Source organism: Chenopodium album, chromosome 9 (genome assembly GCF_948465745.1).
Source record: "Chenopodium album chromosome 9, dcCheAlbu1.1, whole genome shotgun sequence".
In the NCBI taxonomy this organism is placed as follows: domain Eukaryota; kingdom Viridiplantae; phylum Streptophyta; class Magnoliopsida; order Caryophyllales; family Amaranthaceae; genus Chenopodium; species Chenopodium album.
In genome coordinates, this window is record NC_137842.1 from 64,343,537 (window position 1) to 64,408,752 (window position 65,216).

Genomic DNA, 65,216 nt, shown 5'->3' on the forward strand with positions numbered 1-65,216 from the left:
TTTTAATTACATTGCGTTCGTGCCTCAATTAAAGTCAACTTTATACAATTTCGTCCAAAATAAATTGAAAGAAAAGTTCAGGCCATTAGATATTTTTCAATCGTTACAAATAAGAAGCAATATCGCACAACAACAAAATAATGATTTAATTTTTTAAAATATTATTGTTCGGGCGATTGAGGATGATGATAAAATTCAATGTATAGATCTAGATTTGATTTTGTACAATTAAAATTTTTAGATCAATTTCACAACAATTTTTCACTTCCCGGTAGATATATATATTGATTTATTTTATAAGACTATAAAGATTAATTTTATATGAATTTTATTTTTGCTAACATGTTTTATTTATCCATTTTGATTATATGGAAGCGATATGGGTGTGAACGAAGGTGGTGATTTTATCTAAATAGAAGATAAATAGTATACATGATTTTATTATTTTTTAATATTTTTATCTTTTAAAAAACAATGAATAATGATTTAGGATTTTAATCATTTAAAAATAAAAAAATATCTTTTCATATTAAAGATTTTATCCCAATATGTAATTGATAAAATATCACATTTACAAAAAAAAAATTTGAAAGATATCATATTTACAATTATTCATATTTTTAAATTCAGTAGTCATATAATTAACAACCACAATAAAATACAAAACAACAATAAAAAAAAAATGTCGAATTATAAATTACATTAAAAAAAAAACTTTTTGTAATAGGCAATAACACTTTAATTAAAATATTATGTGTTTTTTGTCTGAAATTATTAGATAGTAAAATAAATCATATAATTAAAAAAAACATTAGAATCTATTCGAAAATATATTTTCTTGAGATTTATATATAAAAAAACCGTGCATCGCACGGGCTTTCATCTAGTATATAAATAAAGTAGGCATTTTTCGGAAGCATTCGACGCACCACATAAGAAAAGGTATTATTTTGATCAATGAAATTTTAGATTAATAATTTATTTTAGAATTAAAAAATTTCACTCGCCACCTAAGAAAAAGTGACGAATAAGATTTAAGAATTTTGCCACCTAGGTAAAAATAACGAATAGTGAACAATTAAAATTTAAATTATTTATAAAACTAATAATTATCTTTTTTTACATATATGGATGTAAATATTTAATCGTAAATATCTTTAATCTCTCCCTAGCAAATATTATAAAAATTAGATATTAAAAATGTACTCATCGAAACGAATAAAACTAAATCTCATATCACTATGTTTTTCCTTATATACAAAGAGAAATTTAGAAGATTCCCCCTAATTTTTTTAATAGTTAAAAGATTTTAGATGAGACTAACATTTTGAAACAAAACGAGTATATAAAAAAACGCATTTGCAAAGGACTTATTTTAATCAATAAATAAAATGATTTGTCATTTATTTTATATTAAGCAAAATTAAAGAATAAGGTTTGGCATTTTAAATTCAAGCGCCACGTAAAATAAATAAACCTACGAAAGATAACTTTAGTGTTAAAATTAAAAAAAAAAAACAATTATCTTATGATATTAGGAATTATATTCAAATATCCGATGAATGATCTTCATATAAAAAAAAATCTTAAATTAATTAAAAAGATTTACTAGAACCGTGCATCGCACGAGCTTTTATCTAGTAAATAAATAAATTAGGCCAAGAAGCTAAGCTGATGTTTTCATGAATCATTTAGAAACTATGGAACCAAACATGGTTGTTTCGGGTGAAAACAATGGGACATACGGACAAGTCCTTTTAGTGGGCTAAAGGCTAAACTCGGTCCAAGTGGTGGATGGGCCGAGGGTTTAATTTCCTGCATAGTAAACACACATAAACTTGCCTCGGGGTTGTGCCGAGGAAGGCCCCTCCGATGCCAAAGTTAGTGCAGTGTTTAGAGAGAGAGGGCTATGCAAGAGTATTAATTGTTTGAGCCTTGAAGTGAATGAATGTAAAGAGAGAGGAGTGATGGCTTTTATACTTTAGCTTAATGGGAGAATTGGGCCTACTAAGTGGGCTTGCCACGTTGACTGGGTCTTTGACTAGACTTGGCATGGATTGGAGAGTTGAACTTTTAACCTTAGGCTTCATAATTGAATCATTTATGGGTTGGCCCGCCGAGGAAGCCCCTCCGATGCCAAAGTTAGTGCAGTGTTTAAAGAGAGAGGGCTATGCAAAAGTATTAATTGCTTGAGCCTTGAAGTTAATGAATGTAAAGAGAGAGGAGTGATGGCTTTTATACCTTAGCTTAATGGGAGAATTGGGCCTAAGTGGGCTTGCCACGTTGACTGGGCCTTTGACTAGACTTGGCATGGATTGGAGAGTTGAACTTTTAACCTTAGGCTTTATAATTGAATCATTTGTCTCATAGTATCCACACAAACCTACTACTACTTTTTTTTATATTATTATTATTATTATTATTATTATTATTATTATTATTATTATTATTATTATTATTATTATTATTATTTTAGTCTCACATTCATTACTTTATAATAAACTATTAACTACATTATCTTTCTTTTATAATTTTTTAATACACCAACTAACTACCCCACTCACCTCTTATTTTAATTTAATTCAATTAAATTGCCTAAAACTATGTGCCCGTCAAAGTATAACACTTATTAAAACACGGAGAGAGTAAATAAGTTTTGCGCCTAATAAAACATAGAAATTATTCAAATTAAAGCTAAATAATAAACCTATGACCAAAAACAAGTTGGTGCAATTAGCATACAATTGAGAACATATAGTGCTGTCAAATTTCAAACCGAAACCGTTTAACTGTCCGAAACCAACCGACCCAAATGAGAACCGAACCGATTAAAAACCGATTTTGTAAAACCGAAAACCGACCCGAACCGTATTTAAGTAAAACCGAAATCGAACCGATCCGAATAATGTCAAACCGTATAAGAACCGAACCCGTTAACAAACCGAACCAGTTTTAAACCGAATTAAAATCAAACCGAACCGAAAAAGAACCGAACCGTTTCTAACCCGAAACCGTTTCCAACCCGAAACCGTTTGAACCGAGGTAAAAACCGTTTACACCGAACCGTTAACAAAGTGCAACCCGTTTGCACTGAACCGTTAATAAACCGAACTGTCTATAAATCAAACTGTAATTTTGATCTCACAATAACTCATCAAATCATGATTATGACACATCAATTAGATGATTGAATAAGAAGCGGCTAACAATGTGATAGTAAAACAATAATAATTCATTAATACACTAAACTTTTATAATCTACGTTACTTCGTAATAAACTAGTAACATCAGTATGACTAAACTTGAAAATAACATGATATGTATTTTTAAAATCGATGAGAATTTGTATATAATATACTGCCTAATGCCTAAATATGAAGTGATGAAATCTCGGCTTGATATAAAACTTGCTAACGAGCAAAAGGTTAGTTAGCAAGTACTATGAAATTTCAAACCAAAATTGTTTAACTGCCCGAATCCAAACGACCCGATTAAAAACCGACTTTTTGAAATAAAAAACCGTTCTGAACCATAATTTAGTAAACGTGAAATGGAACTAATCCGAATAACGTTAAATCGTATAAAAGGCGAACCCGTCAACAAACCGAACCAAAATAAAACTAAAGTGAAAAAGAACCGAACCGTTTCTAACTCGAAACCGTTTCCAACCCGAAACTGTTTGAACCGGTATAAAAACCGTTTACACCGAACCGTTAACAAACCACAACCCGACTGTACCGAACCGTTTACTTCCCGAACCGTTTACAACCCGAACCGAATTAAAACCGCTCAAGAATAAACCGAAACCGTATCGAACCGAAAACTATTTAAACCGAACTGAAACCGACCCGCATACATTTAAACCGATTTCAAACCGACCCGATTTAATACCGAACCGAACCCGAACTGTCAAACTGTTTTGACAATGCTAAGAACATACAATACCACCCGAATATTACAATGATACATATAATTGTATGCTTGATGCCTCGGCTCCTAAGCATTTTCTTCAACTCTTTCTCCAGTCTTGCCGTCATCTTCATTCACCACACGCAAATATACCACAAGGCGAAATGAGACTCTCTGTATAGTTCCAAACGTCTGCTATAGCTTTGTGATAGAAATTTGACAAATTTCCTCTTGATCTTTTGCGTCGCTGCCAAATAGCCGCAACTTCTCCATCACCTTCAGTCGATGAACTCGATGTTGCCTCATTAGGATCAAGTAGCATAAGCTGGTTTGAGTTTCGAGTTACCAAACATTTTCCCGTCTCAAATATGTGAAGTAAAGTCAAGCCTTTGATATTGATTGAGAACGATTTTTCCCAAGAATTTCCGTCACCATTATTCTTTAAAGTCCAAACATCATAAACTCGTGTAGTATGTCGTCTACCATGATCATACATGGTACAACACAATGACAAACTCCCTTTTATCTCGAATGCTTTAGCATCGAAATTCCTAGTAAGTAAATTCGGCAATTGGACTTTTGTCAATAGTCCACTGACTAAGTTCAACCCAACGATGTGACTTTTCTCATCCCTATAAACTCTAGCTTCTGGAGGTCAGGCTAGTATATAATATCATCAACTAAGGCCGAATAATAACATCGATCTATAGGCACGTATTCTTTTGCCTCTAAACAAGCCGTTTCTTTCCACTCCCTGTTTGACTACGCTTCAAACATTAATTAATTAGTTGCTATTTTAGTGCCTAAATAAATGTAAGCAACGTTAGTATTTGTTCTTAGACTAAGTCAGTAGTTAGTTGAGTTAGTGGAGTCAAGAGTGGACTATGTTTATCCACTTTATTTGTTAGTTGCTTAATTCTAGCTAGTTTAGTTTTTTGGTTTGTAAAGGCTATATATTGGCCTAACTTCTTTCTCTTTGATTAACGAATGCAAGCAGTAGCTTTTGATATCAGTTTTTGTTTATCTCCATTAATATTATTATATCACTTAAGTCTTAGTTTCAACACTCCCTAGTTTTTAGTGAATAAACATGAACATGACACACCCCCTCATCAGAATGTACTAAACAACCTATCTTATAGTCATCAATAGAAGATATCTAACCAAATCCGACACTGGTAACATCATCATTTGGCACATAATTAAGTTCAAGCCCACCAGCAGGTAATGATTCGTTACAGGGTTCCACAGAACAAACTCAAACAAATCGCTATCAAACAAGCACAAAACACCATTACAAGAGCCCACGATACGAGTAGCCCGAGGAGTAGGTCCATACCTCGGGCCATGATATCTGTCCTCTAAGTTGACAAATTCTTTCATATTGTAGCATTCATCAAAGGATAAAAAGCGGCCGTTATGCCTTCGGTAACAATTAATCTCTTTATAAATGAGGGATTTAGTGTTGGATAATGATGAAATATTGAGGTGGGTTTTTGCGAATTTGTTGCTTGAAAGTGTAGTAAGCCAAAACTTTGATACACATTTGAAGCGGATTAAGGGTTTTACCGGAAGTCTAGGTAGAATCATCTCTACTATTACATCATCCGGAAGAGTTGGTGTTTCGGATTCTGATTTTGCTGTTGTTTGCTCCATTTTTTTCGCTGATTTTTTTACTTCTTGCATTGAATTGAAACCTGAAATTGATGAATTAGAATTGGGTCAGGATTAAAATAATTAAGAAACAAAAAATAAAATAAAATTGAACGTGTTTTGATATGATAGTTGAGATTAAAATGGTGATGAATTTGCGATCGGATTAAATTACCTGAAGTTTTTGTAAGAATTGCGCAATAAGTTTAGAGCCTTGGATTGGATGAGGGTTTTGGAAAGAGGCGTGAAATATGGAAATGAGAAAATAGAGTATGTAAGAAGTCAAGAGAAGACTATGTATAATAAACTAATCTATCTATCAATTAACCTATACTAAAAGCGAATCTAAGATGACACTTGTCACAATGTCATTAATAATTTTCCCTCCTTTTTGCACTTTCCTTTTTATTTTATTTTTTATTTTTTTGCCAAATTTTAATGACTTCCATTTTATAAGCTACAATAATACTTATTTCTATTTTGACAACGTATCTAATCCAATCATACTCAATTAATATACGTAGTATTTTTTTTTTAATATATATTCTATATACTATTAATAATACTTATTTCAAGGTGGAGCCCTGAGCTTGCAGAAGCTGGTGCTGCTGCTTATGGCATCCAACTGGCGAGGAGGTTTGGCTTCGACCATGTGGTCCTTGAAAGTGATGCTCAGAGAGTGGTCTCGGCAATTCGTGGAAGGCAACAGGGAGTTGCTCCTATTTTCTTATTCTATGAAGATGTGTTTCTTTCCAGTTCTTTGTTTATTTCCTTTAGTTGCTCTCATGTTAAGCGTAGCGGGAATGTTCTTGCTCACAATGTGGCCCGTTGGGATACTTATAACTCATCGGAACGTATTTGTATGTCCTCCTTTCCCCAAAGTTTAATAACTTTGGCGGAAATTGATCTATTATAATAAAATCCCGCTTGCTTGTTTTCAAAAAAAAAAAATACATCCTTGTTTTGTTAGTTACACAGACAATGTTGTGCACAAGAATTCTCACATCCTTGAAGCTTCCATCTGTACTGTTTACTTGTTTATCTGAAGCAAAAGGACCAAACTTGCTACAAAATTCATCAGTGCCATTGCATTGCCAATGAGGCACAACTACAAAAGCCCCATCAATGGAATTTTTTTTAAGTGTTGAACAAAAATCAGCACCCTTGTAGGGCTCTATGCCGCTACTTATGGAAGTATCCGAGTATGGATATGGATTACATGCCTTTGCTATAATCTCATCAGAGTTAAATTCATAGTCACGAGCATTAGCCTGCATCTGAGATGTGATTTTAACTTTATCAAAGTACTTTGGACTTGTTTTCGAGTTCAAACTCCGCACCTCACCTTGAATGGCCCTGTTCTTTAGACTAGCTTTCTTTGGAATGTTAAGAACGATTAGGATTTGCTCATCCTGCAGCAGAGTTGGCTGATTATCACTTGAGCCTGAATCACTAGAATCAGGCTGACGGGAAGGCAGCATGGTGCTACCCAACAAACACAGCATTTTCTCCTCACCATTTTTTCTTGATTCAGCATATACCCCTTGGAGACTAATAAGAAGCTGAGAATGTTGGCTCCACATGGAAAATTCTGGGCCTTTAAGCACTCGTTCACTCATAGTTGCCAAAGGGAGACTAGAGGTAATCACAAAATAAAGATAGCCATTGACAGCTATAGTCCTTTTAGACCGATGAGCACTGCTAACATCAGTCAATTTGAAAGATACAGCTTATACGGCGGCATCAAACGAGAAACGTTGTATAGTTCATAATCATAACTAGATGACATTCTCGGTGGTCTATCATCAAATGGCAACAAAGGTGCATTAGTTCCTTCTTGCTCCCAATCTCCATTATTAAAGAAAATCTCATTCTTAATCCTATCAATTACATTGTCATCAATTTTCAGTTCAGTAGCAGAAGATATGACTTTAGAACATGCTTTTTTCACTTCATCTAAACGATCATATTGGGGGGCTCTTCTAACAGCATCATCTTCCACCTCAGATTCGGCGTCCACGAAATCCAAATCAAATTCGCAACTCGTAAACCCAATCAACAGAAACACTAACAACAATACATGTAGAGTCCAAATTGGCAAAACCCTCATGATCAACAACTCAATTCATACAAATTAACCAAAATAGAAATAAACCCACTTCAGAAAATGCAATTAACCCCTAATCTTGCAAAACCCAGTTGCAACTTAAATGAACGGAGTACGTACGTATTAGTGATGGTGGAATCCAAGTCAACAAGATAATTAACTGGGTAATCTGGATAACTTAATCAAGTATAACTTTAAGTAATGATAAATTGTTAGCTAAATTTGGTATACAATTCTCATGTTTTAACTCGCTCTGACTAGATCAGGCCAAATTATACAAATAGTAGAAAAAGCCTCAAGTACGAGGAAAAAATTATACGAGTATTGAATAACCTGGATAAATTAATCTAGTACGGAGTATAACTTAACCAATCGCTTACGTGCCTGTATATGTGGTATTCAATTCGGACGCTTCAACTCTAATCTTGTAACTGCTTAAGTTCATCCAAGGCTTGACCAAGGCCTACCTTTGCTTAGCTTCAAGAGTAAACGCATGTTAAATTAATTAGTTATAAAAAGTTTAAAAGCCATCATGTAGAGCATGTTAATTATTCAGTGGCACACAAATATTGAAATATACTTAGAAATTAATTTTCAAAGCATGCATTATTATGAATTATGATGGATGAGGAACAGCTACTGCACGTCTAGCTGTTTAATTTGATTATGTTGAAATGGATGTGGAAACCACGTCTACTGTTTGATTAAATATTCTAAATTAACATATCTGGCCTTATTATAAATGGTTGATCCAATTCGATCCACTAATTAACTTCATTCAATCAATCTTTGATATAACAAGCTAGAACAAAAAGAAAATGAGTCAAGTCACAAAGTGTATGGTGGTGTTATTGATAGCCGTGGTAATAATGCAGCCAATGCTTGTGACGGCCTTTGCCGGCGGCTTAGCCGACGGTATTAGCTGTGCGTTTAGTGGTATATTTGGTGGTCGAGCTTGCCAGAGGGATCCACCACCACAACAAGTAATAGTACAGCAACAACAAGTGGTACCAGTAGTATATGATCCATATGGTCCTCAAGTTTATCCAGGCGAAGTAGTTTATCCAGGCGGAGTTTATCCAGCAGGTGCTCAAGTGCGTGTTGGACAACCATAATTGTATTGCTGCCGTTTTCTTTTCTCTTAAATTTATATTGGAAACTTTCATTTTATATTTGATGTAATATTGTTTACATGTTTCTTGTTTCTTAATTCTTATTTTCATTCAACATTATATATGTGTGTTACTTTTACTTACTATACAGCATATTACGGCAAGTGTACAATATGATTTCATTGATTACTATTTATTTTTTGTTAATTTATTTGATATTTGATGAATGATGACAAAATTATTATTTTTAAAATTAGCGTAAATTGATTGATATGTGGATTAATATTTTATTGAAACTAAGGAATCCAACGCACACGATGTGTATAGCCAGTTCTTTAAGAAGAATTATTACTAATGACCTTAAAGAAGTATAAAATTAATTAAAATCACACATCACGTGTATAAACACTAGTAATAAATAAAAGGATAATTTACACCACATGTCCTAGCTATGGACAATCTTCTTTAAACAATCCCAACTATATATCTATTAACTCATGACAATACCTACTTTGGGATGGCATTTCTTAAAGTCCCTAGCATATTATGACCCTACAAACAAGTAAAAATGTCACGTGTGTTGAATATTTAGCGGTCGTTTTACTTAATAATGATATAGTTTTAAGATGAAAAGAACACAGTACAACGACCTAAACATAGGGGGTGGAAGTTTAGAGAAGTGAAGGATTATTTATTTTTTTTTTAACTAAGCCTAATAACGAAAACAGGACATGCATGCATAGTGCCACTATTAATCAGTCAAATTGGTTAAAAAATTTGATTGAGATTGTTTTGAGAAGGACTCCTCTAAAGTTAGGACTGCTCATAATTGTTTAACGACAGTTAAGACCTTTTAAAGAAGGTAAATCATAACTGGGACTGTTAGTGTCAAATTGTAAATAAAATAATGCTTTCCTGTTTCATAAAGTTCTTCACATGCATGTGATCTCTAATGCTCTTATTTAGTCATTAAAATCTTAAATCACATATTTGTTTAAATTATACAAATGTAATCCGCACTACTTGTATATATTTAGAAAATTTGCATCCTAATGAATCTAATGAGATCCCATAAGATAATGACATAATCTATAGTACACCATATTATTCGAAAGCATGCATAATGCATTGAGCCATTGACTTGATCGACAAAACCAATGCACGTCTGTTTAATTTTGATTATGAAATGGATGTACGTAGAAACCACGTCTCTTTAATTATATCTAAATTAAATTATAAATATTCTACAACAGCTTGTACTAATTAATTTCAACCGATCATGGTAGTGCAGCCAACGCTTGTCACGGCCGTTCTCGACAATGGCATTGGCTGTTCGTCTGGTGGTTTATTTGGTGACTGAGGCCATCGGACACCATCACCACCACCTGTTATTATACAACAATCAAGTTATGGTTATGCCCATGGTTCTGTAGGTTATCCTACTGATCATAAATATGGTTTTGTAGTTTTTCCAGCTGATCATCAAGTGGTTGTTGCTTGTATTGCTGCCTTTTTTTTTTTTCTGTTAAGATCTATATTCCAGTTTTTCGTTTTAATTACTTTTCATGTAATACTGTTTAATTACATGCATGTTTCTTGTTAACTTGTTTCTTATTTTCACCCAACATTATGTACTGGTACGCTATACGTACAGTAATTTAGTATGGAGGAGTACTAAATTAGCTACTCCGTGCAGAAGAGATTAGGGAAGCTTTATTTCAGATGCATCCTAATAATGTGCTGTTGAATGATGTGAACTCAACTTGTATTGTGCTTATTCCAAAATGCAATGATCCTAAGAGTATAACGGAATATCGACCCATTAGTTTATGTAATGTGCTTTACAAGATAATTTCGAAGACCCTTGCAAATAAACTAAAGCCTTTCCTTGAGTCGATTATTTCCATACAACAGAGTGCTTTTGTTCCGAAGAGATTAATTACTGATAATGCTCTTGTGGCTTTTGAGGTTTTTCATGCGATGAAGAGAGGTGGTGAAGGGCGAGATGGGACGGCGGCTCTTAAGTTGGACATGAGCAAGGCTTATGATAGGGTCGAATGGTGCTTTTTGGAGAGGGTGATGTTAAAGTTTGGGTTCAAGATAGCTTGGGTGAATCGAATAATGCAATGTCTTTCCAGTGTTTCTTTCTCCTTCAAATATAATGGCAAGATCAAAGGCTCCCTCACTCCGTCCCGTGGACTAAGACAAGGTGATCCCATTTCTCCGTACCTTTTTCTTTTATGTGCGGAAGCTTTTTCAACTCTTATTTCTAAGGCGGTGAATGATAAGCTTCTGAGTGGGGTTCGAATTTATAGAGGGGCACCTAGAATATCTCACCTCTTTTTTGCTGATGATAGTATCGTGTTTGCTAAAGCAAATTTGCAAGAATGCTCTAAAATTGCTGATATAATCAGTACGTATGAAAGGGCATCGGGTCAGAAAGTTAATCTAAGCAAGACCGAAGTCGCGTTTAGCAAATGTGTGTCTTTGGACCAACGAAACTTGATTGTGGCAGCTCTTGGGGTTCGAGAGGTAGTTCGACATGAAAAATATTTGGGTTTGCCGACTATAATAGGGAGATAAAAAAAAGCCGTGTTTGCATGTCTAAAGGAGAGAATCTGGAAGAAGCTTCAAGGATGGAAGGAAAAATTGTTATCTCGCCCGAGGAAGGAAGTAATGATAAAAGCCGTGGCTCAAGCTATACCCACATACATGATGAGTATTTTTAAAATCCCGGATGGTCTTATTGATGAAATCCACTCCATTTTAGCTCGATTTTGGTGGGGCTCGAACGGGGTGGATAGGAAAATGCATTGGCATAGTTGGGAGAAATTATGTCTTCCAAAGTCTATGGGGGGATTGGGATTCCGTGATTTGAAGTGCTTTAATCAAGCTTTGCTTGCAAAGCAATGTTGGAGGCTTTCTCAAGAAGGTAACCCCTTGCTACATGCTATTTTGAAGGCTCGATATTATAAAAATTCTGACTTTTTAGAGGCTCTAAGGGGCTTTGATCCGAGTTATAGTTGGAGAAGCATGTGGGGGGCAAAATCTCTTCTCCTTGATGGATTGAAACGGAGGGTTGGGAATGGGGTCTCAATTCGGGTATGGGAGGAATCTTGGGTTCGTGGTGAAGGACAGCTCTATGTACCAACCCCTCTGCCAAATCACAATCCGGACCTTCGTGTGTGTGAGCGGATTGATTTTAATGGAGACTGCTGGGATGTTGGGGTGTTGGATGCTCATTTCAATTAGGGAGACAAGAGAGCCATTCTTGATATTCCTTTATCTAGGAGGTGGCCGTGTGATATGAGGTATTGGTGGCCGACCAAGGATGGGTTATACTCGGATAAATCAGGGTATTGGCTTGGTAGGCTTGGGCATTTGCGAACGTGGGAACTCTTCCATGGGAGTGACAACACTGAGCTCTGGAAATATGTATGGAACTTGAAAGGACCCCCGAAGTTATGTCATTTTATTTGGAGAGCATGTATGGGGAGTTTGTGAGTGCTTGATGTTCTATACAAGCGCCACATTCGAACCAATAATCGCTGCACAATATGTAATGGGGGAGTGGAAACTGGTATTCATGCACTTTTCTTCTGCAAGGCTGCCACAAAAATCTAGGAGAAAAGCAATTTTCTGGATTTATTGAATGATGCCCCCTTGAATTCGTTCTCTGACTTGTTTTTATGGTTGTGTGATAAACTGGATGGACCCATGCTTAGCTGCTTCTGTGCACTGGCGTGGGCAGCGTGGTTCTGCCGTAACAAGGCTATTTTTAGCGAGAATGAAGTGACTGACCCCGTAAGTACAGCTATTGGATTTGTAAAACTATGTGCAGATTATGTGAGCTATAATGTGAAGGTTAGTAATCGTGCCCCTGCCCCTAGCACTGCTGTATCTAATGCAAGATGGATCCCCCTTGTTGCCCCTGCTGTGAAAATAAACGTTGATGCACATATTGTGGAAGGGGTGAGTGCTAGCTTTGGAGTGGTTATTCGTGATGCTGCTGGAGGGCTTTTTGGTGGCTGCGGTAAAGAAGGTCATGGCGAGGTGGAGCCCTGAGCTTGCAGAAGCTGGTGCTGCTGCTTATGGCATCCAACTGGCGAGAAGGTTTGGCTTCGACCATGTGGTCCTTGAAAGTGATGCTCAGAGAGTGGTCTCGGCAATTCGTGGAAGGCAACAAGGAGCTGCTCCTATTTTCTTATTCTATGAAGATGTGTTTCTTTCCAGTTCTTTGTTTATTTCCTTTAGTTGCTCTCATGTTAAGCGTAGCGGGAATGTTCTTGCTCACAATGTGGTCCGTTGGGATACTTATAACTCATCGGAACGTATTTGTATGTCCTCCTTTCCCCAAAGTTTAATAACTTTGGCGGAAATTGATCTATTATAATAAAATCCCGCTTGCTTGTTTTCAAAAAAAAAAAAAAAAATCTTTTAGTTACAAATATACTAACATAGATTAAAAATAAGGTATTGAAATATATCATTGTCCAATATTATTATAATATTAAGGAGTATCAATTTTTTCGTCCAAGCTCCAACATTAATCATTTGGCAATAAAATTTATTTTAATTAAAAATAGAAAAATCATTTTGGTCGCGTAATTTGTATGAATCTTAAAATTATACACAACGTCTATACAAACAACTTAACTAAATTTTTTTTATTATATTATACTCCCTCCGTTTTTTATAGACTAGAATTGGATTTGCACATTTGCCGAGACACAACTTTAATTATCAACATATTTTATTAGAGATTATTGAAAATTATGATTTTACATGTATATATATATTTATATATATATATATATATATATATATATATATATATATATATATATATATATATATATATATATATATATATATATATATATATAAGCAGACATATGCCAAATCCAACAACATTTTATATGATCATATTTTTATTGTATATTGGTAAAATAAATTAAGTAAATGATGACACATGAATAGTGTAAAATATTTTAACTAACCATATATTGAAAACTTCAATCTAATTACTCTACACATTTTATGCAATAAAATTAAAATAAAAACTGCTACTACTCACTATAAATATATTTTTTAAAAGTTGATTACGGAATACTAAATATCCTAAAGTAATATAAAATAAACTAAATTTTCATTTAATGCCGGTCAAAGTGTGTCAACAAAAATATAAGGACGAATGTATATGAGTTCGTATACGAGTACTAAGGGTCTGTTCTCATACGTTGAAATTCAATCCAATTCAGTTCAGTTCAGTTCAGCTCCTAATTTCCTTCTCTTATAAAACATTCATTTCATTTCAGTTTAGTTTATTTCAGTTCAGCTGAGATCAGTTAATGAGAACAGGCCCTAACCTTTTTTTTTTTTCAGACATATACGAGTACTAACCTAAGCTTAGAATTTCATTTTCTTATATAAAATCTAATAGCTTCTAAATTTCTATTACTAAATAATTTTTTTTTTATAAAATAATTCAAAATAATAACCTTTACGCATTTGGTATAAATTAAAATTCAAGTTATTTTGTCTCAAATATTTTTTTTTTGGATAAATTATTGTTAAATTAACAACCATTCTTTATTCCCCTCAAAAAAAAAAAAAAAAAAAAAAAAAAAAAAAAAAAAAAACCATTCTTTATAATTTTTGTTGCAAAGTTAATTATAATCGTGCATGGCACGGGACTTAACCTAGTTAACCTATACTAAAAGCAAATCCATCTATAACACTTGTCAATACCTTGTGAAAAATTTTCCCGCCTTTTTCACTTATCTCTTTTTTTTATTGCAAAATTTTTTTTTTTTAATCCTATCCTATATATATCTAAATAAAATATTGCTGGATATATTTTATATACCTTATATTTTGATTGTAAAAAATATTTAACAGCCGTACATTATTGCACGGGATTTTAACCTAGTTAGAGGCTCTAAAGTCTAACCTTTTTTTATAGGACGCTCTAAAGTTTAACCAACTGCATCCTTACTCATTAAGGAAATTAGTTACGCTCTTAATTACGTCTAAATAAAAATGTGCAAAATCAACTATAAAATTCGCAACTCTGTATTTTCCTTTTAAGACAAAAATATTTACTTCAACCATCCCTTCATTAGATTTGTTAAAATTAAACGTAATCTATCTTTTAAAAAATCTAGAATCTTCCTAATTTTTCATAGTATTGGAGATCGACTTATTAAGAAAACAAGATTTTTGTTATATTGAAGCATCATCTAGTTTTTTTTAAGAATAACTAATCTATCGAATAGTGGTGAAGATTTTTAAATACTTGTGATAAAAACAATGAAGAGTACGAAAGATTTTGTTAAGATAGCTTAGGAATTTGTAACAACATACATCGTTTTTCTGCTTTTTGGATGGGTTTCCCGAGCAATTGGAAGCAGCTCCGGCACCCATTGATTTTGCATCCTGGATTCATGAAAGTCTCGTGAATAGGCGCCTTTGAGCATGGTGGTGAGGTAAATGATGCAATCAAACCATATTAGTTTTCATCTTTATAAATTTGTAGCGAACACTTACGAATATTATGACTTTAAAGACAAAATAATGATTGAAATTTCAATCTTAAACCTCTATATCCATTAAAAAATCTACAATGTCATTCTTAAAAAATGACACCACAATATGCTGATATGGCGAAATTTGATTGGCCCATATTAAGTATTTTGATTTTTATTTTGAATTATTTTTAAGGTCCATAATATATTAAAATTGTATTGATATTATGTATTCTTTAGAATACATGTATTTTTTAAGAATTACTTAATCATAATTATGAAAATCCCTTTGTGTCCCAACCTTTACACCACCAACAACAACTCCCAAACCGGCTGCCTGCAACCCAACAACTCACCGCTGCCACACCACCAAGCAGCAAAACAACTACCTCTAACCGTTGGTTGGACAGTAGTGCAGCCACCAGTAGCCCTCTCACCACTCCACCCACCGCACTTAATTCTACAGCAGCTCAGTCTGCCGCATCCTTCAGCCCCGCAGTCAATCACCGCCGCCCAGCTCTCAACCGCACATCCACACCATTTTCAGTCACCAACGCAACCACAACCTTCAATCCACGCCGCTTCAATTTACCAACACTAAAGCGCATCAACAATAGTGACAATTAAACCTCAAATCCACCATCAATTACATCAATTCACATTTGAAGCGGGTTAAGGATTTTACCGGAAGTCTAGGTAGAATCATCTCTACTATTACATCATCCGGAAGAGTTGGTGTTTCGGATTCTGATTTTGCTGTTGTTTGCTCCATTTTTTTCAATGATTTTTTTACTTCTTGCATTGAATTGAAACCTGAAATTGATGAATTAGAATGGGGTCAGGATTAAAATAATTAAGAAAAAAAAATAATAATAAAATTGAACGTGTTTTGATATGATAGTTGAGATTAAAATGGTGATGAATTTGCGATCGGATTAAATTACCTGAAGTTTTTGTAAGAATTGCGCAATAAGTTTAGAGCCTTGGATTGGATGATGGTTTTGGAAAGAGGCGTGAAATATGGAAGTGAGAAAATAGAGTATGTAAGAAGTCAAGAGAAGACTATATATAATAAACTAATTAGAGGCTCTAAAGTCTAACCTTTTTTTTTAGGACGCTCCAAAGTTTAAATTAACTGCATCCTTACTCATTAAGGAAATTAGTTACGCTCTTAATTACGTCTAAATAAAAATGTGCAAAATCAACTATAAAATTCGCAACTCTGTATTTTCCTTTTAACACAAAAATATTTACTTCAACTATCCCTTCATTAGATTTGTTAAATTGAACTGTAATCTATCTTTTACAAAATCTAGAATCTTGATAATTTTTTAGAGTATTGGAGATTGACTTATTAAGAAAACAAGATTTTTGTTTTATTAAAGCATCATCTAGTCTTTTAAGAATAACTAATCTATCAAATAAGTGGTGATGAAATAGAGAACAATAGTATGCAGTAATAGGGCAGTAGTATTTCCATATGTTGTTGTTATTGTAATTTGTCTGTTCTGTTTTTATTCCTTTAGTTTTTTGTCCTAGAGTGTGGTGAGTTGTAATCTTCCTAGTGGTAGCTTGTGAGCCAATTCCCTAGGTTAATTTGGTAGCTGTCATATATAAGGCAGAGAGAATGTTGCAGCAGTCATAGAGAAATTGACACACAAAAATCATGAAATGAAAATGATCCTGAATGACAGGGAAACTTTGCTGCTATTCTTCAAAGTTTGTGTCTTTATTATTTGATTGTCATCATGGTATCAGAGCACGAGGTTAGTATATTAGCAGCATTCGTGTATTAAAGCTTAGAACTTTATTTCTTATAAATATTGTCTGTGTTGGATCTGTAAGAAAATTACAATCTCATAAATTTTAGACCTTTATAAATAGAGCTGCTGTATTATTGCTGATTAAATAGCTATGTCTACCACAATATAAACTACAAGTCCTTTATACTTGCATCCATCTGATGGAAGTAACTCTATCAGCATAGAAAAGTTGGAAGGTTCAAACAATTACAGATCTTGGAAAAGATCGATGGAAATCAGTCTGGGATCCAAAAGAAAATATGGATTTGTAACAGGAACAGTAAGAAGAGATCTTAGTGATTGAGTGAAACAGGAAACATGGGATACCTGCAACAATATGATTATAGCCTAGTGTAGACACCCAAATGTGTCTCCCCAAAACCAAACCCAGTGATGAGTACCTTTCACGTCGAATCATAATCGAATGAAACGAAAGTGTGGAAAGGTCTAGTGTTGCGGAAAGTTTTATTTCTTTTTATCTCTTCTCTCTGTTTTTGAAAACTTTATTTTAAGAAAACAGCCAATCCAGTTTGGTTGGTCCATGATATGGGTCCAATAGTTGTGTAGTTGGATGGGGCTTGCAAAGATCTTTCCAACGATATATTATAAGCCCAATTCCGATGAATATTGAGGAATTTATGGCCAATTTACTAAACTGGGCCCGGTTTGAGCTTTAAGTACGGCCCAATGATCTAGGGGAGGGCCTAATATAATTTATCATTCCTAATGCAATTAGGAATGGTTTTGGTCTTCTAGAACATTCTAGAAGGTTCTTTTCATTCCTAATTTAATTAGGACTCTTTAGAGTTTTAATTAGATCAAATAGCATTTTCGACTGAAATTATATTATTTTATCTTCCAGTACGGGAAATTTATCAGATTTTCGAAAACGCGTTGAAAGCCGGTTTGGCGTCCAACCCCACGCCTTGGCGCCTGGAATCAGGATTGGCGTCAGACGCCAGGATTGGAGTCAGACGCCAGCATTGGCGCCTGGCGCTAGCCACTGGTTCTGGCGTCAATGAGCTAAGGCTGACGCCAAGGTTGGTTTTCGGTCTTCAGACTCTGTTTTGATAAATTATCTTTTTTGGATGATTTTCTCTATAAATATCGTATCAAAAACTCCGGTTTGATTCATCAACAATCACGGATTATCAATATTCAATTACCAAGATTTTCTTGATTATTTTCTCTCTCTTTTCTAAACTAGCCTTTTCTCACACAAAATTCCGCATTCATTAGATCTAGAAACACCTAGCCATATTCGAAGTTGCCTTCGCCCTAGACGTGAAAGGTTTTAATTTCTGAGGGTTTGGTCCCAAATCTCTATTTCAATTATTTAATTTAATTATTTTGTTTATTATTTTCCTTGAAGTTACTAACGCGTGTATTTTGTTATTAGAAAGAGGTACGAGGCATCCAAGTAAGTACTTTAATGGTTTAATTGATTTATGATGTAGACATCATGTTTATATTGTTATTATGATATTCCTAGTATCATGTCTAAGGTATTTTTAATATTAAATATGATTGCTATGATGCCTTTTATTTTCTTCCTAATATTTATGATTGTTAGTATCATGTTAGGGCTAAAGATTTGATTTTTATTGCTTAGTGACATGCTAGGGTTTGTTATTAATCTTGTTAGTATCATGCCTAGGATCTTGCTATGCTTTAACATGATTATGATTGATATTATTGATTATTAATGATTATTGTTGATTATTTATTATGTTGCTTGATACATATTATTATTTATTCTTTATTGCTTGATCACCTTTCTTTATTGCATGTTTAAAGGGAATTGGTACTTGTAATCACGCTTAATAAGATAATTAATAATCATGTTAGGGTTAATTGTGATTATAAATTCAAGTGATCGCCAATAATAGTTTATCTGTGCATTATATTCAACCAACATAGATTAAACAGGTTTAAGGTTAATCCTATTGACTGTATGTTAATCAGAAAGCGCACATGAATACGAGCAGAATAAAGTAGAGGCCTATTATTAGGGCAGGTTCAATCTCTTTTAGGTTGGATTTGTACCTTCATCCCCGAACCCTTATTTGGTTCATGACCTTATGGAGTTGACGATCTCTTGGATCGTTAAGGGGTGTAACCTTCACCTCGTGAATGGTTTACAAGTTCCTTAAAAACTTGTTGGCGACTCTTTTGCTCTATCTTCTTCCCTTTTGGACGCCACCGTACTTTAGTGTATGATCACAGTGGGGTTCAAGCTAGTGGGATTTTAAAGGCTTGAAACTATTCCCTACACCTGGATACTGGGAAATGTATCAGATTCAATAAAGAAATCTGTTATGTTCATCAGCAACTGCTCACAGATCTGGAAACAACTTGAGCAAAGGTATGCAATTGCAAATGGGTCTAGAAAGTATCAGTTGAACAAAGAGATATATGAGACTAAACAGTTTGGAAAGAGTGTGACAGACTATTATACTCAATTGAAGATTTTGTGGGAGGAACTGGAAAGCATGACTAGCTTACCAGCTATCACCACCACAAATGAGGAGATATTTGCATTCATCACTGCTCTCAGCAGGCATCAAGATGAGCAGAAGGAAGTGAAGGTGTGACAGGAGAGGTTACTTGCACTCACTGTGGTAAAGGTGGACATATAAGAGATAAATGCTGGTATTTGAAAGGATTCCCACCAGGACATCCGAAATCTCAGAGAGATTTCAAAGGAAACACCAGTAGAGGTGGATTCATAGGAGGTTACAGAGGTGGTATAAACAATAGAGGAGAAAGAACTGGTAGAGGTGGTAGAACAACTGCAAATGTGCATATTGAAACTAGAAGTACTAATAGTAGCACTTCTGGTTTGCCTTTCAATGCTGCTCAACTGGAACAGTTGGTGAAAATGTGGCCAAGTGTGGGAAAATCAGGTGAAACTAGTCAAGAAGAGGAAGATGAACTAGAGTTCACATATGCAGGAATGGTAAGCTGTCACTATGCAAATGCAGCAAGCACAACTTGGATAATTGATTCAGGAGCTTCAGACCATATGACTGGAAATCTTAAGGTGTTGGAGAATGCAGAGAAGTGAAGAAATGAAGCAAAAATTAACTTGTCTACAGGTCACACATCAGGAATCACTCATAAAGGAGTTATAAGCCTAGAAAATGGGCTAAAACTCAAGGATGTTCTCTATGTCCCAGTCTTCAAACACAACTTGCTGTCTGTGCAAAAGTTAGTGCAAAATGAAGAGTGCAAAGTGAACTTTCATGCAAGCTACTGTGTAATTCAAGACAAGAAGAGTGGAGTGATGAGAGGAATAGAGAAAGCAGAAAATGGACTGTATTATCTAATTAATGAGTCAATGCAGAGTGTAGGAAAGAAACTTGCTGAAATGAAGAGAGAAAGTTGCAAGATGAAAGTTGCTCTGAATACAAGTTCAGCTGTCACCATCCCAGGCACTGTAAAGAATGTGAGTAAGCTGAGCATTCCAACACTGTGGCATCAAAGGCTAGGTCATGCTCCAATGACCAAAATCAAGAAAATAGAAGAGCTGAGAGGAGTTGATAACAAATGTGAGGACATCTGCATAATATGTCCTGCTGCTAAGTTCACAAAACTGCCATATACTTTAAGCAACTCAAGAGCAAAGCATGCATTTGAGTTGATACACATAGACATATGGGGAGCATTTAGAGTTCCTACCAGATACAGTTAGAGATACTTCCTCACAATTGTAGATGATCACTCAAGAGTCACATGGGTGAAAATGCTGAAAGAAAAATCTCAAGCCTTCAATGCATTGAAAGAATTTGTGTGTATGGGAAAGACTCAGTATGGAAAGGAGGTGAAGATTGTGAGATCTGACAATGCATTAGAATTTGATGATACAAGCTGCAGGGAGTTTTTTTGCAAAGAAGGAATTATTCACTAGACAAGCTGTGTGGACAGGCCACAGCAGAATGGAAGAGCTGAAAGGAAGCACAGGAATATTCTAGAAATGGCTAGAGCTCTCAGACTTCAAGCTGGAGTTCCCTTGCAGTACTGGGGAGATAGTGTGCAGGCAGCAGTATACATAATCAACAGGCTTCCCACTCAACTCTTGAGCAACAAGAGTCCTTATGAGGTACTCACTAACACTAAACCAGTTTATGATCATATGAGGGTCTTTGGATGCTTGGCTATGGCAAGCAATCCAAATAGAAATGTAGATAAATTCAGTCTGAGAGGTGTTCCTTGCATGTTTTTAGGTTATCCCCTGAGTCAAAAAGGTTATAGACTATTAAACCTAGCTGAAAACAAAATTTTTGTAAGCAGGGATGTGAAGTTTTATGAGTCAATCTGTCCATACAAATTGTTCTGTTCTAACAGTAAAACTCAGTCTGAAATTGTAAATAATACTGGGATAAATATAAACAATAGAGGAATGGAAGAGAATGAAGTAGAAACAGTTGAAATTGATGAAGAAATTGAACCATGTGAGTCAGAGGAAATGGAACAAAATGTTAATCAACCTGATCAAACTGAATACACTCTGAGAAGTGAAGCAGAGCCAGTGAGAAAAAGCTCTAGAGATCATGTGTCACCACATTGGCACAAAGATTATGTGATGGGAAGAACCAGATCAAACTGCTGTGTGAAATCTGCACCAGAAAAAATAGAGATTGCTGCTGATATTCCTCTTAGCAATGCATTCTCTGTCTTTATGTCAAAAGTTACAAAAGTGACTGAACCTAAGTCATTTAAACAAGCTGTAAGAAGAAGTGAGTGGGTGCAAGCAATGAATGAAGAATTGGAAGCCCTAGAAAATAATGACACTTGGGATGTAACTGATCTGCCTGTAGGAAAAAAGGCAATAGGTTGTAAGTGGTTGTACAAAACCAAATACAAACCTAATGGAGAAAAAGAAAGAGATAAATCAAGACTTGTTGTACTAGGAAATAAACAGATTTATGGTGTGGATTATGATCAAACTTTTGCTCCTGTAGCAAAAATGACCACTGTGAGGTCACTTCTTGCTGTAGCTGCACTTGAAGAATGGATTGTGCATTAGATGGATGTTAAAAAATGCTTTTTTGCATGGTGAATTGCAGGAAGATGTGTATATGAAGCTTCCACAAGGATACACTGGAATTGGAAGCAGAATTGAAGTTCAAGGAGAGGGGGAGCAATCTGATTTGAAGACTAATAAAGTATGCAAGTTGAAGAAAGCCTTATATGGTCTCAAGCAAGCTCCAAGGCAATGGTTTGCAAGGCTAAGTGGTGCTTTACAGAGCAATATGTTCACTCAATCAAAGTCTAACCACTCATTGTTCTTGAAGAAAAAAGGAGAAAGCTTTACAATTGTACTTGTATATGTTGATGATCTCATTGTTGCAGGCAATGACATGGAAGCAATTGTTGAAACAAAAGTATTTCTTGCATCTCAGTTTCGTATGAAAGACATGGGTGAACTGAGGTACTTCCTTGGAATTGAAGTTGACAGAAGTGAACAAGGAATGTTTTTATCCCAGAGAAAGTATATAGCTGATATCTTGGAAGAGTATGATATGGTCAATGTGAGGCCTCTCAAGCTTCTTATGGATCCTCATCTAAAATTAACAGCTGAAGGTGGAAACATCCTTAAAGATCCTGAGTCATATCAAAAGCTAGTGGGAAAGCTAATTTATCTCACAATAACAAGGCCTGACATTTCTTTCACAGTTCATGTGCTAAGCAAATTCATGCACAAACCAACTGACATTCACTTGCAGTGTGCAAAAGGAGTGCTCAGATACTTGTCAGGGTCAACACAGCAAGGGATTCTTCTTGCTTCCAAGGGAAGTGCTGAATTAAAAGCTTACTGTGATAGTGATTGGGCAGGTTGCCAGAGCACTAGAAGATCAACATCAGGGTTTTGTATTTTACTTGGCAAATCCCCTATCTCTTGGAAATCAAAGAGACAGTCATTGGTTGCAAGAAGCACAGCAGAAGCTGAGACAAGATCCATGGCACTAACAGTGTGTGAAGTAATGTGGGTGAAGCAATTACTGAAAGATCTGGGAATGACAAAACTGGGAACAACATCAGTGTATTGTGACAATCAAGCTGCTTTAGCTATAGCAGCTAACCCTGTGCATCATGAGAAAACAAATCATGTTGATATTGACTATCACTTCATTAGAGACAAGTCAAGTGAAGGAGTTATTGCGCCTACCTACATTCACAGCTCTCAACAAATTGCAGACATATTCACAAAAATTCTGTCTACTGAACAAATGAATCAGCTCATGACCAAGCTTGGAGTTCAGTCTCACTCCTCACTCTCAGCTTGAGGGGGAGTGATGAAATAGAGAACAATAGTATGCAGTAATAGGGCAGTAGTATTTCCATATGTTGCTGTTATTGTAATTTGTCTGTTCTGTTTTTATTCCTTTAGTTTTTTGTCCTAGAGTGTGGTGAGCTGTAATCTTCCTAGTGGTAGCTTGTGAGCCAATTCCCTAGGTTAATTTGGTAGCTGTCATATATAAGGCAGAGAGAATGTTGCAGCAGTCATAGAGAAATTGACACACAAAAATCATGAAATGAAAATGATCCTGAATGACAGGGAAACTTTGCTGCTATTCTTCAAAGTTTGTGTCTTTATTATTTGATTGTCATCAAGTGGCGATTCCATGAATTTGCTCTTATGAGTTCGTAATTTTCAAACGTATACAATGATATCTAGTATCATAATTAAAAAATAAAATTTAAATTGATAAATCGGGTATGCACAATACGTGTCGATTTGAGGTATTGGAGGTTCATTTAATTTTAAGGCGGATCATTGATTAGAATTGAAAAAAAAAAAGAACAAAGTAAAAGCCAAATAAGGAAGAAACAATATAGAGAGACAAAAATTACAAATAAAAAAGTCATGCAGCGTCGAGCCCGCGACTTTTCATTTGATCAGTAGGTTTCTTACTGCTGGGCCGCATGCGAAGTTCAACAAATTTATAAGAAATTTATTTTATTTATACAAATTTTATATTAGAGAAATCTAGTCAGAAATTTCAGGATTTATCCATACTGAAATCGCCACTATATGGAATAGTGGTGAAGATTTTTAAACGCTTGTAATAAAAAAAATGAGGAGTATGAAAGATTTTGTTAAGATAGCTTAGGAATTTGTAACAGCATACATCGTTTTTTGCTTTTTGGATGGGTATCCCGAGCAATTGGAAGTAGCTCCGGCACCCATTGATTTTGCATCCCGGATTCATAAAAGTCTTGTGAATAGGCGCCTTTGAGCATGGTGGTGAGGTTAATGATGCAATCAAACTATATTAGATTTCATCTGAATATTATGACTTTAAAGACAGAATAATGATTGAAATTTCAATCTTAAACCTCTATATCCATGGGATGGTTTTGTTTCTATTGTGATATATTTAATTTTTTTTTAAAAAAATCCCCTTAATTGATAACTTTTGTTATAAATAAATTAGTAAAAAAATGTATCAATAAATAAACAACGTTACTAATGTATAAGAATAGTGTAAGAATTAAAGTTTTGCAAAACTTATTTTTATAAGGGGAAGACAACAAGCCCTAAGTGGCTAAATTAATATAGGTTTGACATGTAAAAACATACTTGGAGAGAATTACATGCAATGAGTGTAAAATTAATAAGCAATTTAAGGCTTGTTCACACTTACTTAATTTCAGTTCAGTTCAGTTCAGTCCGGTTCAGTTCAGCTCCAATCAATTCAGTTCAGCTCAGTTCAATTGATCTCCTAATTTCCCTCTCTCATAAAATATTCAGTTCAGTTCGGTTAAGCTCCAATCAATTCAGTTCAGTTCAACTAGGTTCAATAAATAAGAAAAGGCCCTTAGTTAGAATTCACATATAAATAATGGATGATGTGTGATTTTTATTAATTAACCCCAAGTTTAAACCCCAAAATTTATACCTTAGCTTGATGTGATAATAAATATTATCCCCTAATCAAAAACCTAATTAGAATTGGCTGTTAATTAGGCACTTTAAATAATAAAATCCGCATATGATTCACATTTTTTATTGAAAATGTTTTGAATTTCCTAAGTTATGGTGAATCAATCAGTGTTTTACTTGTTTGTTACTTTGTGAGAGATTTAACGATTTCATATGTGCATTAAACTTTCAAATTAATAAGGTGCTTTAGCTATAGCATTTTAAAAGGTGGTGTCTTTTTAAAAAAGGTGGTGTTTCAAAGTGGTACTTTTCTGTTGTCAGTTTTTAAAATTATCATGATTTTAATAAGTCTAAATAATTTTTGATTGATTATGTGACATGTATAATATACTTTTTAAAAACAAAAAACCAAAAAACAGAAAACTACAGCGATGCCAAACGAACACTAAATTAAATACTCCGTAAAAAACTAGAATTTATGAGGATTTGGTATTGGAGTCAATTACGGAGTAGAAGTAAAAACACGGTAAAATGCAACTATGCAAGATTCAAAGTAAAATATCACAACATTGGGAAGGTAAATATCTTCTTAATTATACATAAACCGGATAATAGGAAAAATATATTTAACAACCCATAATCCTTACATCAGATTTTTTTTTTCAAAACACAATAAGACTAGTACAGAGTACTAATACTCCATTTGAAACTCCAAAAAATACCAAATACTACAATTAGACCAATTCATCGGTTTATCTACCGTGAAATGTTGCCTGAACACGATTGTCACACTTACTCAAGAAAAGGTGAAACAGAAGTCATCTTATAATCCCATGCGCTAAATATAGGACCATCAAAACTAGTACCTCCTTGATATTGTCTATAAAAACTTTTACTAGAATCAAGCAAAGCAAGAAACTTCTGATTTAAAACCAACCATTTTCCGGCCTCTGAAACACACAACAACCGCATCCCTGTAAAATTGAGATCATACATTTTCATCCAAGACATATCATCTTTGTTCAAACTCCAAACTTCCCGACCACAACGCCAGCACAACCTCCCTTTTATCCCATACAATCTCACCCATTTATCTGGTCGAAGCGAGTTAAGCATATCCGCAGTCGTCAAAGGAAATGATCTAACTTCTGCATTGATTAAATTCATCTCAACAATATGATTTATGTTTGATGCATACCAGTAAAGAGCATCATTCACCAAAACCGGCACACGGTCGACCGGATCAATTTCAATGCCATGTACATTTAATCTAGACAATGCTCTTTCCCATTTCCAATTGCTCAAAGAAAATATGTAAACATTAGACAAGGCAAGATAAAAGTATCTAGTTGATTTTCCAATTAAGCAAACAATCTTGTAATCATCAATTGAAGAAACATAACCAAATCCAGCAGATATGACTTTATTAGGAGTAAAATCAGGGGCATTTTCAGGACGATTAATAACATCATTACATTTTTCTGTAAAAGGGTTGCAAATGTAGAAATTAAAATATTCGTCACAGAAACATACCAAACCGTTACAAGAACCCAACACATGAATACGTTTACCGTTGCAATTGTAGTTGAATTTAAGGATTTGATCGACACCGCCGTGTTGATCGAGTGTGACCGAGGTGAAGAGAGGATGAGGATCGTGGTTCCCTGAAAATAGGAGAAATTGGGATTTTGTAAATTTTGGACTAGAAATTGTAGAAAGCCATAATTTGGAAACAGATTTGAAACGAGTTAGAGATTTTAGAGGAAGTTCTGGTAAGATGTGCTCGAAGATGAGATCGTCTGGAAGAGTTGGAGTTTGAGAATCTGGTTTTTGTGTTTCTCTCTCCATTGATGCAAAGAGAGAGACTGAGAGTGTGAGAATTGAGAAAGTGATAGGGAGCTTTGTTTATTTGAGATTTTGAGCTAATAACAAGGGTAAAAATTTTGAAGCTTTCATTACTTTTAATAAAAAAAAAAAACAAATTTAAAAATCAGTCCCAAAAAAGGTAAAGAGATTTTAAGTGTATGCAGTAAGTAAAGAAATTTAAATGTCACATGTCAGTCATTTGTCACTAGTCACTACTGCCAACAGGTTTTACAGTTGGTTTGCTCCCGCTGTTGCACAATGACTTGTAAACAGAGATATAGGTGATATGAAAAAAAGAAATTTGGAGATAATTGGAAAAAAGAGATTAGAGATATTATGGCCGGTAAACAATTTAGTTCATCTTCTTAATTTTCTTTCTTTTATAAACAATTTAGTTTAGCTTAGCTTAATTTAGTTAAGTTCAATTCAACTTCAATCAATTTAGTTCAATAAATCAGAACAGGCCCTACGTACGGAGTAAAATTTTACCATATATCTCTCTCTTCAAATTATCTACTCGACTAATTTTTTAAATCACGGGATTTGAGAAAAGGATGATGAAAGTTGTTTAAGTACATAATTAAAAAGGGTAATTTGATAAAATTATCTTTTACATTACACTATTCACAAATTACACTTTAACTAGCTTTTGTAACTTATAACTACGATGATATAAAGTTAAGTGAGATTAGGAATGTACAAAGTGCGATTTAGTCTAATTTTTTTGCAGTGGCGGAGGGAGGGGGGTACAAGTGGGCCCCTATCACCGGAGATTCTAGCCGAAAATACTAATGTGCTAGTGCTACTCTAACTTTTAAAATTTTTGTGGTAGTTGTTTTAAAAAAAAAATTTAAAAGGTAGTTGTTTTCAAAACAGAGGCTATAATTGGTAGTTGTTGACAAAATTTCCTTTTAAAATAGAAGTAATTATAAGTTTCTTATATAAGTTGTTTGGGTACTTTGGTATAAGCCAATCCTAATGTGTCTTAACTCTTGATTCTTTAGCTATGTGACTGAGTGTGCTAAATTGAACCAGAGAGTGATGTTAGATTTCATATGTATGATACATGCAGGCTATCTTCTTTGGGAAAGAAAACTCACTCATCATTTGTAAGCAGCAATATAGAAACTCGAAATTTGTTATCATATAAACCTGCATGCATAAATATATTTACAAAATCAGTTAACATATTTTACATATAGCAGCTACTAGAAACTGAGATGATTGCCTTTCATGCTAAGCAGCCTGTCTGACTTGATTTCTCCGTGCTTTGCAGCTATGGGGAAGTGAAAAGATCGTCTATCATGCTAAATGGCCTGTGCACTTGATATCTTCGTGCCTTCTAAGAGTTTAAGTTAAAGTTGAAGAGAATGGGCAGAGTGAAGAATCTCTACTAGTGTGTTTTATGTAGTCTTTTTTAAGTATAAAATAGATTGGTTAATATTAGTAGTACTCGTACTTTGATCTATTGATGTTTGTCTTTTGCGTGTAATTTAATTGCAAACTAGTACCAGCTACATAACTATGTGAGTTTGTATAATGGAGTAAAACTGCTTTGCAAATTGCAATGTGAAAAATGTTAGCAACATTGCTGATAAATGCTCTCTTTGGCTGCTTTTGTACCCAAATGCTCAACATTCAACACCTTGGCTTTGGCTACTTCAGTTTGAATTATGATTCTCATTGCCATAGGGTTAGCAAAGTAGAATAATTAGCATCTAATATAACTTGCTGAAGCACAAGTAATTTAGTATCACAGGTTTAGCATCAGTTGAGAAACAAAGAATATATATATATATATAAAAAAGGCTATGTATAGAGAAAGGTATTAATGAAATATACAAGTATTAATTAATTACATTGATCTGTACACAAGGATGAGTAATGAGATTCAATTTTAAGATCCTTTCCAATTGGAGGTCAATCATTGGGATATTCCTCAATTGTCAAAATAGTAATATTAGGGTTACATGTAATTATTTTTATTTCATGAAAAGTAATTTCTTGCCCATTTCCTAAGAACTGACTTTAATTTTTGTTTGGTTGATAATATTCAAACACGAGGGAAGTACTCCAAAATATGTGTGTAAGGTAAGGGTTGAGTATGGTCAATTTAAAAACTTAATCAATTAATTACTCCCTTCATTTTTAAACACTTGTTCCACTTTTTTTTTACAACTGTTTTTAAATACTTGCTCCATTTGTTTATTTTGAAAGCTTTTATAATATTTTATTCTTTCTTTTAACTAGTGGGACTCAATTTTATTACTTTTAGATTATCTCTCCCCCAATTTACGGATTTACCTTACACTAACCCTACTATCTCTATACTCCGTATTTCATTACTTTATCTAATTTCTACTAAAACTCCGCGCATGGAGAAATGGAACAAGTATTTTAAAACGAAGGGACTATTAATTTCGTAATTTTTTTCTATTATGTTGTCTTTGGGCAAGTCACTTGGCGGGTCAAGGATGGGGATAAAATTTATACTGCCATGGTCCACGGATGATGAGGCGGGATAGAGAGAATAATTGGAGGAGACAGAATATGAATTTAATTAAATATGATTTATGGTGAGTCCACTAAGTGAGAGAAATTAATTAAATATTTCGTATTGTAAAAGTTTTCCAAATAAGGAAATAGGGCAAGTATTTAACGACCAGAACAAAAAAATTGAACAAATATTTAAAAACAGTGGGGAAAAAAAATTGAGCAAGTATTTAAAAACGGACGAAGCATTTAAAGACGGATAGTCCCGGGTGCAAATGAGTCTTACCACTCTATCTTTAAAACTTTCTTTTTTTCCCTATTATCCGCCTGTTTGCAGCTAGCTACTCTAGCAAGAGTACTCAACATTTAACGTGGAACAGAAGGAAAACGATTTTAACATGTTGACAATGACAACTGATATGTAAAGGACTCTGTTTACTTCATACATCATTACATCCTTTTTTTATTATTATTGAATAAAAGCTTAATTCTTTTATTTTTAAATCCGTGTTCTTAGCTCAAACAACTTTTTCTCTTATACAACCACCAATACTTCCTACCAAAGATGGATGAACATACACAAAAACCAAAATTTCAAACTCTAACAATTCCAGAAGATCTAATCTTTGAGAATATCTTACCAAGACTTCCAATTAAATCTATCACTCGCTTCAAATCCGTTTCCAAATCATGGCTTTCTACAATTTCCACCCAAAAATTCGCAAAATCCCACCTCAAATTATACACCTCTCCATCCCCTCAATTCCTCCTTTTATCGAGCAACCGCGACTCTGATTTTCTTTTCACCTCGGTTACATTCGATCAACACGGCCGTGTTGAAGAGACGCTTAGATTGAACTACACCTTCAACGGTGGTCCTAGTTTTCATTTCTTGGGTTGTTGCAATGGTTTGGTATGTTTTCGTGACAAAAATTTCAACTTTTCTATTTGCAACCCTTTTATTCAACAACGTAGTAGTATTATTAAATGTCCTGATTTCGGCCTTAACCAAAAAATCATAGGTGCTGGGTTTGGTTATGTTTCTTCAATTGATGATTACAAGATTGCTTGTTTAACAAAGACATCCAATGAAAACAATTTTCATGTCAATGAGTTGGTTGATTTTGATGTTTATATGTTTTCTTTGACTACTTTGAAATGGGAAAGATCATCCCCTGGATTAAATAATGTAGAAGGTGTTGCAATTGCTCGAGATGTTGGGCCGGTTTTGGTCAATGACGTTCTATACTGGTGTGCGATTAACTTTGGGAATGTTGTTGGGGTTAATTTAGTCAATTCTGAGATTAGTAAAATTCCTTTAACACCTCCTGATGAATTGCTTAATTCGGTTCAACCTTTTAAAAGGATAGAGTTAATTGGGATTAAAGGGCAATTGTGTGTGTTTTATGATTCTTATGATCCTAATGTTTTGAGGTTTGATATTTTCAATATTAGGTCAAGGTCATCGTGTTGTGTTCGTAAAGTTTACAGGTTGAACAAAGATGATTTGTGTTGGGTGAAAATGTATGATCTTAATCGCGATCAAATGCATTTGTTGGGTGTTTCTGAGACTGGAAAATGGTTGGTATCAAATGATAATCTGGTTGCGTTACTTGATCCGAGTAAAAGTTTTTATAGACAATATCAAGGAGGTACTCATTTTGGTGGTCATGTATACAAAGCATGGGATTACAAGATGAGTCTGGTTTCACCCGTAATTGAGTAAGCGTGACAAGACGATCCTAATCTTTTTGTGTTTTTGCTGAGTAATTGTGTAATTGAAGATTTCAAGCATATGTAATGTAATCCTATCTTATTGGGCACTAATTGTAATCGGTTCAGGCAAAATTTCACGGCTAGATTTACCAATGAGTTAGTTTTTGGATATCAAATGGCGGTATTATTATTATTTACTAGTGTTGTAATTAGGAAATTAGAACTTATGTAAGGAGTAGTAGACTAGTAACTAGTGGCCGTTTTAGTTGTACACTACTTGTACTCCGTACTTTCAGTTTCTATGTTTGCATTTTTTTTTTTTTTTTTTTTTTTGGAAAGAATTGCATTATGTATATTTAGGCCTTGTTTGGTTGAACAAAGAAAACGGGGGAATTGAAAAATCATGGGAATTTAGAAATTGGGGGTTTGTTGTTTGGTTGGCTATAAAAAGTAAAACATGTAGGAATTGCAAATTCATGGGAATAAATTACCAAGGCCCTCCTTGGTAATTCAAAATTCCCATGAATTACAATTTCATTTATAGCAACCAAACAAATTTATGCAATTCCTGGAAAATTAAATGTGGGAATTTAATTACAATGAGAATGCAATTGCTTATGAGAAATAAAATACCATATCAACCAAACAACACCTTAAGTTCTTCTTAGCTTTTTTTTTTAAAAAATGGTTGTACACTTGTACATGTATCGTTGGTTGGCTATGTTTTTTTGTTTGTGGATGTCATTTTGTAGAAGAACTTTTGTTATGAACTTTAAATATTTTAGGAATAAAGTAAATGCATTTGTTTGACCATTGTATTTTGAGCTAATAATAATAAGGAAAATTTCACATTTGCTAACAGGGAAAGGACCTTAATTTACATTTGTTACCCCTTTAATTTCAACCTAAATCAGAGCATTTTAAAAATCACTACCGCTTAACGGAATCCGTTAGGATTTCCGTTAAGTTTATTAAAAAAAATAAATTAAAAAAAAACTAATAAATAAAAACCACCTTCCCCCCTCCACTGCCACCCCTTCCCTCACCCCCTGCCGGCGACCGGCGAACCCACCCCCCTCCTTTTCCCCCACCCCTACGCAGCCAACGCGAATAGGCAAACCCACCCTCCTCCTTTCCCCCTACCCTACGCAACCAACGCGAACCGGCGAACCCACCCTCCTCCCACCCCAACGCAGCTAATGCGAACCGACGAACCCCCACCCGTACTTGCTGCCCCGACCCCCACCCGAACCAAAACCACCCCTTTCCCCTTCCTCCCACCGAAATCCGCCCCCAGCCCCGTTCCCCCCACCGAAATCGACCCCCTCCCCTTCCCCTACCGTTTTCGGCATTCCCTAAACCTAAACCACCCCAAAACCACCCAAAACGAATTTGGGATTTTGTTTTCGGCTCGATTCAGGTTGGGGTGGGGGAAATCGGCTGTTTTCGGCTTCATTCAGGTTAGGGAAAGGGAAAATCGGCCGTTTCCGGCTCGATTTCGGTTGGGATGATGTTGGGGCTGGTGTTTAAGGGTTGGGGGTGGTTGTTTTGGGTGGGGGAAGGGTGGTGTCGAGCTGGTGTTTAAGGGTGGGGGTGGGGGTGGGGGTGGGGTGGCAGCCGGTAGCGAGGAGGGGATAAGGGAAGGTGGTGGGGCCGACAGGGGGTAGGGAGGTTGCTGGGTTTTAAAAAAAAATCACGGTGGTCGAAGGTGGCAAACGGGGAGGTAGTGAGGGTGTTCGAGGAGAGAGGGGTGGCAGTGAGGGTGGTTGATCTCACTAACGGAAATTGTAACGGAAAGTGTTAAGTGGTAGCAAAATTAAAATTATGTGATTTTGTGTGGTGGTAATATAAAATAAAAATTTAAACCGGCAGTAAATGTGAAGCTAGGTGGTTTCGTCGGTAGCAAATATAACATTTTTTTAATAATAATAATAATAGAGATAATATTATGTGTAGCCCTAAGGGAGTAAGGGTTATATATAAGCATTAAATACACTCTTGAAAATTGTATAAAATTAAAAATTCATGACAAAAACACGCGTAAATAAGTGTAATTAGTGTTTAAATTTTTATGATTTTTTAGCTTTTTACGATTTTCAAGTGTAAACACATATTATTATTGAAATTAAAATTAGGAAAAATAAAATCATTAGATTAGATTAAATTGATTTTTGGTTCAAATCAAGTCAGCTAAAAAAATGTAATATAAGTAAGTTTAATAGGAGAAAGAAATAATAAAATATTAATATGTCCTTACCAAATAAGGATGTATTACAATTATTATAAAACACATGTAAACATAAAGTGTCAAGATTATTGTGAAACGGAGAAGTAAAAAGTAGAGGGAGTCTCAGTTTTTCACATTTATAAACAAAATTTGTTCATCATGAAAATGCTATTCAAACTCTTAGAAGTAAAAAGTAGAGGGAATTTCTCATATTTTTATTTTGTATTTCGAACTCTTAGATACAGAGGTATATAATTAAATTTGTATGCATATGGTTTGATTAGATTAGATTGGCTTTCATTTTTATATTTTGTTACTCATGTAATTTATGATGATAGATATCTTTTATGATCTAATTTATAAGAACATACGCAAAAATAAATAATACAAATAAGCTATTTCATTTCAATAATTTTTGTAATCCGTGCAGCGTACGGGTCTAATCTAGTTGTGTAACAAATAATTTTCTGATGTTGATGATACTATCTTGTTTAAGGCCAAGAAAATACATACTCCGAATGTTAATTAGACAGACTTATTGTTAGTTTGCTATTAAATTTTTGAAAATACGATCCATTTGATTTTAGTATGTGTTTATATCTTAAGGTGGATGTTAAAGAGGCCAAGATGAAAGGGGGTAGGACCAAACAAAGGGAAGGCGAAACAGCGCATAATGTAGCAAAAATTGATGCAGAGACTAAGATCATTTCTGATGTTGCAAAAGCAAATGCGGAGCTTGCTGCTCTGAAGGCCGGTTGGTCAAAGTTGGCTCAGTTGCCAGGAGTTGAGGCAGAGTACGCTGTTTCCTTTAGAGGAGCCAAATTGCAAGTCGAGGTGGAGAAGAAGAATGCTCTCACTAGGACTGAAAAACTCAGGGCTCACCTCTTCAGTAAAGCCACTGTTGAGTATGACATTAAGGTACCGATTCTAATCAGTTTTTGCTAAAGTTATTAAGAGTATATAGTTAACATTTTGCTTTCTTATCTAGTTCAGTTTTCTTTACTGAGGTTATTAGCTTAATGGTTTAATCCTTTTGTTTAACTACATGTTTACTATGTAGTATTAACACGTTACTTTGTATATGTTTATATTTTAAAACTTACTTACTCTTTTTGTCTATTTTCTATTTGATAGAGTATAAAACATATTCTTGGGCCTCAACCATCAGCTTAAGCTTTTGGTTGAGTTGGTCATCTAACATGGTATTGAAGCCAGTGTGACACAAAGGTCACGGGTTCGAATCTCATCCACCACTTAACAGAAAACCAAAAAAAATTGATTTCACCACCACTTAACAGATTTTTGAATGGAATCCGTTAAACGGGGTCCATATTGCCACATGTCATCATATTATAGGTTAAAAAAAATTTACACCCCAAAATTAAACCCAGCCCCACCACCATAACTGCCACTGTCGGCATCCCAACCCTAGTCATCGGTGCTCCTTTTCGCTCCTACCCCATCCGTCGGCGCTCCACCCTAGCCAAGACGCGCCTACGCACAACCGTAGCTCAACTGCCAACGCTCCCTTCCCCACCTACCCCGGCTACCATGGCGTAAAACCACCCCCCTTTCCTCACCCTTAAAACGATCAAATCGACCATGAAAATTTACCATTATGGGTTTCCATGGTCGATTTCGCCCATTTTGAGGGTGAAAGGGTGAAAAATTGGTGGATTTCGGGCTTTTGGCCGTTAGGGTCGTGGTTGGGCTAGCGCATTCAAGGCTATGGTGTTTCAAGGTGGCTGGTTTTTGTTCGTGGCTGGCTGAAATGATTTAAGCGTCGGTTGGGCTTGGTGGCTGGGCTCGGGTGAGGTTGTTTCACCGGTGATGGTAGGAGGTTGGGTTAGTGAGGCTTATGGCAGAGGAGTAGAGCTGGTTTTGTCAGTCCAGGGTAGTCGTCTGGGGGAGTCGACAACCGGGATTGGAGTGACGGCGATGGAGGCAAGGAAAATCAGCGCTGATGATGAGGGTGGTGGATGGGGTAAGGAGTTTTTTTTTTATATATATATAAAAAATCAGATAGTTAATTGACACGTGTAAAGTGTGGTGCCCAGTAATGGTTTTTTTTTAATGGCATCAGAAAGTGTTGTTGAAATCAATTCTTTTTTTTTTTTTGTTTTTTTTGTGGTGTTAAAATAAAAGATTGAAATTTATAATCAAATTTTTGGTTATTTTGTGTTGTCATTTTCTAAAAAATCCTTAAAAATTGATAACTTATACGGAAAAAATATATTAAGTGAAGTCTTGTTAAATTTATAATAATGTGTATTTTATTAATATGTGATTTTCATAATTTTTTTTCACTACGAAATTAAAGATATTTAGCGATAAAAATTGCACATAAAACGATGATTTGGTGTGAACTTATTTTTTCTTATTTAAACTTTTTTTTCTATTGTGATGTGATCTGAACTTAAATTTTCTAAAATAAGTGAAAATAAGGTGAACTAAATAGTGCCTAACAAAAGGTTCCAATTTTTCATGTTATACGGAGTAAACAAAATTTGTTCATCGTGAAAATGTCATTTTAATTGAACATTTTCATAGATGTATTTACTACTCCGTATTTTAGAGTTTGATAAACAAAGTACTTAAGTGTGGGACAATCAAAATGTCATTCAAAATTAAATTTTTTTTTTTTTTTTTTTTAGAAATCATTTAAAATTTACTTTCACTAGCTGAAGTGCTGAACTATTAAACAGTGCTAGAGTACAGTGCTAGAGTAGTAGAGTACTAGACTACTTCGAAAAGTTTTTGACCTGTGAAGTTCTGAGACAAGTCTCTCTCTCCTTTTTTTTTTTTTTTTTTTTTTTTTTTTTTCTTTTTCTTACTAGGGCAGCCAACGCGCGCGTTGCGCGCGAAATGGCTAGCTTTTACAACTTAATTTTACTTGTCTTGTGTTTGCACTTCACATGGAGGAATAAAAGATCGACAAAGGAATATACGTAGTATTTTTATTGCTTAGGCATTGTTTGTTTGTAGTTGTGCTAAGTTGAATGTTACGTGTGAAATATCTCGTATATTGAAAAAAAATCTTTATATTTATTATTTGTATATGGTGATTCTTTTAATTGGAATACTATGTAGAGTCACAGTAGAATATAATTCTTAGGTTTTTCAATGATAATGTAGAAAAGGAACAAATGTTAGAATTGTTGTTTGTTTATTTTCGTTGTGTTGATGTTAGCATTACTTAATTGTGGTGGTACAATACGAAATAGAGAAATAATCATCAATGATGAAACCGAAACGACCAATTCCTAATCCACCACAGAGGCTAACAATATTAAACAACCGCTATATATTAGTATTGTCAACTTTTTTTTGGCCACAATTTGATTTGGAAATTTTGGGAAGGTGGTGAACAAAGATGTGGAATTTAGTACTTGGATTGACAATGATAGTGTGGAGAGAGAAAGTTAAAAACTTTCAAGAGATGGAGTCATGGAGAGGAGAGAAAGCTCAAATGTGTAAGGAAATGTAGACGGGTAAGAACAATTTGAAGTTAGACTATTGGAGTACAAAATTACAAATAGGGATACAAAGGTAAAACACATTTTAAAGAGTAAATAGGGGTACAAAGGTAAAGTAACATTTTGAAGGGTATAAAAGTCCGTGCACTATTCATAAGAACAACTTTTTACTTTTTATAAGGTAGGGATTTATTCTCTGTTTTCATCTCCACTCTAGTATCATAAACTTTAAAACATTTTATTCTCAAACTTCCAATTAAAATTTCATTTTCAAAAATGGAGAAAGAGATTGAGGATTCAGAATCCCAAACCCTAACTCTTCCAGACGATCTTATTTTCGAGCACATCTTACCAAGACTTCCAGTTAAACCCTTAACTCGCTTCAAATCTGTCTCCAAATCATGGCTCTCCACAATTTCTAACCCAAAATTCACAAAAACCCACCTCAAATTATTCACCTCTCCATCCCCTCAATTCCTCCTGTTCTCAGGGAACAGCGACAATCATCCTATTTTCACCTCGATTACACTCGATGAACACGGCCGTGTCGAAGAGACCTTTAAATTCAACTTCACCTTTAACGGTGGACCTATTCACGTGCTGGGTTGTTGCAATGGTTTGGTATGTTTTTTTGACAAACATTATAACTTTTATATTTGCAACCCTGTCACCAAACAGTGTAGTGATGTTATTGATTGTCCTCAAACTCCTAGAGGTCATATTGTTGTGATAACTGCTGCATTTGCTTATGTTTCTTCGATTGATGATTATAAGATTGTTTATTTACTGGGGTTATCTGGTGGAATTGTTGTAGAAGACATTGATTTGTATACAATCTATATATTTTCATTAAGGAATAACAGGTGGGATAGATTGTCTATTGATGAAATAGATGGCTCTTCGATTGTCCCGGCTGATGTCCCGGCTTTTGTCAATGATACTCTATACTGGCCTTCGGTTTGCCATTGTGTAGGGGTGAATTTAGTCAATTCAGAGTTAAGTAGAATTACTATAATGTATAAAGATATGATGGATGCGTATAAGCGTTGCGGTGGTTCGGATAGGTTGAGGTTATATGGGATAAAAGGGAGGATGTCGTGGTGTTTTGGTAGTCATGTTTGGATGTTGGAATCGGATGGTGTTTCTTGGAAGAAATTGTATGATCTTAATCGTGATGGTATGAAATTGTTGTGTGTTTCCGAGACCGGAAAATGGTTGGTTTTAAACCGCGGTGAGGTTGCGTTACTTGATCCGAGCAAACCATTTGATAGACAATATCAAGGAGGAACTAGTGTTGGTTGTCCTATTGTTAACGCTTGGAATTATAAGATGAATTTGGTTTCACCAGTTCTGGAATAAGTATTACTAGACTAACCTAATCTTAATGTGTACTTCTATGATCTATGTCACAAAAAGAAACAAGATGTATGAAGAAGCTACTCTGTAATTTTCATGGCTAGATTTTCAGAGTAGTTACTCAAATTGTAGTACTCCGTATTTTACTACAAAGTACTTCGTAATTATTAGTCAGTTATTTAGGTTTCAAACGGAGTATTATATTGTATTCAGAATTATGTAAGGATTAGAGTGGTTTTTTATTTGTATTCTCTTATATTCGCCTTGCTAATGTTAAATTATTTCACTTTAAAGTTTTATTCTTGAAATGTTTGACAAAAGATTATGCCATTCCATTTTTAATTAACTACATATACTTTCTTTTTTGGTGCAACAAAATGCCATTTCTAAAATTTCTTAAGTGTTTAATATGACTAAGGCCCTTTTTCAAAATTCAGTTTAGCTTAGTTCAGTTCAGCTCCTAATTTCCTTCTCTTATAAAATATTCAGTTCAGCTCAATTCAGTTCAATTTAGCTGAGTTCAGTCAATGAGAATATGCCCTAATATTGTAATTATCACAAATCGAAAATGTACTATGGAATTGAATTTGTGGCTTTATTTGAAGATAGACTTTTGCATTTTTGATACACCCTATTAATGATTAGGACTTACAATTGTAAATGGTGATAACTGATAAGGTAGAACTTTGACATAGTATACAGTTATACACTGTCTACTAACCCTCAATTTTGACAAATTCGAGTAGGTCAAGATCTCATTGATAGTTTCATACTACGTATTCATTGATAATACGAAGTAAGGAGTACCCAAGTATTCTTTTCTAGTTGGAACATATATGGAATTTTTTCCATGGATGCGGATGTACAATGCTCTTTGCATTTTTTTTTTAAAGGCGGAATGAATATTTAGTTGTTCAGTAAAGAACATACATTTATTTATAAAGAACATCTAGCTATTTTATAAAGAACATTACATATAGTTGTATTGTAATAAACATATATTTGTTTTGTACAGAACATATAGCTATTTTGTAAAAAAAAAAAAAAAAAAAAAAAAAATCAAATTTTATGTTCTTTATATATATATATATATATATATATATATATATATATATATATATATATATATATATATATATATATATATATATATATATAAACATCCGTAATATTCATAAAAAAATGATAATTAAAGGTGGTCAACTTCAGCCCGGCTCGATCCAGCCCGAAAATAAGGCAGGTTTGGACAAGCCTAAAAATGCATCTTTAGTTAAAAATTCAAACTCCACCCGTAAATAGCCTGAAAAACCCGCTATATTTTCCGGGTTTGGCTACGAGATATTATGTTAAGGCTCGGCTCGACCCGAATTTTTAATCACCTATATAATTTAATGTAATGAACATTATTTTTATTCAACCATTGTAATTTAAAGACAAAATTCAAAGAACATTTCAAAATAAACAATTAATATTATATCACAAATAAAAGTACATTATATTGACAATCAAAGCACATGAAGATAAAGAATATTATTTAACATTTTATAACATGTTCTTTTCACTTTAACTGAATGTTATTTACATTTTAATAAAATGTTCTTTACAATTCTATAACATCTTATTTTCATTTTAACTAAATGTTCTTTACATTTCTATACAATATTTTTTCTGTTTTTTTTTTTTAAAGGATACACCATGCAGATCGTGCATATCCTGTAGGAGCCACGCATTTGAACATATATTTGTTAAAACATGTTTTTTTTTTTTTTTTTTTTTTTTTTTTTTTTTTTTTTTTTGACAAGAAGACCTAAAAAGGAAAAAACACACTAAAACTAGAAGGTCCAACTAAGTAATTGTCGACGACGAGCCTGAGCAGCCAACCAGTGAGTAGGGGCAACCCACTGACGAGGAACCTTGCGAAGTTTGCAGATAGAGAATTGCAAGACAGAAAGCCGAATCTCGTAAAGCAACCAGTGGCAAGAAATATCTCCGTCACCACCATCTCGCAGAAGAGAAAAAAGATTCGAACAATCAGAGTAGATAAGAAGACGACGAAAGCCCCGACGACCGGCAGCCCGAAGAGCCCACAAACATGCCTGTAACTCAGACTGAAGGGCCGAAGAGGAGTGACAGGCTCTCGAGCCACCTCCCAACACGGAATCTGAAAACACTTCCCTAAAAATCCAACCTGCTCCTGCACTAAGATTCTGAGCATTCCAGGCCCCATCAAAAAGAAGGCAAACATCAAAGGTAGAGGAAAAATCACCCTGTATATAACATGAATCAGAAGCTACCGAACTAGTGAGAGATGAATTCCTTAACGAGCGAACAAGGGACCTGAACCCTTGCGCTAAAACACTCCTAGAGATCCAGTCCTACATCAAATGGAAAATCACGCCAGGAGACAATACTGCTTGTCTAAAAATTTTGTGGTTACGTGCAATCCAAACTGCCCAAAAAAAGGATACAAAGGAGACCAAACCGTCCCAATTTTGAAAGGAACGAAGCTTAGAGATCGTATCAACAAACCAGTCAGTAAAAGGCTTTTCATGCAAAAGTGGAGATGAAAAAGCAATCGGAGCACTGGCCCAAAGATGAGAAGTGAATGAACAATCACGAAATAGGTGGTCTGTTGTTTCACGTTCTTGGTAACAAAACACGCAAGTTGGATCAATCGGAATCCCTCGGAGCTGCAGAGTCCCAGAGAGAGGCAGAGCATTGTGAAGTAATTTCCAACAAAAACACTAGAGTTTTGGCATTAGAGGCAACCCCCAGAAGTGCTTCCACCAAGAGGCCGGAATTGTACCCGAGACCCTGGAAGACACCAAATGACTAAGCAACATTGCGTAAGCAGACTTAGTAGTGAAAGATCCATTCTTAGAAAACTTCCAGTAAACGAAATCGTCCATTGGCTGAAGAGGGCGATCTAAAGCCATGATGCGAAGTGCTGTAGAAGTATCAAAAAGCCGATGAACTAAAGTCGAATCCCACGCGTAAGAACGCGGATTAATAATAGAAGAAACATGTGTCGGAGGATCCGACACACCAGAACCATCACGAAAAACAACAGGCCCCCTTGGGACCCAATCATCCTCAAGTATCCGAACCTTAGAACCCGAACCAACCTTCCAAGCCATACCCGAAAAATTGAAGAAAATTAAAGGTAAAAGTATAGTTCTTGTTGATTGTTGAGGAAGGTGAAAGACGGTGGAGGAAGGTTGGGGAAGAGGCTCTAGAATCCTAGAGAGATAAGCTCTCAATTTAGAGAGAGAATTCAGTTCTAAAGCTTGTTTGTTCGTGTTTCCTAGGTTTCGATACTCTGTTCGAGTTTATATACTTTGTTCGTGTTTCCTAGGTTTCGATACTCTGTTCGAGTTTCTTGGGTTTCGATTACGAGTACCCTGTTTTCATCTTCCCCTTTATCAGTAGATATGGCTTCATCTCAATTTTCCGACAACCCAAGTCTGAATCCGTCTTTTTATCCACCCCAAAATTCCAATTTCCATCGTCACCTGGTTTTCGACAAATTTGTAGACTATCGTCGATATTCAGAGCAACGCATCCAAGAATGGGTACGGTGTCAGAGCAGTGGATAAAATTTGGGGATATCACTGTTCAAAAATTCAATAATACTTTTTTGTTTTTGTGTGAAGACGTTCGAGACAGAGACGCCATGTTGGAGCAGGGATCTGCAGCGTACCAGGCGGCTCTTCTTGTCTTCAAACCATGGACTCCAGGTGATTCTATAAAAGATATTAGTTTTAATGAGGCTGCTATATGGGTACACCTTGATGAGGTACCTCTGAATTTATGCGCGTATGATGTTGTACAACCGATGCTTTCTTTGGCTGGAAATATTTTGTGTACTGATAAACACTCTTCAGGTTCAATTAGATGCTTGCTTAGAGTAAAGCTCCAAATTCATGTATTTGAACCGTTATTACCAGGTTTCTTCTTGGACCTCGGAAACTCTGAGTTTAAATGGATTAATATCAAATATGAGAACTTGTTTATTTTGTGCTCTAAGTGTAATAGAGTTGGTCACAGGAAAAATTCTTGTGTTTCATCTTCTGATAAGACTATTCCTTTGGTGTATGACAAATTTGGATGTTGTAAGTCTACTTTTGATCTTGACCATAAGCTCTCCAACTCGAACATTGGCCTAAAAAGGACTGAAAAATTCAGAACTACTCGAGTTAATCTTCGGAGTATTTTTAAGGATATTGTCCTACACCAATCCCAGAGTAGCCAATCAAAGAAGAGGCCCCTTATGTTTGCTAATCAATCTTTCTCCCCTTCGAAAAAGAGGAAATTGTGCTCCGACTCCATAGCTTATACCCATCATATTCCTACAACAACTAGCGACACACCAACTCTTCATACTTTCTCACCTACTAGAAAATTCCTACTTAATTTTAAGTCTAGGGTGTTTAATGTGTCCACTTCCTCACAAAAATCACAACCTCTCAAACAACCAAAACCTCCTTTTAGGAAAATAGCATGTTATGGTTTGAAGAAGCGGAGGAGAGGAGACAAGATGTGGGAATGGGTTACGCATCACGGTACCAAGAAACGGTTGAGTAGTGAGGTTGAACCTTCTACACCACTTTTAGCTGAGTTACAACTTCAGAATTTGCAGGAAACTGGTTGTTTTTCGTGCTTACTACCTTATAAGAAACGCAAAGGAGTTTCGGTTTCAGCATCTACAACAACTTCTGAGGGATCGGTGACCTCCCGTACTGGGTCATCACCAAAGTCTAAATGAAAGTCGGTGTTTGGAATTGTAGGGGCTTGGGATCAGCGGACTCCCCTAAAATTCCTTATATTTCTTCTCTAGTCCGCTCTCATGGTTTGGATATTGTTTGTCTTTTAGAAACTATGGTGTCTGTTGATAATGTTGCACAAAAGTTAGCTCCTTTGTCCTTTTTGGGTTGTAGTGGCGTGGATGTTGTTGGCCTTAGTGGTGGCCTGTTTGTGTTTTGGTTTACTCCGTTGGGTTTGGTTCCTGTGTATATTTCTCAGAATGTGTTTCTATGTAAATTGGAGCAAGGAGATGAAATTAAGCATATAATGTTTGTGTATGGTTCGCCTCACATTTCTTTTCGCTCGGAGGTTTGGAATTTGATTACAAATATTCTTGAAACCATTCCTAATGTCGTCTTGATTGGCGACTTTAACCAAGTTGAATACCTTTCGGATAAATTGGGGGGTAGCTCATCTATTCCAGGACAGATGGATTTTATTAGTTGGCGCATGGGGCTGAATTTGGTTGATGTTCCTTTTTCTGGTCCAAAGTTTACCTGGACTAATAATAGGACTGATTCAGATCCGATTTTTGAAAGGCTAGATAGGGCCTACGCCTCTTCCGCTTGGTTGCTAGATTATCCCGACACAAGAGTTTTACACCAACCTCTTTTGTTTTCGGATCACGCTGTTATTATTCTCTCGGATAAAGTGGAATCAGGATATGTAAAGCGTCCTTACAGGGTGGAAAACTGGTGTTTGTCGGCCTCTGAGGTTCGTGAAATAGTACACACTGCTATCACCTTGTTCTTCCCGGGCTCTCCAATGTTTTCTCTATCTCGGAAATTATCAGTTGTTAGAGAACGATTGCTAGCTTGGTGCATTTCTCATAAGAAGGCGTGGGGGATTAATTGGAAGACTCTGGTTTCGGAAGTTCAACAAGCTTCTTTGGCATTGTCTTCCCGCATTGATCGTTGTCTTTTTATCACTACTAAGGACGAGAAAGTTGCAGAGGCACAAGCAGCTTTTCTCTTCTGGCGTCAACGTGCGAAAGTGAAATGGGATGCATTAGGGGATTCTCATTCTCGTCTCCTTTTTTCCTTGGTGCAATCTCGACGTCGTCAAAATAAGATATGTGGTTTGAGAGATTCGGCTGGTGTCTGGCAAAGAGATTCTGAGTGCATCGCCTCTATATCATTGAATTTTTATAAAGATCTTTATTCAGTCTCAAGCGATGCTTCTACCCAAGATTTTGATTGGTGGGATCAGTTGCAATTACCTTCTCTCTCTTCAGCTCAGCAACAGCTTTTTATGGCTCCTTTTTCTGCTTAGGAAATTCAGAGTGCTATTTTTGGTATCGATGACAACAAATCTCCAGGACCTGATGGATTTTCTTCAGCTTTCTTTAAAGCCCACTGGTCTGACGTTGGTTCGTCTGTTGTTTCGGCGGTTCAGCACTTCTTTTCTCATGGGTATATGTTAAAAGAATGGAATCGTACCTTCTACTCTTAACACGTTAGTGCATTTACTTCTATGAGTTCTATTTTATCTTTCAAAACTAACGTAAGTACTCTTCATGTCTCTTATCTGTTGTTATACTTTCACTTTTACAGGTTTAATGTAGTATATGTTCAATCATACTCAATATATTCAATATAATCTAAGTAAAAATTCAGAAAAATTGTTCTTTCCAAGGTGAAATTAACATTCCAGGTAAATATAGTTAAAATTTAACAACTAAAATTGAAAATTGAAATAACACATACGGAGTATAAACGATACATAGGGATTAGGGAGTACTTAGGTTCTGCTTTGCTATATACTCCCTCCGTTTCCGAAAGAACGACCCTTTTGGGTTGATTTCGCGGGTATTAATAAAGTTAAATAAAAGAAGTAAAAGTATATTCGAAAGATAAATTTACACGGGGTTTACAAAAAAGTAAAGAGAGATAGTAATAAAAATGTATGGAAAAACAAAATTTTATATGGGGAAGCTAATTTTGCACAAATATTGTTGCAAATTGGTGGGTATTTTAATGCTAATGGGTCATTCTTTTTGGGACTAAAATTAAACTAAATGGGTCGTTCTTTCAAAAACGGAGGGAGTATAATTTATGAGAATTAATTGCTCATAGAAAGTTAAAACAATAGTACATGAGAACTTGGCAAATTGCAATTTCTAGGAAATATTAAATTCATGTTACATTGACATACTGTAAGGGAAATTGTATTTCCAATAAATTACTAAGCTATTTTTTGTTTGGTTAACTTTATGTGTCTCCAAATTTATGGAAACTTTGAGTGACTATGACTCTGTGTATAAGAAAGGGATAAATTGATTCCTATCTTCTATAGAAATTTCAATTAGGGTTTGTTCTCTTACGTTGAAATTCAGTTCAGTTCAGTTCAGCTCAGCTCAATTCAGTTCAGTTCAGCTCAGTTCAGTTCAGTTCAGTTCAGCTCCTAATTTCCTTCTCTTATAAAATATTTATTTCAGTTCAGCTCAGTTCAGTTCAGTTCAGCTCAGTTCAGTTCAGTTCAGTTCAGCTCAGTTCAGTTCAGTTCAGTTCAGTTCAGTCAATGAGAACAGTTCAGTTCAGTCAATGAGAACAGACCCTTACTTAAGTAATTTCTACTTTCTACATTTTTTACTTTTAAATTAACCAAATAATTACTACCTTCCTTTTATATTAGTTACTCCCTCCTTTTTTTTTTTTTTTTTTTTTTTTTTTTTAATTTGCATCATTTTCCTTTTAATAGTGTTTTTTTTTTTTTATTTATAAATGGATCACTTTTATATTTGGTAACTTTATACTATATTTTATCATTTTTCTTTCTTACCTAAACTTCATTCAACTTATTTTATCATTTCTCTCTTTCTTCCATGGCCCCCACTAAAATAATACTACATCCGTTACTTATTACTTCCTCCGTTTTTAAATACTTGCTCCATTTCTCCATGCGAGGGGTTTTAGGAGAAATTGGATAAAGTAATAAAATATGGAGGTAGTGGGGTTGGTGGAAGAATAAAAAAAATGTAAAGGGCAAAAGTAGTGGAGAGAATTGGAGAAAAGAGAATATATGTTGGGTCCACTAAGTGAGATAAATTAATTAAATATTGTAAAAGCTTTTCAAATAAGGAAATGGAACAAGTATTTAAAAATGCCCGAAAAAGAAAAGTGAAGCAAGTATTTAAAAACGGAGAGAGTATTTACAACGATTAGACATTTTTTCTTTCTAGTATATGTCAAATCGTTGCAAATAATATGTAACGGAGGTACTAAAAATATCTATCATCTCTCATATACTTTCTCTTTCATGATTTTTGTTTTTTTTTTTTACTATAATAATTTATTCACCTACTCACAATATTATATTACTCTCCTAAAATTTTGTGCAATCCAAAATGATGCATATTAAAAAACGAAGTATAATTTTTAAATATTATATTATCCTATAAATAATACAAAGTATCAAATTGACTGAACTCAGCTGAACCGAACTGAACTGAGCTGAATTGAACTAAACTGAATTGAACTAAAGTGAACCGAAGTGAATTGAACTAAAGTGAACCGAACTGAATTGAAATAAATAATTTTTAAAAGAAAGAAATTAGGAGCTGAATTAAACTGAAATGAGCTGAGCTGAAATAAACTTACAAAATCAAGACTCTTACAATTTCATTTATTTGAATTTGTACCTTTTCAATTACTATTACAATCAGCCTTAATTTATCTTGTCCATTGTATACTTGTGCTTTTGAAATTCAAAAGTTACTTTATTGTGTCCTTATTAAATCACACTACTGTAGTTTGACAAGCATTTTAAACCACTGAACGTCTTTTGGCAGAGATAAGCAGCAGATAAATCTTTTGGCAGAGATAATTTTTCCTTCCCTATGCTGCACTGAACGTCTGCACCCCTCTCCCCTGCACTTAAATTTCAAGTTTCTTCTGTCAAGTGTCAAACGCCATGTCGTTCATTGCGTTTGTGGACAAGATTTTAGTACTCCCAAAAAGTTACTTTTGGTTAAAACAAAGGAAACCTCAGACAGTATAATTTGTGATTATTACTCCCTCAATGTTCTAAATTGACAAAAAATTGCTTTTAAATATTATACATTTCTGTTTTAATTGTCCCTATATAAATTCACTATAATTTTATTTATTTGATACTCCATCTCACATTCAATACTTTTCAATAAACTATTATCCTACTATTTTTCTTTTACATTTTTTTTAGTACTCCAACTACTTCACCTACCTCTTATTTTATTTAAGTCCATTGAAATGCCTAAAACTATATGCCGATCAAACTGTAACAATATTACTATAAAACACAGAGGGAGTACTTCGTATTTTTCTTTTTTTTTTGCATAAAACTTTGTACGTTAATTTTTATTTGCATCATTTTATATTGTATAAAGTTTTATGAGAATAATATAATATTGTGAGTGGGTGAATAAATTATTATAATAAAAGTAAGATAGGGACCATGAAAGAGAAATTATATTATTTTAGTGGTAACCATGAAAGAGAGAATAATGATAAAATAAGTTGAGTGAGGTTTAAGGTAAAAGAGGGAAATGATAAAATATAGTATAAAGTTACTAAATATAGAAGTGATGCATTAAAAAAATGAAAAACGCCCCAAAAATGAAAGTGATGCAAAAAAAAAAACATGTAGGGATTATTAGGGCCTGTTCACATTTACTTAATTTCAGTTCAGTTCTTAATTTCTCTTTCGCATAAAATATTCATTTCAGCTTAGTTCAATTCATTTTAGCTTCAATCAATTCAGTTCATCTCCAATTAGTTCAGTTCGGTTCAGTAAATGTGAACATGCCCTTTCTTTCTTAAAAATTTGTGCAATCTAAAGTGATGCAAATAAAAAAAAAAAATTGAGAGAGTATGCAACGATTATTATACCCTCATTTTTTTAAAAAAAAACTTTTTTCATTGTATTTTTTTATATTATCTTTGAATCTTACATATACATAAACAAGAGTTTCACTTATTTGTCAAAATAGTTACTTGTACTCCCTATGTCTCATAATACATAACACAGTCAAACAATGCACATATGTCAATGTACTACTTTAATTTTATCTTTATATAACTAAATATTAATGAATATTATTTTAAAAATCACATTATGAAACTTTAAATTAAAATCTATCTAACAATTTAATTTATGATAAAATATATTTTTATTATATTAGTAAAAGAAAATTATGATCAAACTTAATGCATGAATAGTGAAAAAAAAGTCCATATATTAGAACCACAAATAAGTACTTCGTATTAAATGTGAGAGCGAGTGCACTACTAGAAAACAGGTCATTTTCGATGGAACCGTTCCGAGGAAAGTACGAAATTTCCGACAATTTACGATCGAAATTAATTCCGTTGGAGGATTGCGACGAATTTAACCCCGTTTCCGACAGAATTTAATTAAAAAAAACCCAAAACCCTAATAAAATGGCGCCTCCTACCCCTCCCCTTTCATTCACATTCCGCCTCTCTCCTCTCCTTTCTTCCTCTTTTGATCTCCTCCTCCTTGTCTTCTCACGCTTTCTCTCTCCTCTCCTACTCTCCTCTCCTACTTGTTTATGTCATTTATGGTGATGCTTTAAGGTCAAGTCAATGGTTTTAAGGTCAAATTCGACCATGAAAACCCTATCCCAGATCTAGGGTTTTCGTGGTTGAATTTGGCCTTATTAAACCAAGTTCGAGGTGAATTTCGAAGTTTTTTTTTTAATTAATTTATTTATTTATTTTTTATCTTAAGGTACATTTTAATATTTTTATTTTTATTTTTAATTTAATTTTTGGTGGTGGTGGATCTAAGTTTGGGTAATTTCTTTAATTTAATTTTTGGGTGGTTTTCGGTCAGGGTATGGCGGTGGTTGGTTAGGTCTGGGTCGTGTTTGGGTGGGTCATGGCGGTGGTCTTTTTCTTTCTTTTTTTTTTTTTTTTTCTTTTTTTATGTTTGTTGGTGGCGGTGGTCTTGGGTGCCGCCACGGCTAAGGTGGGTGGTGTGGTTAGGATTCGATCAGGGGTGGGTGGTGTGGGTTTGGTTGGGTTTTGGTTAGGGGTAGGTGGTGTGGGTTTGGTTAGTGTATTCGGTCAGGGGTGGGTTTTGGTGGGGTTCAGTTAGGGGTGGGTGGTGTAGGTTTGGTTAGTGTATTCGGTCAGGGGTGGCCGGCGTGGGTTTTGGTGTGGTGTTTCGGTTAAGGTGGGTAGTGTATGGTGTGGTTGAGAGGGGTGTTTAGGGTGGTTGGAGGTGGTGATACGCCGTGCCTGTGGTGGCGCGACGTACTTTTTTTAATATCCTGAAATTAATTTCCGACGGAATCCTCGACGGAAATTTCCAACCGAATTGTAAATTCCGTCGGAAATTTCCGACGAATTTATGCCGGTGCCGAAAAACCTCTAACGACGGAAAATTCCGTCGGAAAAGTGTTTCTGACGAAATTTCCGTCAGAAAGGGTCGTTTTTCCTACAAACACTTTTCTGACGACGACTTTCGACGGAATTCCGTCGGAAACGTTTTTTCCGACGGAATTAAGGTGTTTTCGACGGATTTTTTCCATCGAAAATGGACGATTTTCTAGTAGTGGTGAGAGATAGCTTAAATAGTAGTTGAAGCTTTCCTTTAAGCTCCATGACGTATTGAGATCGAATCTCATCACTTGCCTTTGTATCAAAATAAACTCGTATATTGTTGAGTATTAATTTAGAAATCTATCTATACTAATATATTAAAAACCGTTCATAAAAATGTCGATGTGCCACGTAACCCTTTTTTTTAATTGTGCCACGTCATCTCCCCAACATTTTATGATGCCACATCACCATAGCATGCAAAGATGATTACTTCACCATCTAAGCCAATTATCAACTCTGATATTAATATGTATAAAAATTTATATAAGTGCAAACCATAAGGTTCAATTAAAAAAAAAAAAATATTCAAAGAATAACTGAATTTTGGTTTGACAATTAAAATTGCAGTTTTGAAAAGCCTTTAAAATTACATGTCTACAACAATAGCAACCTGGGGCAATGCCCGGGCTACTCACTAGTGCATAATTAAATCACGCGCAAATTAGTATAAACTTTGCCTATACTCTCTCTTTCTCAATTGATGCTTAACCTAACACACTTAATTACTTAAGCTTTGGCACGGTAGATGCTAGTTATTCTACTTTGCTAACTAGGCCTGTACAAAACTATCCGAAAATCCGATAATCCGACCCGCAACCGATTCGAATTTTTGGATATCCGATCCGAGTTTTCATTTCGGATCGGATATCCGATCCGAAAAAGCGGATATCGGATGCGGATTTGGATATTAATTTTCAGAATTTCGGATATCCGAAAGATATCCGAAATATAAAACCTAAAATAATATAATTTTTAAATTATTCATATAAAACTAACCCTGTATTATTAACTTATTGTAATATTCTTAATATATTTGATGATAATATTAATTGCAAAAGGACTACTATTTTTGTTAAAATATTTTGTACAACTTAGCGATAAAAAAACGGTAAAATTAATGAAATTTAGAAAGTAATCATAACAATTTTACTTAATATTGGATAATGGATATCCGAAGCATCCGATCCGAAAATTTTGGATATCCGAATATCGGATATCCGAATTTTTCAAATCGGATTTGGATATCAATTTTTGATATCCGAGTCTTCGGATATCCGATTCAAAATCACATTTCGGATCGGATATCCGATCCGTGAACAGGCCTATTGCTAACCCTATGGCAATGAGAATCATAATCCACACTGAGTCAAAAGTAGTAGCCAAAGGTGTTGAGCATTTGGGTACAACACTACAACATAAGCAGCCAAAGAGCATTTATCCGCAATGTTACTAACATTTCAAACGTTGCAAAATTTTTTAACTCCATAGTACAAACACACATAGTTATATAACTGGTACCACAAAAGGCAATCATCAATAGAAACCAAGCTATTTTATACTTAAAAATGAGTATATAAAACACAAACATTCTCTTCAACTTGAACTCTTTGAAGGCATGAAGATATCAAGTGAACAGGTTGTTTAGCATGATAGACGATCTTTTCAGTTCCCCATAGCTGCAAAGCACGAGAAATCAAGTCAGATCGGTTGCTTAGCATGAAAGGCGATCATCTCAGTTCCTCGTAGCTGCTACAATGTAATTTATGTTGACCGCTTTTGTAAACATATTTATGCATACAAGTGTTCATGAAAACAAATTTTGAGTTTCTATATTGCTGATTACAAATGATGAGTAAAAGTGTTTTTATTGCCAAAAGAAGATAGCCTGTATGTATTATACATAATGCAATCTAACTAGATCTCTGTTCCAACTCACCACACTCAGTCACATAGATAAAGAATCAAAAGTTAAGACACATCGGAATTGGCTTATACATTAACCAAAACAACTTACTCGTATATTTAAACCCTTAAGCAATGTTCAATTCACCGGGCAGACAGAATATATATGAAAAAAAGGAGAAGCCGAGGAGAGAATTCAAGTTAATCTCTGAGATTGACATGAAACGTTAATCTCCTCTCACAATATATTGTTTTAAATTTGCGGATTTAAAAGAAACAACAGGACATCCCAGAGATCCAGAGGAAAACCTATAGAATGTATATCTTGGCCACCTAACTGAAAATTTCTTTAGGGTGTGGAATGCCACCTTAGAGCTACTTCAGTCATCATTTTGGAGTTCATTTCATATCATCTAAAACAACTGTTCCTTGTATACATCATCCAAAATTATTGCCATGAAAGGACAATAACTTCAGAAAAAAAGTTGTGTACTGATGTTAAAATCCTATGATTGTCCTATAAATGCAGGATAACACCATAAAAGAATTGTTCATGGAAATCTTAAAACTTGAGACTCTTCGGCGAAAATTGCTGCCAGAGTTAAGAGGAAGGCATCCGAAGTTGGAACATGCCTTAAACACAGAGAGCTTAATTTGTGGTTAAAGCTTCCTACAAAGTAAGGGTTACCTGGATTCATGAGAGATCATTGATCAACTACATATGACAGGGTAAGGGTGACCTGTTTTTGTGTTAGTTTTCATAGAAAATTTAAAACAAATTGCTTGCAAAATTAAACAGGGAAAACTAAAAACCATAAAACTGGTGGTCTCTAGAATGATTACAGAGAGAAATGTGAAGGAGAGTGCTAACTAGGAGTTACTTTGCTTTGACCAAGCTAAATAGTATGAAGTTATACAGTACTACAATATAAATTGTACGAAGTAGAAACTAAACCTCTAGTTTATTCTATTGGAGCTGGATGATATAGAGCAAAATGGTCAATGTACATGATCTTATAATGAGCTTATGGAAGATTAAACCATGTATTTTAGATCTTGAGACAAATTTCTCTGCTCAGGATGCCCGAAACTCCTAGGATCATTTCGACTAGAAAAAGGGAGGCAACTAATTATTGACCAAAGCTTACCACATGAAACATAAAAGCATACCAATACCACATCATAAAATTAAAGCATAAAACATAACTATACTCTATACTAACTGTATCATAACACAAACAAAACTATAGTCCAAATGTTCAAAGAAATTAATTGTGGATGAATACCAATCATCAAGCAAAGGAAATTGATTCAAAAGCAACTAAGTAAATACAAAAGGCCAATAACATTTAGCAACATGATTAAGAGTAATATAAACCAGGTAGACATTACCAAAATGAGCGCAATTCCCTTCTCTCCGCTACTTCCATTTGTCTTGGATTTAGAAAGGCGAAAGTAAGCTTTCAATATAACCTTTTGAGTGAACTATGTCATCACCGTTATCAAAAGCAATACCCCGTTGAGACATTTGTGGGTTCTCCCGACTTGGATCGAATACCTTGAGTTCTTTCTTAGTGTGAAGCAAACACTTGCCAGTCTCAGACAAACTATAGTATAAGACACCAGTAATATTGATAGAGAACAATTTCTGCCAAGAATTCCCATCATTAGAGTGCTTCAACATCCAAACATCATCTTTAGCAAAATCAGTTGTTGTACAAAGCAACGACAAGCACCCTCTCAACTCCAATAAACGCAGTCTCATATTTGTGTTGTACTTGTTTAGCCAATTCATCGGCGGCAATTCCTTAAATTTTTCTGTAATCAAATCAAACCCAACAACATAATTGTAATCGTCCCCCACCAGAAACTTTCCTATGAATATGTAAAAAGTATCTTGAATCAACACTACCAAGTCTAACTCAGGTGCAAATGAAACTCCAATATAAGACAAATAAAGATCCAATGATATCATATTTTGGTCTAATTTACCAATTTTTGTCCAATTTCCAGCATTCATAGAATACACATGAATTTGAACATATCTACCAGTATCAGATACGAACAAACCAAGAATTTTATAATCATCAGTTGACGATTCATGATAAAACAAGCGCCTGGACCTGGACCCTGGACCATGTCTTACACCTTGAGGGATCATGATTTTCCGATGGCGGCGAGTAGCCGGGTTACCTATAAAGAAAGCCTCACGGTCTCCTACTTCTTGGACATGTAAACAAACAAGGCCATTACAAGAACCAACAATATACAAGAATTTAACTAGATTTTCAAATTGCAATTCATCAAAGTATCTTATCTTGTAATTGTTGTTATCATCATAGTCTAACAAGTAAAATTCGTCTTCCGTTGCACGATTACGCTCAGCAAGTACGATAAATTTAGGGTTGGAAGAGGAGAATTGGAGGTGGGATCTAGCAAATTCAAGGGAAGAAATGGTTGAAAGCCATAATTTGGAGACAGATTTAAAGCCAAGTAAGGATTTTATCGGGAGTCTTGGGAGGATTTCTTCGAAAATTAGATGGTTAGGGAGAGATTTGTTGATGCTGCTCATTTGGGCTAGCGCGTTCAGGCTGTGCAGCCGTGGAGGTGAGTGGGATCAGAAGCGGCTATGATTTAATAAAAAGGGCGGCTACGATCTTGCTAATATTCATGATAAAATCACGCGTCGTTCAACATCTCGGGGCGATCATTAGCTTTTGCCATTAGTAAATTGGTAGGAGCATGTAATTTATTGTGACTATTTTTTTGGGGGAGATTTTTTTTTTTTTTCGGAAATTTTGGTGAGAATTTTGGAATGGCTTTTGGAATTACTTAAGAAGATAGAAATCTAGAATCTAATTTAAGAAAAAATACAAGTTAATATCCTATATTAATAAGTTTTGTTAATGTAGGGGTGCTTATGTCTTTTCGTCTTTTATTTTGGGGACAAATCTGTTAAGTTATACAAAGTTCTACAGGGACCACTAAACAGCCGTCTAACTTCACCATATCACTCCATTAACCAGGAATTTAAGCTCCGTCTTATTGCTTTAAAAAAAAAGAGACGATTTGAAAGAAACATTAACGTCCGTCATAGACCAATATCTAACGGTGTAAACATTATAAAGTTGTCCACCTCAGTAATTTATAAAAAGCTAACTCCAAAGCAATTTACTACAACAATGCCACTATATCAACAACTTTTTTTTTTTTTTAAACCACTATATTAACAACTTTCGTTAATATTGGGTATTAATGGGGACTGGCTCGTAATTTAATTTACTGCACTACTTCCTTCGTATTTTATTATTTATTCCATTTAAATTATTTTTTTTAATTAAATTTTACTATTTTTCTCTTCACTAATAATCCTATCATATCATATTTTAAAATGTGTACATCTATTGATTTTTTTGTTTCATAATTTTGAGTAATATTCAATGTAACACAATTGTTTTGTTTTTTTTTAAAAATTAATTATTTGTAAGAAATTGTAATGCTTTAAAATTTGTAATTATTAATCAATTTGTGTTCTTTTTGTTAAACCGTACATTGTGCGAGAGCTAAACTAGTTACATAATAATTGTACAGTCCTAAATCCTAATGCTCATTCATACGGAGTAGAGCTGTTAATTCGGATAAACGGATCAGGTTGGGTCGGGTCAACTCGAGTCGGGTCAATTAGGGTTAATGTCGTAACATATGCGGGTCATGTTCGGGTTTAGTCATGCTTGAGTCGGGTCACGTCGGGTCATACATCTTATCGGGTTTGGGTTGGGTTTAGGTTGGGTTAATAGCAGGTCAGGTTACATTCGGGTCACGTTGGGTTAATGCCACCGGTTTGAACCGGTGCCCTGTAAGGAATTTGGCATCGGTTTGGTTTGAACCGGTGGCCTTTCTATTAAACTAAACGATTTTTAAAAAACCGGTACCCATTACTCGGTGCCAATTTGTTATTTTCTACTATTGATTCTCTCATAAACAATTCATTTCAACTCTATTCAGTTCAGTCCAGCCCGAATTAGTTTATTTCAGTTGTTTTGAGTAAATCGGAATTGACCCTTAGAGGTCATTATGTTTAAAGGTTGATATTTTAAAATCAAGTCATTATATTTATAAAGGTCACTATATCATAATAAAGGTTTTTATGTTAATATATAAGTCATTGTGTTACATTAAAGGTCATATATAGGAAAATAAATATGTTTTATAATGAAAGTTTTAATACACTGATCAATATGATAAACAAAAGTCATTCAAACTAAAAATATGGTCATTATGTTCAACATAATGTTGTTTGGCATATTAATTTTCAATATATACAATGATGTTATTGTGAAGTATGTCCTTGAAATTTTTAATAAAGGTTATTATCTTAAAATTAGAGTCGTTATATGAAAATTAAGATCACTATATGTTCAATATCACGTCAATTGGTTCATCAAGTTCACAATAATATTATTTTGAATCAAGTGTACACAAATTTTTTCCAAATAAAAAAAGGAAACAATGTTTATCAACTAATGCAACTACAACTCTACAAGTAAAATAAATTATCTCAACATTGAAAGAACTTTTTTTTTTTGAAGCTAAGGAGAACTACTTAATTATACGGAGTACATAATGCAAATATAGAAACTGAAACAACGGAGTACAACTGAAAGATCACTAGTTCATTACTCCTTAGCCCTTACATGAGTTCTAATTTCCTAAATACAACACTAGTAATAATACCCCCATTTGAAATCCAAAAACTGACCAAGTACTAGTACAATTCAAGCAACTCAATGGTAAATCTAGCCGTTAAATGTTGCCTGAACCAATTACAATTAATTCCCAATAAGACTGGGATTATACTGCATATTTATGCACCATATCTTGAAATAGACAATTACTTAGAAAATACACATAAAAATACCACCACGTAAGGTCACAAGCTCACCCAAGTACCCATATAAACAAAATGCAACTTAAAAGGTCATTTTTCACAAGTTTTAACTTAAAAGGTCCTTTTTCAAAAAGTCGACCTCTTAAAAGGTCCTTCTTCACAATTTTCTCAAAACTACTACTCAATAAACACAAGACTCCTACATTTATTTTGTATATTAAAATAGAGACTAAAGAATTGAAGGTTGATGAGAAAATTGCTACCAAAATTAGACGAAAAAAAAAAAAAAAAAAAAAGGGCACTCAAATTTGGAACATGCCTTACCCAACAAAGAGCTTAATTTTCCCGGCAAAAAAAAACAAAGAGCTTAATTTGTGGTCAACTTCATAAATTAATTTTCCTACAAAGTAAAGGTTACCTAAATGGATAAGTGAAAGCAAATCATTTTATTACATATGACAGGGAGACTATGAATCACCTATTTTTTCGTGTTAGCTTCTCAGAGGATTTATAACAAAAAGCATGCAGAAGAGGGAAAACTACATATCATATAGTGCTGATCTCTAGAATGATTTTAATGAAATGCCCCCAAAGAGCTACCTTATATATAAGTAGGAAGGCAATGATTGAAAATGGGATTTAAAGACGGAGAACAAGCCAGAGGGTTGACTCCTTCTGGATGTTGTAGTGAGTGAGAATTCGGCCATCTTCCAGCAGCTTTCCAGCAAAGATCAGACGCTGCTGGTCTAGGGGCATTCCCATCTTATCTAGGATCTCAGTCTTAACTTTGCCAATGGTGTCAAAACTCTCAACCTCCAGAGTTATGTGTGTTCCGAAACGAGTCTTGACGAAGATTTGCATCTGCATATGAATCATAAGCAAATCAATAACTGAATGGAACAGATAACATTAATACAGCACGCATACATAGCCTAACTAACCCAATTCAAGCAACAAAGTATAATACTAGCATACCTTTGATACTATAACAACAAGAACAACAACAAAACCTTAGTCTGAAAACTAGAATACCTTTGATACTACAACAACAAGCAAAGCCTTAGTTTCAAAAACTAGCATGCCTTTGATACACGACACATTAATGCAACTAACCCAAAATATAAAACTAGCATACCTTAATACAAACATATTTAGCAAATTCAGGGGAAGAAATTGCGGAAAGCCATGATTTGGAAACAGATTTAAAGCGAAGTAAGGATTCAGCAGGGAGTTTTGGGAGGATATATTTGAAAATGAGATGGTCAGGAAAAGTATTGTTCATGCTGCTCATTTTGAATCTCTTTTAACTGATGAATTCCGTACGGCTGCAGAAAGGTGTTCAGGCTGTGGAGGTGAGTAGAGTGAGAGAGGAAGCAATGATTTTAAAGAAGAACAAAGGTTTATGTCAATTTTGAAACTGATTAAATGGGGAAGAGAGAAAGCTTTATGTTAATTTCTATAATTTCTCGACTCTCGTGTGTAAAAGAGTCATGACTGATTTTAATAGTAGTAACAACACATTACAAGTTGAAGAGGAGACGAAAAGACCATCTTTTCAGTTATGTAACTAGAGGACAACATTGATTCCAAAAAAATTTACCCCGTAATTAATTATATAAAGCTACACATGCATTCAATACTCAATTAGTCAATGTATGTGGACAAGGGGGCTCTAGAGCTGCTAATCTTTGACACAACAGGACAACATGATCAAAACCGAGATTATACGAACACGGAGTTATTGAGAGAAAACGCGACAAAGTCGGCACGATATGAAACTAACTCGAACATGGCCCGTTTAGATAAAGTGGTCAATTATGCATTTATCTTACATTTTACATATTTTTTGATAAATTCTGTGAAAAACACAAAATTGACACGAGATCAAACACGACTTTTTGCCAACTCTACAAGGGGCGCTAGCGGTTTCGTTTGCCAACACGACTATTTGCCAACTCTACAAGGGGCTGTATAGCATGAAAGGCGATCTATTCAATTCCTCATAGCTACTACGATTTAAGCTAAGTTTCGACTGATTTTGCAAATCTGTTTATGCATGCAAATTTCAGTAAAACAAATTTTGAGTTTCTATATTGATGCTTCCAATTGATGTGTATACCCCCTGTATCGTAGAGTAAAACGCTCCTGCTCAAAGAATTTCAAATTAGATTTATTTTGCAAATTAAAAAGTAGAGACTAGAGAATTGAACGAGGTTTAGCACGGTTTTTCATCAAGAAACAGGGACTGTTCAGTGAAAATTACTGCCAAAATTACCATAAGTAGTGACAATTGAAGTTGGAACATGCCTTAGGAAAGCTTAATTAGGTGGTTAACTTTACACAATAAGCTTCCTAGTTCCTCCAAAGCATAAGAGCTAATTATTTTATTACATATTACAGGGGACTTTGAGACAACAGAGCAGTAGAGCACCAGTTTTTCACAAAGGATTTTAAACAAAATGCTCTCAGAAATAAAAAGGGAAAGCTACGAATCATATACTTAGCAGTCACTAGAACGATTGTGGGAAAAATGGAGGAAAATGCCAACTAAGAGTTACTTTACTTAACAATAAGAGGTTACAATTTGGAATTTAAAATCGTTGCAGAAGGTGTGACACCATAATAGTATGAATTGTACAGAATAGAGATAGTAAATCTCTAAAGTGTCCTATTGAAGCTGAAAGACATCAAACAGAATGGTCAATGTACATGTTCATATAATAAGTGAGCTGATGGAATTGAACCATCAATTTCAGAATTTGACTCAAAATTCTATGCTCTAGATGCCAAGTTTCCTAGAATAAAGTTTAGGAAAAAACTACTCAGGTGGTAAAATACAAAAAAAAAAAAAAAAAAAAAAAAAAAAAAAACTTGAGGTGCTATCTCCAATTTTGCCAACAATAGATGGTGATATTTATCAAATTTTCCTAAAGGAAATCAACTACTACGTAAATAATGGCAAGAGCTTAACACATGAAACATCTATTTGGAGACTATAACTTTTACTAAATAGCTTTAGCTCATTATCACTTCCATATAAAGTAAGCAACTTTACTTTACAATCGCAAGTCAAACAAAGATATAGTTCAAATCTTCAAAACTAGAAAGTTCATTAACAAGGTTGATAAACAAAGTTCATACAAATGCAACTTTGCACAAACTTAAGGTCAATGCCAATAGAAACATAATAAAAGGAGTAACATTAACAAGGTTGACATTACCAAAATGATAAGTGTATTCCGTTCTCTCCATCATCTTCATTAGTCCTGGCTTTTAGAAAGGCGAAACTAAGCTTTCAACATAACCTTTTGACTGAACTATGCTGTCATCATTATCAAAATCAACACCACCTTGAGACATTTGTGGAGTCTCCCGGCTTGGATCGAATACCCTGAGTTTCCCCTGAATGTGTAACAAACACTTGCCAGTCTCAGAGAAACCGCAGTATAATACATTAGTACGATTGATTGAAAACAATCTCTGCCAAGATTTCCTATCACCAGGATCTTTCAACATCCAAACATCTTCTACAGATAAAGCATCAGTAGAACAAAGCAACGACAAACACCCTCTCCACTCCAACAAACGAACACTCTTATACTTATTCAACCAATTCATCCAAGTCAATTTCTTCAATTGTTTTGTTATCAAATCAAACCCAACAACAGGATTACCCTTCTTCCACCTAAACAATCCAGCATAAATATAAACAGTATCGCCAATCAACACCGCCTTTTCAAGCTCAACCAATTCCAAATGCTTGTCTAAACTGTCAATTCTTCTCCAATTTCCAGCACTCAAAGAAAACACATAGAAATGAACAAAATCATCATGACGTGACGAGAAGGCACCAAAAATTTTATAATCATCTGTTGATGATTCATAGTAAAAAACACACCCGGACCGATCAGCCCGATCTACACCACCAGGTTTCTTGATTTTTCGAAGGCGGCGAGTCTCCGGGTTACACACATAGAAGACCTCGCGAGAGCGGTGTTCGTTTCCGAGTAAGCAAACAAGGCCATTACAAGAACCCACAATGTAGTTAACTTCAATTGGGAGATCAGAACCATTAGCAAATTCCAATTCAATGAAATTTCTTACATTGCAATTCATATGATCATACTGTAGCAAATAGATTTCGTCATCTGATGCACGATGAAGCGTAGCATGGACGAGGAAGTGAGGGCGAAATGAGGAGATTTTGAGATGGGTTTTAGTGAATTTAGGGGATATGATTGTGGAAAGCCAAGATTTGGAAACAGATTTGAAGCGAAATAAGGATTTTACTGGGAGTCTTGGTAGGATTTCTTGTAATATTAGATGTTTAGGAAGAGTTTTTTCAATAGCGCTCATTTTCTCTCTCTTATGATGAAAATGGAAATCTTATGATGAAAATGGAAATTGGGAGTAACTGATGATTTCAAGTGGCGGCCGGAGAGGCGGGAGACGGTGGTACGGCATGTGGGTGAAAAAAGTATAGAGTTTAACCATCAGACCGAAAGTGGAGGTGAACCACTTTTGACCAAACTCGATTAAAACTCAAATCAAAGCCCAAATTAATATTACCCTTTATTCAAAATGACCCAAACTGAAATTAACTCAAATTAATTGTCCTGAACTTATTTCAACCCAAACTAATTGACCCAAACTTAACACTCCATTTTATTTATTTACTAGATTAGTGTCCGTGCATCGCACGATAGTAATAATTATTTTCATAATTAATTTGTGATATAATATAAAAAAAATAAGGCGATTTATATGAAATTTACAAATGCAATGTGTATACAAAAATATGAAATAATAAGGCCAAAATTACTACAGTAAAATTAAATTGAAAAAGTATTGTTGATTATTTGTGTTAAAAATATTTGATAGTAATATACATTATATTACATTAACGACGTATATTTTTCCCAAAAATAACTACTACCTCCGGTCCAAATTACTCGCAATTTCAGGGTATTATTTGTGAGATGTAAAATATTCCAAAGTTGAGAGTAATTTGGACCGGAGGTAGTATACAACATGCTTTTTATAAATACGGTAAGTAGAATAACGAAAACCAAAAAAAAAAAAATGATAGTTTGACATGTGTTAAAAATGATGTCAAGCATATTATGTTTTAATATTAATTAATAGATTTACCGTTTTTTTTTTTTTTTTTTTTTTGGTAATATATTTAGTGTATAAATTACTTATTTTGAATATTCCTTTACACAATTACATGTATCAAATGATTCAAATCTAATGTGCCAAATGCTTTAATTTTAAAAGGTTTACCCTTTTTTTTTTTTTTTTTTTTTTTTTGGAAAAGTTTACCCATTTTTAACTCGATCCAAAATGATCCTATCACAAATTGACCCGAAATCTCAATCCAATCATCATGGCCAAAACAAAACCCAACCCAACCCGGTTCTGTTGCTGTTTTTGTACTGTGTGCTGTTTGTGTATGCTGCTGCAGTGCTGTGTTGGTTTTGTTGCTGTTGCAGTTGTTTGCGGTTGCTGTTATGGTTTCTGCTAGAGCTGCTATTTTGGTTTTGGTTGCTGCTGTTTTGGCAGGTGGTGCAGTTTATTTGCTGCTGCTGGTTTGGTTTTTTGGCTAGAGTGGCAGCTGGTTCTGCTCTTCTGTTGGTTCTGCTCTTGTTGCTGTTTGCTGGCTCTGGGTGGCAGCTGGTCTGGTGCTTGCTAGGTGCTGTTGTTCTGGGTTTGGCAGAGGTTTCAAGCTTGTAGTTTGCTTGTAGATGCCTTGTCTCTAATAGAAAACCTTTGTATGTTTAGGCTTTTGTTGTTTTGGTGGTTTTTGGGTGTTTGCCTTGTAGTTTGCTGCTAGTGTTGTTGTCTGGTCCTTGTTTCCAGAACCCTTCCTAGAAGGTGGCTGGAAATCTGAGTCCAGTTTGTTCTAGGCCCTTCCTAGAACCCTTCCTAGAAGGTGGTTAGGATAGGATCTAGAACTGATTTTTGGGGGTTGGCCTGTTATACAGGTCTTGTGGTATTCTGGTGGTAGTTATAACTTAGCTCTTGTAAGTTGTAACTTTCTCTCTTTGGTAATAAAATCTTATTTTCCAAAAAAAAAACCCAACCCAACCCATGCCGACTTAGTGTACCATATTTGACCCAAAAATCCAACCCGAAGGGCAATAGTTGCAAGTTGCTACAATATTTTTATCTCTCATTTGTGGTAAAAGGGGCATCGACTCCGGTACCCATGTTCAACATGTGTACATGTCCAAGCGTCCGACTAGGCTATTTTGTGAAAGTTTCATGATTTTAAACTAAAAATACAGTGTCTAGGTGTCATACCCATATCCGAATTTCGAGAGTCTGACACGAGTACGTGAGGTAAAATGAAGAGTCCGAGTAACATAATCGGACAATGAAGCACACATCCCTTGAATAGGATATTTTAACTGGGTAGTCAATATACATTCACGCCTTTAAAATACTAACGCATTAAAGACAAAAGATCATAGAAAATTATAACATAGCACAAAAAGAGAGAATTCTCCACAATAGTCCTAACAATTTAACATAGCACAAAAAGAAATGAAATTCAGACCGTATGTAGATGAACAAGAAGCATAATTTTATACAAACACACATGGATAATATATCACAGATACTTGTTTGCAAGGAAAAAACACACAAAAGGAACACAAGGCTAATATATTAAAGATACTAGTTTGCAAGAAATTAACACCCAACAGGGCAACTTCATTAGAACTTAGAATCTAGTACGACTCCTAATATTAGCCAAGCTAATTATTCTTATAATGGCTACATAAAACACACAAGCTGAAATACTCTACTCTGCCCATTCTCTTCATTTTCATTGTCAAACACAGAGAAACCAAGCCAGACAGGTGGTTTTGCATGACCGGCGATCTTCTCAATTCCTCATAGCTGCAAGGCACAAAGAAATCAAGTCAAACAAGCTGTTTAGCATGAATGGCGATCTCTTCAATTCCTCATAGCTGCTACAATGTAAGCTAAGTTTGACTGATTTTGCAAATCTATTTATGCATGCAACTATGCAAGTTTTCACAAAAACAAAATTTGAGTTTCTATATTGCTGCTTATAAGTGATGTGTATAGCGATTATAGCCCCTGTATCATAGAATAAAATTGACTGGTTCTTTAATCTTAAGCAGGAAAAAAAAAACAGAAGCTTTCTTTCCCCAAAAGAAGATAGCCTGCATGGCTACATGTATCACACACAATGAGATCTGAATAGTTCTCTAATCTTAAACAAGGGAAAATTTAAAGGTCTCATCCCCCTATAAGGTTTTGGTAAATGAAGTAATTTTGAACAAGTCAAGAGTCACCCCCTCCCTTGTCACATAGCTAAAGAATCAAGAGTTAAGATACATCAAGATTGGTCTATATTCATTACCAAAGCACCCATATAACTTTTGTTCCATATCACCTAAAAATTTCCTAGAAGACTGAGCTAATTGGTTTAGCTTACAGACTAAGAGAAGCAACTAAAATTTTGCAAAAAAAGTTAGCACATGAAAACATCTCTATGGAGATAGAATTAACTTAACTATATAACAAGCTTTGTGTGTTACCTACCTTGACATAGAGCATAAGTTAAATTCACCTTACCTAATCTTCAAACAACAAAACTTGAATATAAAACTACTGCTCAATAAACACAAGGCTAGCTCCTACATCTCTATTGTATGTTAGAATAAAGACTAGAATTGGAGGTTGACAAGATTTTTCAGAATTAGAAGTAAAAAAGAAGGGCACTTGAATGTACATGTTCATATAAATGAGCTGATGGAAGATTGAACCAACAATCAAGCAAAGGAAAGTCATACATAAGCAACTAAGCACACTATAAAAGGCCAATAGAAATAGCAACAAGACTAATACCTTCAATTATCTTGGCTTTAGAAAGGCGAAATTAAGCTTTCAATATAACTTTTTGATTGAAAAATGCTGTCACCATTATCGAAAGCAATACCCCCTTGAGTGAGTTGAGTCATCTCTGGAGTCTCCCGAATCGGATCGAATACCCTAATTTTCCCCTCAGTGTGTAGCAAACACTTGCCATTCTCAGAGAAACCATAGTACTCTACATTACTATGATTGACAGAAAACAATATCTCCAAAGAAGTAACATCACTGGGATCCTTCAACATCCAAACATCATCTACTTCAAAATTAACAGTACTACAAAGCAACAACAAGCACCCTCTCAACTCCGAAAACCTCACAATTCTATAATTATTCACCCAATTGATCCACGGAAATTCCTTAATCTGTTCAGTACTCAAATCAAACCCAAACATAGGATATTCCACTCCAGCAGACACGTAAACAATACCATCAATCAAAGCTACATCTTCAAGGTCATTTGACTCAATTCGCTTGTTTAACTTATTAATTCTTGTCCAAATACCAGCCTTAAGAGAAAAGACATAAAATCTTTCATACCTACCAAAAGAAAACGCACCAAAAAGTTTATAATCATCTGTTGATGATTCATAATAGAACACACACCCAGATCGTGAACCCGCTTCTGCACCTTTAGGAATCCTGATTTTCTGATAGCGGCGAGTAGCCGGGTTACCTATGAAGTAGGCCTCACTGTTGCGTTGTTGTACGAGCAAACACACAAGGCCATTACAAGAGCCCACAATATAGAAGGATTTGACTGGAGTATCACACCCATCTTCAAATTCCAATTCAACGAAAGGTTTAAGCTCGTAATTGTCGTTGTTATCATAATCTAGCAAGTAAAACTCTCTTTGTGTTTCATCATCTTCCGATTCACAATCAAGCCCAGCAAGTAAGATAAATTTAGGGGGTGAAGAGGAGAGTTGGAGGTGGGATTTGGCGAATTCAAGGGAGGAAATGGTGGAAAGCCATAATTTGGAAACGGATTTGAAGCGAAGTAAGGATTTAACTGGGAGTTTTAGAAGGATTTTTTCGAAAATGAGATGGTTTGGAAGTGTATTGTTCATTTTGAATCTCTTCTAGTTTTCGAAGGAAGCGACGATTCCAAAGAGGAACAGTGGTTTATAAGGAGAGAAGAGGTAATAAAGTGAATTGATTGTAGTCAAGGGCTAAAGACTACACCTTGGT

The 65,216-nt window shown here is 34.8% G+C and overlaps 7 protein-coding genes across 7 annotated transcripts; 3 read left to right on the plus strand and 4 right to left on the minus strand.

Moving 5' to 3' along the window:
* Positions 1–25,793: 25,793 nt before the first annotated feature.
* LOC145557937 (putative F-box protein At1g33530) lies at positions 25,794–26,849 on the minus strand. Its single transcript, XM_081619112.1, has one exon. The coding sequence runs from the start codon at positions 26,847–26,849 to the stop codon at positions 25,794–25,796; it is 1,056 nt and encodes a 351-aa protein (XP_081475238.1).
* Positions 26,850–29,925: 3,076 nt separating this feature from the next.
* Positions 29,926–31,086, plus strand: LOC145557938 (putative F-box protein At2g02030). The gene has a single exon (XM_081619113.1). It carries the CDS (start codon positions 29,926–29,928, stop codon positions 31,084–31,086), a length of 1,161 nt encoding a protein of 386 aa, XP_081475239.1.
* A 5,969-nt stretch (positions 31,087–37,055) lies between these two features.
* On the plus strand, positions 37,056–38,138 carry LOC145557939 (putative F-box/kelch-repeat protein At1g12870). Its single transcript, XM_081619114.1, has 2 exons — positions 37,056–37,400; positions 37,458–38,138. Exons 1-2 carry the CDS (start codon positions 37,056–37,058, stop codon positions 38,136–38,138), a joined length of 1,026 nt encoding a protein of 341 aa, XP_081475240.1.
* Positions 38,139–43,013: 4,875 nt separating this feature from the next.
* LOC145557940 (uncharacterized) lies at positions 43,014–44,210 on the plus strand. The gene has a single exon (XM_081619115.1). The coding sequence runs from the start codon at positions 43,014–43,016 to the stop codon at positions 44,208–44,210; it is 1,197 nt and encodes a 398-aa protein (XP_081475241.1).
* Positions 44,211–50,781: 6,571 nt separating this feature from the next.
* Positions 50,782–53,801, minus strand: LOC145557941 (F-box/kelch-repeat protein At3g23880-like). The gene is made up of 2 exons (XM_081619116.1): positions 52,622–53,801; positions 50,782–51,003 (listed from the first exon to the last, which is right to left on the minus strand). The coding sequence occupies exon 1, from the start codon at positions 53,799–53,801 to the stop codon at positions 52,671–52,673; it is 1,131 nt and encodes a 376-aa protein (XP_081475242.1). The 3' UTR covers positions 50,782–51,003; positions 52,622–52,670.
* Positions 53,802–59,361: 5,560 nt separating this feature from the next.
* LOC145557944 (F-box/kelch-repeat protein At3g23880-like) lies at positions 59,362–60,615 on the minus strand. The gene has a single exon (XM_081619117.1). The coding sequence runs from the start codon at positions 60,471–60,473 to the stop codon at positions 59,391–59,393; it is 1,083 nt and encodes a 360-aa protein (XP_081475243.1). The 5' UTR covers positions 60,474–60,615; the 3' UTR covers positions 59,362–59,390.
* Positions 60,616–62,687: 2,072 nt separating this feature from the next.
* LOC145560153 (F-box/kelch-repeat protein At3g06240-like) lies at positions 62,688–65,095 on the minus strand. Its single transcript, XM_081621415.1, has 2 exons — positions 64,002–65,095; positions 62,688–63,023 (listed from the first exon to the last, which is right to left on the minus strand). Exon 1 carries the CDS (start codon positions 65,093–65,095, stop codon positions 64,019–64,021), a length of 1,077 nt encoding a protein of 358 aa, XP_081477541.1. The 3' UTR covers positions 62,688–63,023; positions 64,002–64,018.
* Between the last annotated feature and the right edge of the window lie 121 nt (positions 65,096–65,216).

Coding starts and splice junctions, on each gene's coding strand:
- LOC145557937 (XM_081619112.1), bottom strand. CDS start 26,849: ATGGAGAGAGAAACACAAAAACCAGATTCTCAAACTCCAACTCTTCCA.
- LOC145557938 (XM_081619113.1), top strand. CDS start 29,926: ATGGATGAACATACACAAAAACCAAAATTTCAAACTCTAACAATTCCA.
- LOC145557939 (XM_081619114.1), top strand. CDS start 37,056: ATGGAGAAAGAGATTGAGGATTCAGAATCCCAAACCCTAACTCTTCCA. Junction 37,401..37,457: donor TGGGTTGTTGCAATGGTTTG/GTATGTTTTTTT, acceptor GTCACCAAACAG/TGTAGTGATGTTATTGATTG.
- LOC145557940 (XM_081619115.1), top strand. CDS start 43,014: ATGGTGTCTGTTGATAATGTTGCACAAAAGTTAGCTCCTTTGTCCTTT.
- LOC145557941 (XM_081619116.1), bottom strand. CDS start 53,801: ATGAGCAGCATCAACAAATCTCTCCCTAACCATCTAATTTTCGAAGAA.
- LOC145557944 (XM_081619117.1), bottom strand. CDS start 60,473: ATGAGCGCTATTGAAAAAACTCTTCCTAAACATCTAATATTACAAGAA.
- LOC145560153 (XM_081621415.1), bottom strand. CDS start 65,095: ATGAACAATACACTTCCAAACCATCTCATTTTCGAAAAAATCCTTCTA.